Source organism: Pleuronectes platessa, chromosome 16 (assembly GCF_947347685.1).
Source record: "Pleuronectes platessa chromosome 16, fPlePla1.1, whole genome shotgun sequence".
NCBI classification, from domain to species: Eukaryota; Metazoa; Chordata; class Actinopteri; order Pleuronectiformes; family Pleuronectidae; genus Pleuronectes; species Pleuronectes platessa.
The window spans coordinates 8042533-8109905 of NC_070641.1; the positions used below are offsets into that span (position 1 = coordinate 8042533).

At 42.8% G+C, this 67373-nt stretch overlaps 1 protein-coding gene across 1 annotated transcript; it reads left to right on the top strand.

Annotated features, from left to right (window-relative positions):
• The first annotated feature begins 7401 nt into the window (after nucleotides 1-7401).
• mybpc2a (myosin binding protein Ca) lies at nucleotides 7402-43372 on the top strand. The gene is made up of 29 exons (XM_053443228.1): nucleotides 7402-7423; nucleotides 7623-7631; nucleotides 7771-7791; nucleotides 14332-14415; nucleotides 14549-14697; nucleotides 16518-16635; nucleotides 16868-16916; nucleotides 20237-20293; nucleotides 20372-20547; nucleotides 20791-20923; nucleotides 23115-23239; nucleotides 26512-26617; nucleotides 28287-28456; nucleotides 30053-30218; nucleotides 30712-30818; nucleotides 30912-30941; nucleotides 31719-31858; nucleotides 32110-32269; nucleotides 33168-33272; nucleotides 33447-33635; nucleotides 33773-33907; nucleotides 35050-35217; nucleotides 35595-35683; nucleotides 37103-37298; nucleotides 38388-38527; nucleotides 40053-40212; nucleotides 42082-42218; nucleotides 42860-43046; nucleotides 43335-43372. The coding sequence occupies exons 1-29, from the start codon at nucleotides 7402-7404 to the stop codon at nucleotides 43370-43372; spliced, it is 3366 nt and encodes a 1121-aa protein (XP_053299203.1).
• Nucleotides 43373-67373: the final 24001 nt, after the last annotated feature.

Sequence of the window (67373 nt, forward strand, 5' to 3'; positions counted from 1 at the left end):
CAGAAACAGGTGCCACCATCTTGCGCTGGTCACATGGAGCCACAGTCTGCTCTGTAGCGTTCGGTGTAATGTGGTATTGAGCTGTGGAAGTCTAATGATGTTTCAGTCTGATTTTATAGCATCAAATAAAATAACTACAAAATAAAACATGAACATCAGTGTGATAAGAACTATCATCTCTAAAATAAGAGAAAAACATATTTGACTTTTTAGTTTGGTCCATATCCCGGCTGCAAACATGGAGGCAGAGTTTAAGAGCTACACTGGAGCCAGCAACGAGGGAGTGATAAAAAAGGTTTGGCTTCCCTTTTGGGGAGCTATCATGTTGTCCATCGTCGTATACAAGTCTATGGCATCAGCATGAATGTTAATATGATAGGGTCCTGGTTACAGTTTCTGCTTCCCTCATTCTGGAAAAATCAGTTATTTCAGATTTGGGAAATACAATCTTCTAATCGTGCTGCTATGTACATACACAGAAAATGACATGACATTAAGAGGATGCTTATAGCCTTGAAAATTCAAGCATGCAAACATCTTTTCGTGTCTGGACGGAATCAAATCCCCAACCAGGCTCAGTCGGTGTTCTGCTCATTAACTGAGCTCCAACAGCCAACACATTCCTGTTTTACACTCAGATCCCCTCCATGTCTCATCACAGGTATTATTTACTCAATCTGAAAGACTTTACGGTCAGAACCATTTCAAGCTCCCAAGACTTTAAAAATGATAGTAGTGATAAGCTTTTGGTAATAAAAGTGGTCTATAATTACGATGCACAGACCATAAAGTATGTGTGTATTTAAAGGATGTAGTGACAGTGACAGAGTCAGCGAAAACGGAGTAAATACAGTCTTCTTTCAACAAGCATCTCACATGATATTTGTTAAATATAAACAGTGTATCTCATCTCGTCTCACCCAACTGAAGAACCCAATCCTCAGGCTCTTAACATGAAGCTTCACGCTATCCTTGAACCCACTGACCTGGCTCATTCTTCTCTCTCACAGATTTAGTCTTCACCTCTTCACACTCCATCTCACATAAGCATTTTTTTTTCTTCTTTTTACCTCAGAAGAACGTGGAATCAGATTAAAGTAGGACAAAGAAGTGGTGGGACAGAAAAGTGCTGAGAGTAGGGATTTGCATTAAGTGAAAAGTAAGAGGGAATGGAGAGCACGGGCGACATTATCCATTTAACAGATACCTGGAAGACGGGGAGAGAGACGGCTGTGGAGTGAATTTATCTAGGCCAGACAGGACGAGGAGACTGTAAAGACTGTAAAGAGGCCGACGATGGATCCGCCCCGACAGAGTGTTCATCAGCTGTGCAATACCTTTAGCATTATCGCGGTTGGATCAAGGGTCACACTTGTCCTGGTTGTGACTTAGCGGCTTGCTTACAGCTTTCACCGCAGAGCAGGAGGAACAGGCGGGCTGACAGGAAACATAGAGAGGACCTTTTAAAATGGGCTGAAGGAGAAATAGGTCATTTATGGGGATAATTAGAAAGAAAAAGTGTTTTTAAAAGCTGTACTAGGCAAGATTTTTTCTGGGGTGAAATTACGCTCATCTTATCAGGCTGAATCACAAAGTCGTGCTACACTAGAGACCAAAGTCCCACCTTCACTAATTGAGATGCTGTAGATTTGCCCCGTCGGCCCAAATTAAATCTCAGTGTTGGTATGGAGCTGAGGAAACTTAAAGGTTAAATTCAACATTTCAATAATAGATCATAGCTTCCCTTCCTTTCCTGATATATTGGTCCTGTTTGCCCTTGCAAGCTTTGGATGACAAAGAAATTGAATTAAATGAAATTTGGAACAGATATTCATGATCCCCAAAGGATGGATCTGACTTGGGGATCATGAATCCCCAAGTCAGATCCTTTGATTGTACCTCTTGCTTCACCAACAGATTTACATTTGTGATTTGGTTTAAACAATCTTTTTTAATTGTTGGCGGGATCTTCCTGAAATTTGACTCATTTTCATGATCCTCAGGGGATGGATTTTTCAGATTTATTTAACTTTTCACTTGTCCATTAAAATATCTCAGCGTCTGCTTGATGGATTATATCAACCAGACATGCTTAGTTCCCAGAGGTTAAATCATTAGATGGACATTGATGGGTTCGGGTGAAACAACAAGGGGTGAAGGAACACATTTCTGAACTTTTATCTAATTTAAAGTAGCTATACCAAAATCTCTAATCAACTAGACGGCAGCAATAGGAGAGCTGAAGGTACGCCACAAAAATCGTATTCTATATTACATGAACAGATAAACCGTGTGGCCCTAGACATTATGATGAAAGGGTTACAAAACAATTAAACAAATATCTGCAACACGGATATTTGCTTATACCTAAGCACACATGCAAAATGGCGCCTCCACCACTCAGTCCCCTTAACAGCAAAAAAAACCACAAGAAAACATACAAAAAAAAAGCCACCTATTTAACCAGGGTTTAAAATATAAATTTCATCTTCTACAGAGTACCTCTTAAAGTGGTGTTTTTAAACATATTTATTTAAGAAAAAAAACAAGCAAAAGCTTGCATCATGCTCTCTCCCTGGTGTGCCTCAATGCAGGAAGCAAAGCCCAGGTGAACTGCCAACCCCCTTTTTATAGACTCCGCCCCTTCTCCTGACTTCCTGTTACCTTTCCTTCTTCATAAATTAGTGACCCGGGATCATTAATGTTGCAGCTGGTACTTTGACTAGTTCACTACTTAGTAGCTAAATTTATAATTAGTTGATTTTACGCTTTATATTAATAATTATGATATGCAAAGTAGAAAACAAAATAAGAATTATAAAGTAGGATAAAAAAAATACACTTTAATACTGTAATCTGTGAATGACGGTCAAGTTACTATCGCCAAACGAGGTAAAAATGCTGTATAAAGCTGCAGCTTATGCAAAACAAACATTTTCTATTGTTGAAACATTGAAAGCATTTAACAGGAGACCTGACTTTTATCACGGCGTCCTCAAAGGAAATGTAACATTATCTTCAGTGAGGTTTTCTCCTATTGCAATCATTCCAAACTGTCATTTCTGACAGCGGATCAGTCTGGCATTTTTCAGGGAGTGATGGAAGAGTAAGGAGCAGCCACAGTTGTGAGCTGTTAGATGAAGAGCTGGAGGCGACAGGCTGCACACCTCCAACTTCTCAGCCAGGTACCCAGCTCACTGTGCGCCACTGTTCACAGACTCATGCTGAGAGCAGGATAAAATTAGATCACGATTTCTCACATAATGATGGAGAAGGCGAATTAATGCCTGACTTCTCTATTAAAACCAAAAGACTTTTGCTTCCCTCAGAATTCTGTGAGCTATTAAAGCACATTTTCTGTAATCCCATAGAATATATACAAAGATGGACCACACCTCTCCGTTTCCCATCCAGAAATTAGGTCAAAATATCCTGGATAGGAACAACGCCATCTTCGCACTGTTTCAAGGTCCTGCAGATATCCTCTTGACCAATCACGAGTCAGTCTCTGCAGTCAACAAATGACCACATGGACACATGAACACATGAACATATTTAGTGTGATAAGATAAGAACATAGAAGACCAACAAACACAGACCATCTTAGAGAAAACTGTATTTTACAGGTTCTTATTTTTGTTTCTTGTAAGGAAACATGGAGGAGAGAGCTATACGGCAGTCAACCACTAGGGGGGATCAAGACGCTTTGGCTTCACTTTGGTGTTCACCTTTGGGGAGCTATAAAAATAACAACAAAAAATATCACCCATCTTTAAATAACATTTATGGGCATCATCAGAAACTACAGGTGTCGCTCAAACAACCAGGAAAGAAAGTTTTCCACCTTAATTAAGTGCATAACTCAATTAAATGTCCATATTTAGTTCTCATAAATGGAAATGTCTTAACTACTTACAAACAACTATTTCATTAATGTTTTATTCAGGCATCACTTAACTTTTCACAGGCTCAAAATGTCCCTGCAAAACAACTGACATCATCAGACCACAGCTGTACTTTATGTGTTGTGCAAGTTGCCAAATGTTAGCACGCTGAACAGGATAAACTGAGATGGCGGACGTGGTTAACATTAAACCTGCTTAACAATAGCATGCTAGCAATGCCACTTGAGAGTATGTTAGCACGCTGGTGATAGTATTTCGGTCTGAGAGTCCACTGTGTCGAAACACAAGAGTCAGGGCGGCTGGCAGGGCTTGAAACTCATCACAGGCCGGTGGACTTTCCAAAGGTCAAACACCAGTTGCACTCATTTTAATGTCATTTACAACATATTAACCCACGAGCACACATGCAAACTCTCTCTGAAGCAGCAAAGAAACAACTGCTCTGTTCATAGCAAGATGGCATTTCCCCCCCTCTTATCTTCCTACCATTCCATCCTTTCTGGATGTTCAGATCCGTGTTGTTGTTTTTCAAACGCTTACCACTCGTTGCCACATGGAGCTGCCAACATTTAAATGTGCCTTGAACAGCTTTAAATATTTTTTTCTGTGCGGTATATTTTGATGTTGCATAATCAAATGCATTTCTCCCCCCCCTCCAGTCATCTGCATAAAGTATTTCAGCGGGGACATACAGAAAAATTCTAAAGCGCTCGCCAGACACCCAACCTCACATTGTTAACATCCTAAATGGGAAAAAATAGGCAATACTGAGCAGTGAAAAGCTTATAAATTAGATATGAAAGGATGATCCTGATAACATGTATAAAATCCCTATGTAATCATCCCTTGAGGGGGTAGCAGTGACCTTGACGGGCTAAAAATTGTTTTGTTAAAACTCAATTTTCTGCACACACAATGTTGCTGGGAATAATAGAGGAAAATGCAACAGTGTTTGCAGAGAATCTCGCTATCTTGCCTCTTTGCAGTCAGACAGCTCCTTGCCACAGGGTAAAAAGGTATTATATGTAATGTTTGTTACATCCAGACTGTGTTTTTTCATCACGATAGTTTCACGTTATGATGTAAAGAGGGAGTTTGCCTGTTGGAATAAGAATAAGGCAATTTTTTTGTTTTTTACCATCTCTTGATATTAGCAAGTCTAATCTCCTCTACTTCTTCAAGGTGTTTTTTCCAATTCATCCCATGACTTAAATATTTGTTTTATTCATATAATGTTTTGGAGAGTTTAGTTTTGAGACTGCAGGATTTTTGCATAATCCACAATGTAGCCTTCAATCTGAACCGTTGTTTAAAATGTCAAAGCACATTCTATACCACTCCTATAACGTTTAAGATGCATCAATGTCTTTCTCTCAAATATTGAGCCAGTCTTCTTATTTGAGATTCTTATATTGATGTGCAGCCACTCCACCGGTAATAACTGAGACTCTGACTGAGCATTCTTACAGTGGCAAATTAAACTTTTACATCTGAGAAAGATTTGTATATTTTTAGCCTGAAAACGCTCTGTCACCATCAAACAATGTCATGTCATACTCACCTCTTGCCTCGTAGTCAGACAGGTTTCTATTAGCATGATGTTACGGTTGCGGGCTGATGAAAGGATGTGCTCGGTAAAACAGAGCAAACTCTCCTCACACATTGATGTGAAATATAAAATTCTAAAATATCTCAAAATGAAGAAAAAAAAACACAGCTCGTCAGACGCATTTTTTGAGAAACAAGACGGATCTTTGACTAGACACATTTTATTCCACTTTGATGTAACGCTGAGGGGTTCAATAACATTTATTATCAGTCTTTCATGTGAAAATTTCGACTAGGAACCTGTAATATTCCTTTTGGATTAGCGAGACACCGATGGGACTGCTCCTCTGGCACACACTTCACGAGTTTCAGGTTGTTTCTGGAAAAAAAAAGGGTTGTAATATTAATCACACATATCTGAAACAGCAGGGATCTGTTTCCATGGTGATTTTATGACATTTATTTCAAACCCCAGTCGTCTCTCAGGGTGATGATTGTTCCTCAGATACAAACCCTCCTCCTCTTTCTCTGATGTCACGATGAGTCAGAGATCAAATCCTGCTTGCCAACACCTTGACATCAAGGTAAAGCAGCCGAGAGAGAAAACGTGAGGACTAGAGGAACACATACAGTATGTAAACTGAAATTCACTGGTTGATTTACAGAGGAGGGGTGCAGGAAATATAGTTGCTTCAGCAGGAATCTAAAGAAAGTTTTTTACTGCCTGGTGCGTCACGGATCCCCTCCTGGACTGAGGTGCTGAAAGAGGCATTAACAGATTGCTGCCTGAAAAAAACCTTATCCAAAATAGAAGTGTTGCCCCCCCCACCACCAGTATTCCAGACATAGAGTGCCAGCCTTGAGTACAAGCGGAGTGCCAAGGCCGAGCCTTGATATCTTAGACCCACTGTTAAGTGGACTCATGGGACACTTGCTCTGCAGGGTCAGTTGTGGCTTGTTGTTGGTGGTTTGGAGAGATGGTGGCTGTCAAGATGTCGTCATCATTCATCTCTTGGGCTCAGCGTTTTAATTTCCATTACTGTCTCAGCTGTAGCTCTGGCAAAGTGAAGCCTATTTTTAAAAGCATTGGAACAGGGGTCGTGATGAGGGAACAGACCTGTGAAATTAATGAAATTGATGGTTAAGATATGAATGCTGCCAAAGTTGAATTATTACTGTGCAGCCAGGCGCTTTAGTTTGTCTTGCAGTCAGAAACATGCCTAATCTGCCATCTCATTAGACACCCTTGAGCTTTTAAAGTAACCTAGATCTGGGATCCTGCAACTTTGATGTACTTATCCTATCAGAAGCGTTTTTGTCTTAAGGCCGCCACTTTCAGAATTTTTAAGCCCAATTATTCCTCATGATCTGTGAAACAACTTATTATATTTATCTCAGCCTCACTGGTTCTGTAAACCATCTGAATAATGCACTATTCCCCTGCTGAAATCCAACATTCTCTCTTTTACCTGAGGCCAACCCTACAGAAATCAAGAAGATGTGCACAAAGCAAGGTTGCATGAATGTAGCTTCCACGTGCGGGTGCTTGTGAGTGTGTGTTTATGTAATTCAAATTAAACTGTTTGTTTTAAAGGGCATATTTTCAGCTGTTTTGTGAAGGTGTCGGATTGAGAAGCGCTGACTGGTTGTGTGTTCACAGTATAGAGGAGAATGCACACAATGTAAAAAAAGCTTGATACCGTTAAAAAGCATTGTAGAAGAATTCAGTGACGAACAAGTGCCCCCAGATATGTGTCGAAATTACCATGATCTTTCTTCTCCTGAGGATTCAGATCACAAGCTGCCGCTCTTTAAACAGTTTAGAGTCCCCACTCTTGAAACTGTGACTTTCTTAACACTATGCTGCTGGTGTTGCATGATATGAAATAATGAGAATGTACAAATTAATTTACATAATTGTTGTTTAATTGCAGCAGCCAAGGGCGATATGGCTCCAGCAGCCCCTGCTGGTAAGTGCCTTGATGACATCTAATCTGAGGCCACAAGCTGTGCTCCGAAAATCCAATTTATTTTTGAGTTAGACGTCCACTAATCAGCAATTATACAGTTAAACTATAATCACCACAGAAATACAAATGTTTGAATAAAAGCTTCCCATAAAGGGTGTTTAATTTTCTGATCCATTTTTCTTGCTTCTGTCATTTTCAGAAACGAAGGGTAAGAAAAACACACTTCAATCAGTCTTTGTGTTTGTGTGTGTGTCTGTCCCATTGATGTAACTGTCTGTACGTCACCATCATCTTCATCATCATCCTCATCATCTTGTGCAAAATAATGTGTCTTTCCCCTCATCCAGAGATGCCAGCAGAGGAGGAGGGTAAGATGTAGAGAGTGAAACAAACACAGAAGCAGTGAACTTCTGTGGTGATGGAGCTGAGTGTGGAGATGCATGATCCCACCTGTGTCACTGCAGCACGCACACACACACACACACACACACACACAGAGACACACACGAACACACACAAACACACACACACACAAACTCACAAACAGGTTTTTTTTTTGTTCTTTTACTGGCATCAAGAACATGTTATAGGTTTATTTTAAGCACCAGAGATGATAATTAAATTAAGCGCTAGGAGCCACATAGAAGGTGTTTAATTTATGGGTAAGCATCGGGGTGTAGGAACACATATCATACGTGAGTATTTGACTTCGCATTAAGAGCAGATCGAGTGCTCTCAAATCTGTGAATGCATGCTGTCCGACAAATTCATATTTTTGTACTTCAGCTACTTAAAAATGACGAGAGCTGAGGGTTTTGCCTGGTGAATCCCTCTCTTTGTAAAACAAGAGTTGTTTTATGCTTTGAGATAAGGAAATCGTTTTACAGAGTATGTTTCACTCTCTCTTTTCATTTGATCATAAAGCTCACACCAGATTGCACACACTCAGTTCCCTAAACCCTCCAGATTTTTTTCATCAATCATTTTTTGAGAAATCAACAAAAAAATTCCTCGCCATGTTAAAGAAAGTGAAAAAACAAATCTGCCCCAAAATTGTAAGAGGTCACTCTGGACTATTACCATATCAGTGATAACGTGTACATCTGTGTATTTGATTAAATCTTGAATTTATAAACAAATCAACAAACGGAATGTAATTTGAGAAAAAGTAAAAGTAGAAACTGTCAGTGTATCATTGACTTATTACTGATGCATGTGTTTGCAGAACGAAGCAGCAGCAGCAGTATTCCTGCCAGCTATAGACGAGACAGTTACTTTCTAATCAGTTTGTCGATGAGGTTCAGTTTGTGACTCACCCTGGTGTAGGTTGGGGGATGATGCAGTTTTGTAAGTGTGAGGGCGAAGTCTGAGACAGAGTGAGGACGGCACATTTTTCCTCTCATTTCACTTTCCACTGTGCCTGAAAAATATTGACCTTTCAAGTCCCGATCCATAGTCGAGGGTAATGCATTCAGCTAAATGTTTGAAAAGATGCTGCATGGGTTTAGCATCCCACAGCCGAGTATAGCTCCGTGATATGTGAGCCATGTACATACATCGCACATGTATGGATGAGGCGGAATCCTGTACCGCACTGCAATGTTGCATGTTTTCAATTTGTCAGGCACTAGAATACAACATATTAACATTTATGTCGATTTCTTCTGCCAGAAGCTTTTTAAAGTTATAAGCAACGAGTCCCCTGTGAATTCATTTTGTTGTACATTAATGTGCAAAGTCTATTTGTTGGAATAAATCAGTTCATAGTTTGGAGCAACTGCGTGAGCAAGAAAGTTGTACATGTGTTTCTGTTTGTGTGTGTGTGTGTGTGTGTGTGTGTGTGTCGCTGTCAGTAATTTTTGTGGAATTATTGCATATTTACGTGGCTCACTGATTAAATGTGTGTGTGTATCTGCAGGTGCAATTAGGAGGTAGAGCAGTGAGTTATACCAAAGATGAAACTCACGTTGTCTTTGAAGGGGAAAAGTGGCAAAAGCACAGAAACGCCCCCCCACCTAAAGAAAATTTATGATGGACCAAGTATCAAGGACAAAAAAAAAAGAGCCAACACCTGACCTGAAAAAACATGGCCGACGAGAGCTTGGTTCGTCACAGCTCGTCTCATGTTTCAATGACAACCTGATCAGGCACTTTGCCAACATTTGTAAATCCTCATATTATGGTGCCCGTTGTGTTTCAATAACTCCACCTTCTTCAGAGAGAGTCAAGAGCAGGTCTTTGTGAAAGACACCTAACATGGTGGGGGAGCATATTGAGAAAATTGAGGACAACTCATTCTGTCAAAAAAAAATTATTAGTTTAAAATTACACTATGTATTTTATTCTTGTTATATTACTAAAACTTTCTTGAAATGTAGGTGGCCTGATTACTGCTTTGTAACATTGCGTTGTTACTTCCAAGAAAGTATCTGTTTTGAGAGAAGATTGAACCCGAAAATCAGTGCACCAGTCTCAAAGTAACACTGCTTATTCAATTTTCTTACCACATACAACATTGAGACTGATTATATTGTATTAATTTATTTTATATATTTTTTAATTGGTGCTGTTTCCCTTTCACATTACATCACTATGTCACTTTTAATTGGGGAGATGCGGTTGTAGAGAGTGAGCGCTGCCCTGTGGCTTAAACATTTTTTCAGCGTGTGTGTGTGTGTGTGTGTGTGTGTGGGTGTCTGCGTGCGTGTTTATGCTCATTGTAGCTTGACTCATCTGTTAAACTAACCTGCATCGATTTATCTCTAAAAGGATCAATATAGCTCACAGAGCAAGTGCTGGTTCATGAAGCTGAGTGTTATTCTGTCATACATGAGTGTGTGTTTATGTGCAGCGTGCACACATGAAAGCTTGTGTATCAAATGCATGCAGAACATTAAACTCATGTTGTCCAGTCTATCTGCTTAACCTGTGCTTAGTCTTCATTAACCTGCTGTAGGTGAGGGCTTTGCTTTGTCATTAAAGTGTTTGTACTGTGTGTGTGTGGGTGTGTTTGAGTGGGTGTGTGTGTGTGTGTGTGTCTGTGTGTGTGTGTGTGTGTGTGTGTGTGTGTGTGTGTGTGTGTTTGTGAGAGAGAAAGCGAGTGTATGAAAATATTGCAGTTGTACATATAATTGGGCTTAAATACTGTCTTTAATCAAATCTTTGTTTAACAGCTTTTTCATTCATAATACAACACACACACACACAAACACAGACACACACAAACACACACACACACACACACACACACACACACACACACACACACACACACACACACAGTCTAAGGAAACCACAGAAGTTCTATGGGAAGAGTTTTAACCCTCCATTGACTGATTTCCATGTGCCGACTTTCTTTTCATTCAGAGATCAATGAGCCTAGGGATGGTAAGAAAAAGACATAACTCATTATTTCCCGGCCTGCTTGTGCTTTCCCTTTTTCTGCCTGCAACTCGTGTGTTTGGGCATCTGATGGTCTGAAACTCGTCCTCCCTGAAGCCTGGGACTGCTCTGGTGACGGCCAGTACTTAGATCATCTTCCACTGCGCTGATTTAGTAATTTTGAGGATAATCACTTTTGCAGGGACATCGATTTCTGGACATCGAGAGCATAAATAACCACAAAATTAACTTTATTTTGGTAACAAACAAATGTGAGTGCATTGCAGCAAATAGATGAAGGGAAGTAGAAGAAAAGAATGAAAGCAACGCAAACACACAAGTTAAAAGCAACTCAAGTCACAGTCAGATGAACTGTCACATGAAACAAGTTGACAGTAACATAAATACATAAAATACAAATATAACACACAACAGAGTAGTCTGTGACAGCGACTTGCAATAAAAAAAAGCGTTCAAAGCGAATTCAAAGTAAAGTGATTAAATTGGTTTCACCAAAGCATCCAAGGGAACGTTTGAGGAAATGAACTGATGACATCTGGTTTATAAAAAAAAAGAGATATATCCTGAGTGTACTTCTGCTGGGTATATATCATGCCTGTGTCGTGTGGATAGAGCCTGAGTGACTGTCAATCAGCCAATACGAGCCTTTTCACATACATATTGGTGTCTGCATTGGATTTTTCTGATATAAAAATATATATTTCAAAGAATTAACAATGCAGAAATAAGGTGCATTCAGGCGTAAAATGTATTAATGTTGTAATTTATAAATATATCGGCTGATATATTGGTGTCTGAATTTGACTGGGAATATATATTGGCTGTGCTCAACATGTGGATTTACTACATCGTCCTCCTGCTGGAGAATATAGCAGCTCAGTGTAAGACTGCAGATTCTTTCGTTCATCATTTATAACCTAACTTGATTGAGGGATTTGAGACCCAGTGTTTCCTGTCTGCTGGTGCTCTGATGATAAATTAATGATATACTGAATAAGTAATAAATGTGAAATTATATTACTATACATTCTATGTATAGGACTATCATTTATGGATGGAATGGGTAGATGTTACTATTTTAACACAGCAATACCCAGCATGGGGGTTAATTTAAAAGATTTTCTGAGTCTATGAATTTCTGATCTTTTTCTAATAATTTCCTAAAAGCAGCTGTGTAATTTGAATTTAATTATAAGTCAAATACAGCGTTTAAACAGTAACCAGACAAATAATAAATTTCAATAACATGCTGAGTTAGTTCAACCAGGATTGTTTGTATTGTTTGACAGTAAACATGCAATTCATGCATCTACATTTCATATGTAGCTCTACGTGAAGTAGACCTTCATCATTGTATAATCGTTATTATTTAACCTGACTTTTCCACATGCTGTAGGAGGGTTCGTCTCTTGAACATAGACGGTATGTTGTTTTTGGGCATTTGCGGTTGTTGCACTGGGGAAGTCAAATTCCAATTAACTCCGAACTTGGTCTCTGTTTTCACCAAAAATAGAATTACTTCTGAAAGTTTCTTGAATGGATCACTATATTTTGGGAAATTAATGATCCCATAAAATAAAGCTTTCCCACTTAATTTTTTATTGTGGGTTGTTACAAATCACCCGAAATATGAATAGGGTTCCAGTCAATTAGTCTGGGTGGGCTTGTCCAAAAAAAGCCAAACGTTCCCAGAGCCAAGGACAGCGGAGTTAAATTCACTTAGCAGCCCTCATCCAGAACCCAGCCAGTGTCCAATGTGACATAAATAAATAAGAGTGCAAACATTCAAAAGTGCCCCCTGGATACCATTCCAGGATCAGCTTCACCCACTTAGCATTCTAACTGAAACCTTTTAAATCATCCTGAACATCTGAACTTGGATCTGTCCTCAGGGGCACTTTTGATTAAAAGATCAAATTAACTGAGCCCATAAAAGCAGAGAGAGAGAGAGAGAGAGAGGAAGAGGCGCAGACAGTGTGGCTCTCTGAATTTATGGAGGTGCATGACCTTATTTGACACGTGACCCTGGATCCATTCTCTCAGAAACTGTGCGTGTCCAATGGATGACCACCGGGGCGCTCCTCACTCTACTTGATTGGTGGTTCAATGTGGCTTTTTTTTAACCTATTATTTGTGTATAAACACTTTGTTATGAAACTTGACTCTATGTCTGATTTAAACTGTGAAAGAAACAAGAGAAAACAGGAAGACTGCATACCTCCGCCACGGCCCAACAGTCCCCTTATGAAACCACATGTAAATTCACTGGATCTGGATTTGAATTTTTAAGTTTATAAACATACTCATATATATCAGGCCCTTAAATATGCCAGACTTTTTTTCATCCAGATATATTAATTATCTTCTGAGAAATCAACGGAAAAAAAATTATGAATCTGCACTCTGATCCAGATCCGCACAAACATTTAAAGAGTATACACAAACCACATCCTTCTACTACGTTTGGTCGTAGGCCGCTCTGTAGTTTTATCATAATCCTGCAAACTCATAATCTCCTTGGCGGAGGTAAACATTCATGTAAATTACAAACTCGTGAATTCAGCGTAGACAAAGCGATATCTGAACACAACGTTTGAAGATAATACCAATTAACAGTTGTGTGGTTTCTTTTTGGTAAAAGGAAGTGTGAGAGCACGTTGAGGGAACGTGTGAGTGTTCCTCACCTCAAGTCAAGATCATCATTGGGCCAATTACTGTTTAACAGCGCAGCACAGTTACTGCACAGACTGACGTGTTCCCCCGCTCTCTCTCTCTCTCTGTCTTTCTTTTTTTTTTTCCCCTGCGATGCAGAGTTGCCTCCTGATGGTAAGAGAAATTGATACGTAAGCGTTTTTTTCTGTAAAGCATCTCAACTGACAAGCAAACACCTAACATCAATTTACTTGCAACAGAAACAAGTGAACGGATAAAAGAGCTGCTCTTTTTTGTCATCGTCGAGATAAGAGCGTACAGCTCCAGCGTATTCTGTCAGGGTGGCAGCAGATTGCGGAGTCATCTCTAATGTGATGTTCTTCAGAGGTGATCTGAGGAGTTTCTTTATTCCCCGGGGCCCAGTCTGTTCCAGCAGCTTCCTTAGTCGCCCATCACACGTCAGATGGTCCCAAATGGTTTATACAATGAAACAGCAAAGGCCTTACGTCGACACGCTGTATGGGTGTGCCTCATGGAAAGACTGTTGCTCAGCTTCACTGTTAAATAACTATGCAAAAATGAAGAGATCCCTTTGCTCAGAGGGTAGAATTTAGTGATTTAAGACTTCTCTTTTTCAAATAACACTTTTCCCCAATGATCAGCAAGTGTCTATTTAAAATGTAAAAGCACCAGGGTTACGAAAACTGCTGATTTGGTGGTTTGCTTGATCGCCTCGTCTTCTGGAGTCGTTTACAATCTGTTTGTCGCTTCTTTATCTGAGTGTTGAACCAGATTGTGGTTTTCTTGCTTTAATTTGTCCCCTGTAATCCCTCCATATAACACACATGCTACAGAGCTTGTACCGGGGGAGGATCCTCAGACGGGCGAGAAGACCGGCTTGTTTGTGTTGAAGCCGGAGACCATCACAGCAACAAAAGGTGATCTGCCGTAAAAAATCCTGAATTATTTCCAAAGTGAAGGGAGTGGCTTACTTCAGGCCAAATTGTAGCTGGAATTCAGACAGTTAATCAATTTTAATTAATCGCTGCATTTCATTACTGTTCTTGGCAGGCAAGGACGTCACGTTTGTTGCTAAAGTGGACTCCACGAAATTAACAAGGAAGCCGACGATGAAATGGCTGAAGGGGAAGTGGCTCGACCTTGGCAGCAAAGCTGGAAAGCACCTGAAGTTTAAAGAGTCTTATGACAGGAACACCAAGGTGGGCATGTTCGCACTGAGAGATTGTCCGTGCATTCCTTGCTACACTAAATGTAAGGCTGTGCAAGCTGTGTGGCTTTGTGGATGATAATGTGTGTGCAGATCAGTTGGTCCACCACTGGGTCCAGACAATAGACTGCATTAAAAGATGGACAACATGAAAGCTCCCATACACGAGTGAGGCAGAAAATATCTTGCGGGCTAGCTGCAGTGTTCGCCTCCTCCATGTTAGCAGATGAGATGTGATATGACCTAAAAAAAAGTTGTATCACACTGATGTATGTTCAACTGTTTGGTTTTTAAGATGAACAACAGCTAAAGACGGCAGCGCCTGTATCTGTACAGTAGGAGGAAGTGGAGACACGTTGGCCATCTTTGTACATTGATACACTTTGTTGGTACAGAAAGAAAAAATACATTAATGAATTTTCATAAACCTTTGTAACGACATTGTCCTTAAAGGATGTTACCTAGAGCAAGGTGAGGACCCAGATGCAAACTTCACCTGTGGAGAGATCCTAAAAACAGTCTAAATAGAGAGTCAGTCCAGACAAGCAGACGTATCCAAAACAAAAGGGGTAAAAAGGCGAGATCAAAAAACAACACTGGGTCATAACCTTACTCAGGATAACAAAGAGAAAGAGAAGAGAAACACAGAGTAAACTAGATACAGGTGAAGTTAATGGAGGATTCACTGAAATGAAACACGGAAATTAACAAAATAAAACAGGAACAAACTGTAAATGTACAAAAACAGAAGAAAAAAAAACACATTTTAACTCAGACTCGACAGGATGAATCTTATTGTTTTTTTTTCTTACGTCACCTAAAGGTCAAGGATTTGCACATCATCAGTGAAAAATGTTTCAAAGTTTGAGAAATAATCATGAAATTTGATGGTTTCCCAGTTAGCATGCTGACGTTAGAATTATGAGCAAATGTGTGCTGATGCCTCATGGAGCAGTAATTATGGCTGTAGACTATTCATCTTTTTGTTCGGGAATACTTTAACTGAAGCTGAAATTCTTCGGCTCAACAATGTATTAATCTCAACGCAAGTGCCCCGAATTATTGTTTAAAAGACAAAAAGGTTTTTGAGCCACATTGACACCAATGCAGAGTTCCTCGTCAAAGTCAAAAGGATATTCTTATATTGCATTCATGTATGCTTGTGCGGAAATTTAATAAAAATGAGAAGAGAAAATGGGAATCAATAAACAAAAGGACTTTCCCAGACAGCTAATATAGTGTAACTGTACAGCTAATGAATCTCACAAACAAAATAATTGATTTTACTATGGCACTAAAAACCATCTAGATTTTGTAATGATTTTAGTCAATATTTGTAAATAGAACCTCAAACTAAATATAAGAATACAAAAGCAGTAGGATTTTATTAACCATTTTCCTGTCCACCACAAGAGCTGCTTAACATACAATAACATACACTTTATCAAACTAAACCAAAAAGATTCTCCCCCTCCAACCATCTTGTATTCATAGACACACGTTTAAAGATTTGCTGAATTGTAAAAAAGTGCATTCATAAAGATGCAGAAGCCTATTTTCTTGTTTTTGCATTGAATTTCAAGAAGACTGGATGAAAATAAAATGGAGGGAATGATGAATGCGTATTAAAACAAGCTGCATCGACCGTCTTGCTGACTGAGCCATCTACGAAGAATGGCCAAAGTTGCTCCTGTGCCTTAATCAGCAAAACGTTATCAGTCAAACTGTGTTGCCTTTATAAAATCCATGTGCTGTATGAGAGTGTGTGTGTGCGGGTGTTGATGGAATAACATCCCATTCTCTTTCCGTCAGATCTACACTTACGAAATGAGCATCATCAAAATCGTGGATGGAGACGCAGGTGGCTACCGCTGCGAGGTCGGCGCCAAAGACAAGTGCGACAGTTGCTTCTTCGACATCGCCGTGCAGGGTAGGTCCTGACACAGACACTTAATCACCTTGTTGTCATCTTCCATTCGGCATGTCCACCATTACTAGCGTTGTCAGCCAAGAAGTCAGTGAGTGTGATACACATTAGGTCCTATCATTTAGTGGCCTAGCGAGGTCGTCAGTCCATTATTCCTTTTGCTGCTCGAGCCTGCTGTATAATGAATTAACCCAGCCGCATTCTCATCCACCTTTGTCCCTCTGTGTGGTTTCAGCTGCAGAAGAGGAGCAGCAGGACAACATCTTGGAGTCGTTTAAGCGATCGTGAGTGTCAGTGCTGGCGAGGGCCAACTCAACATGTCACCCGTCACACTGTCTCCCTTATGTTCCTCTGTAGATCGCTGCCTCTGGGCATCTGTCAGTCTCAACGAGTCTCTGCGCATGTGTTTGTCTTCTCCTCAGTTGTAGCTGACTTTGTGCGAGTCAGACTGTCTGCCATCTTTCTCTTTCTGTCACGTCTGGGTGCGTCTCCCGCCTTGCTGGTTTGCTTCACCTGGAGTCACTCTGGTGTATTTCATCACATCTTGGCGACAGTCTCTGAAGGGACTTTTTTTTTAATATGTATCTGTTTCACTCAGTCTATTTCTGTCTCTGCTTCTCCCTGTGCAAAAGTGTATCTATATGTTTCCTGGGACCGTGTAGCTTTTTAATTAGTTTTGTTATTTTAGCTGTTATGTAAGTGTACGTGTGCCGTGTGATCGTAAATCAGCTGACAGCTTCGCACTGACAGCTCGAGTCTCCATATTTGTAAATTGTGTTTAAAAATATAATTTCCTTTCCTCATTAGAGCTTGATCATATGGGCAGAGGTAAGATGAGAAAAAAAAAACATGCAACAAGACAGCATCATATTGTGCTTTGGACAGGATGTCAGTGGGCTTATGTGCAGAGTGCTGGTATGAGGGAGAGAGGGATGAGGTCGGTATGATATATGAAAAGTGAAAAGTTGGTTAAAACTCCAATATTTTGCTAGAGAGAGAACTGATGAGAGTGTTAAACACCTCTTATGTGGAGTTCATGCAGCTCAGTCTATAGATGATAAGTATGAAGGTTCTTATTTCCAATTTGGGCTCATCTTTTTGTTTATTCTAACATGTATTACAGCAGCACAACCAAACACATGTGGTCTGACACCATTCTATATGACAGTGATTCCCAGCAGCGGCTACTTGTACCCCACACCGTACATCTGTAGTTGCCAGGGGGTGTGTGGATAGATCTTGAATAATTTGATGAAATAGAAATAATCTATCTAAAAGAAATACTCGTATTGAATGAGGTGAAACACAACCTGTTGCAATTCAGAGAAATGTAGCAAGTAATCAAGCCAAATCTAAATGTTAAGCCCGTAATAAAAAAAAGTTGAAATATATCACTAAAGTAACAGATGAATTGTTCAAAGTAAAGGAGGATAAAAGTTTTCCATGGCTAAAAGTAATGGATACATATTTAAAAGAGACTTAAAGGGTTAATGCTTAATACATAAAGCTAAAATTGTATAGAAATAAAAAGATAATGGATATATTGGATGTTTTGTTTGAACGTGTGTAATGTAACAGATAGCTAAAGGTTATAGGGTCGAGCTTGATAGCTAAAAGTCACAGCAGAATAGGTTAGCAAAAAACAGAGAGTAAATGATTGAAACAAAACATCATGTATAAATTATTGAAGGCTAACGTAAAGGATAAATTATTGAAATGTTGAAGTACAGGATAATCTGTCAAGAAATCTAAATTTAACACATACATGGTTGAAAGACATAACACATAGTTAAGGTAATATGTTAAGAGTAATTAGCTAAAAGTAATAGCAGAATAAGTTGGGTAAAAGGGGCAACATAGGAGTAGCAGATAGATTAAATAGTTAAAAGTGATGATTAAAGACAAAAAATGATGTAGATGTAAGGTTAAATCGATGGTGAATAAATGAATGAAAAAAACAAAAACAAAGTATGGATCTGTGATTGTGATGGTTCACTTGAAGGGCTGGATCAGATAGGTTGGGAACCACTGCTTTATACATAAAGCTTACTCACTCATTATTTATCTGAGGTCTTTCTTATGCAGCCTTTAATGTATACGTCTAATGTCTGAAATAGCCCAAGCTCTCCGTCTCATGATTGGGGCATATTGGGCTATTTTCTCCTCTTCATGTTCTTGTTTCTCTGACTGGTTGTGGTGGAAAAGGCTTCAAAGGGAAATAGAAAATATTCTGTGGACTGCATAGCATTCTTTGGCACTCGCCTGTTCATTTCTCACACAGTGTTTAGAGCTGTGTTTTTGAAAAAGTATGCATGTTTGAGTTGTGAGTATGCTCGCAGGCTTGTCAGAGAACATGCAGGATTTAAACATTAACAGTCTTACGCACGGATAAATGCCAAAATAAAGGAAACACAAAGTGGTAATCATGTGGGAGCCATTGTGTAGAGTAGACAACTACTGGAGTCAGCAAAAGCTGCAGTCAATACACTCAACCATTTGATGAAGTGAACCATTTGAGCGAGAACATTATCACTCTGGGAATATCTACTTCCATCTGCATGGCAAGGATAACATGGATGGATGTTATCCTTGGGTGAACCGTTCTACCATAGAGCAAACATGATCACTCCGAATGGTTTTGAATTTATTGGCATTCATCCTACTCTCCGAGGGGTTCAATGAGCCTCAACCAGACAGGGGAAATACATTCTATACTGTAAAGGAGCTGCCAAGCCTGTTCACAGTGGAAAACAACAATCACTCGAGCCTGTAGACCTTTATTGGTGTGTGCCACATATAGTAGTTGTCACCTTGTTGAGTACGAGAGGATGACTGATTACGTGAATAAACGGCTTATGCAGTGAGACTCGACTTTATCCCCCCACCCCGTGAAGTTCTTCTCTTGTTATTCAGCATGTAACTGTAATCTTTTCCCTTTAATCAATGGGGGGTCCTTCCCATTCACTGATGCACATATAACATCACCTTGGGCGTTATCTGTGCTAGCAACACTTCAGCCATCTTTAAAAGGGTCAGATTGCATTCCACTCATAAAGAGTCACTGCAGCCAAATAACAGGGGGGCCACAGTACGTCTGAGGATTTTTATACACAATGCTAATCATGACGAAACGTTACTTTCCTATTCACAAGCTTTCATGAGGAAGTACCTTTTTAAATGTATTTTTTCTCTCATATTTAAGTTTCTTATGGCTCATTTCTGTTATGTATGTTGCTTACGTGTCGCTTGTCTGTTGTGATATCTGTCACTTGAATTTAGGGCATGATGGTAACTTATAGTCCTCATCAAATGCTGTGCTCTGTGTTCTCACACATGCTTTTGTTTGCCTCTATCTGAACACAGGATGAAAAAGGGATAAGCATTAACAATAGGCACTGATTCTTGAGAAGACAACTGTGTGCTGTTGTATCGGCTCATGTTGCTAGTGCTGGTGTTATAATTGTGTATTGTAATTTCTGTGCCTATTGATAGGCATGTATAATCAAATGGAATTCGTCACTGGAAGTACATTATCAATGCTGCTTTATTACTCCCTATCAAAATACCATAATAATATCCCAAATCATTCTTATTTGAACTCCAGTGGAAATGCAGATGAGGATGCTGGTGATCTTGACTTCAGTGCGTTGCTCAAGAAAAGGTAAAGTCATTAACTTTTATTCAGAGAGGCATCTTTTATCCTGAACCGTCTTATTAAATGGGATTTCATTCACATTAGAAAGGAGAAGAAAGAACAGGATCCCAAAGATGAAGTTGATGTTTGGGAAATCCTAAAGGACGCCAAGCCCTGTGACTACGAGAAGATTGCCTTTCAGTACGGCATCACAGACCTGAGGGGCATGCTGAGCAGGCTGAAGAAAATGAAGAAGGCGGTGGAGCCCAAGAAGAGTGACGGTGAGGATTGAGGGAAAAGACAAGAGAGGGGTTATGAGGCAAAAGCAGACTGTGTACTAGGAGTGAGGCGGCAGACATGAAAGGGAAACTCTCAGTGTTTAAAGGCCTCGGGGGACAAGTTATATAGCTGGGACGACAGGTGGAATGTGTGCTTGCATATGCTCGCTGCTGGGTCGGCACTTAAGGATTATTTGGCTATAAAAGCAGTGGTTGAACTATACTAACTTGATTCTTTACTGTCAGCTTTCATCCGGAAGCTGGAACCAGCCTACTCGGTGAACAAGGGCAAGAGGATCCAGATTAGTGTGGAGGTGGCTGACCCCAACGCTTCAGTCAAGTGGCTGAAAAATGGACAGGAAATCAAGCCATCAGCCAAGTGAGCCAATTACTACTGTTTGGGAGGTGTATATGTATTTGTGTGTATGTGGAATGTGTTTGTGTAGTGGACCATGATGGTACGGAAGTATGTGGGCATGTCCATTTAACAAGCAGCCTCAGTGATTGGGTACATGGTTGCAGATTGACAGCCAACTGTCCAAATCCAGCGAACTCCTGAACTTAACTCTCTGATAGCCTTAATATAAATATAAACCACCATTAATTAAATTTTGGCCACTTAATGCGCAGTATTAAAATCAAGACAATGAGATAAAAGACATTAAAATGTTCCTGTTCATGAATAATTATGACTTTGTGAACAAGGAAATAAATGACTGATGAAAATGACTAGTTCATCCATCTAAACAACTAAGCGCTCTCCTCAAAAGGGCCTTCCCTCCAACTTTCTAGTCATGATCTTTGACATCTTAAAACTACAATCCTTCAGTCTGGTCCGTTCCTCAGACATGGCTGAAGTAGCTGTGTCCATTAACTCACTCATTGGCTTGTTTTTTTCTGTCGAGCTGGGATCCGCAAAAGTCTAGGGCTCAAAAACAAACACAACAAAAACAACTGTCCTTATCTAAACTTAACTGTTTAACTGTGTATCAGTTATACATTATTTCTAAATGTAATTGCTAAATGATAACACTAACACACAGGCTAATGGCTAACAATGTTTGACATAGATAATTTAGCTAGCTAGCTTAATTGATTTGATTAAGTAGCTAATGCTATTCCAAAAAATACAGGTTGTATTAGAGAATAAAGTCTGTCAATATGCCATGAAACTTTACCTTGACTGAACAGTGCTGTGTAAATGGTTTATTAAAGCTCTGACTTTGGTGTATGACTAACAGGAGATGTAAATGTTAGAGCGTCTTTAGCTTGCTGAGCTCTCACCAGAGTCTGTGTCATCCGCCTCTTTGCTCTTTACCCCTCCTCCTTCAAAGGCAGCCATTGGTGTTTTATTGAAGAGAGTACAGCTGTCGCAATTGGCATTTTTTTCAATGACTCCGCCATCTGCCATTTTGAGGAGCTGCATGCTGCTCAATGAAGTGAGGCAGGCCTCTTCCTGTTTTGATTAAGACAGTTACTATGGGAGAGGGGTCTTTTCTTGCCCTGAATGAAGCCTCACAGGAGGAGCTTCCAGGCTTTGCACTGCGACCATCCAGCTCTAACAAATCAAATGTTCTAGGTTACAGACAGATACACTGGTATAACAATTTCAATACCCTAAAATGAGCATAGAGACAGAATTATACAATCCTGGTCTTTTTTGTTCAATTTCAAACAAACACTGAAGCTCACCTTAGACAGATGTAATTTTTTCAGTTCCGGTGCAATTTCTCCCATTTTACTTATATTATATATTATATTAAAAAAACTATTCCATGGACCTGTCATTTCAACTCAGTAATGGATTTAAGTTGCCTTGTGGATAAAGTAGGTGCCAAAATTGTTACATTTGTAAATGTCTGTTTAGTAAAGAGAAGATGCACATGCATGCACAAACGCGGATGCTCCGACTCACGTCAGTCTTTTACAGGGACTAAGCTAGAGTGGCACTTAAATGTCTACCTCTACTAAGGCCGAACAATCTCAATCCGCACCAAATTGCTCAAACGCTTAAATCAGTTTAGTCAATTTGCATAATCCTGCCGACAAATAAACCAACAAACATACATGGGGGAAAATATATCTTCCTTTTACAAAACGACTCATCTGTAGCTCAGCCTTAAAGCAGTTAACATTAAGTTTCATACAATCGAGTTCTCTGATATGAAAGCTTGTAAAGAGCGTAACCATGGAAATTGTTCCCATCACTACCTGTGTGATGAGAGTGAGGCACTACTGTAGTCTTTTGATATTTGTCACTATGTGTGTTCAAAAGCCAAAGCACCACATACGGTGCTCGTGAGTTCTGAAGCTCTGTGTCAATGTGTGAATGTGTGGATTCTTTGTCTTCGTCTAAAACTATGAGTCACTCTGTTGTCTACAGGCCCTTTGTGTCGGATTGTGACTCGGATTTACTGGAAGCAGTTCTCTCTCTCTCTCTCTCTCTCTCTCTCTCTCTCTCTCTCTCTCTCTCTCTCTCTCTCTCTCTCTCTCTCTCTCTCTCTCACTCGCCCCTCATTTGGTCTTCATCATTCTCATGTAATCTTCCTCCATCCTCCCTGTGCGTCCAGGTATGTGTTTGAGAGCGTGGGCAACAAGCGGACACTCACCATCAACAAGTGCAACCTTTCGGATGACGCAATGTACGAGTGCGTGGTTGGGGAGGAGAAGTGCTTCACGGAGGTTTTTGTCAAAGGTATATGAGTCACTGTCTTTGGAGGAATCCTCCTTTCAGGGGCAAATGTTTTTTTCTGCTCGGTTTAGCAAATGCTGTCATTTGAGCACTGAGAGGTTGACAGCTCTGTTCCCTTATTGTGTCTGTGTTTGTCACCGATCTTTTTCAATGCTTTCATGCCACACAGTAGCATGCGGCGCTCTGTTGTCTGCTCACAACTTTGTAATGGACATGTGGCGTGTGAAATTGTTACGTTTTGATTGTTATCATGTATCACTGTCATTGTGCTGTATCTATTAATATGCTGTCTCATTCATTAGAGTTTGTCTGAATTGCATGTTTTCAAAGGCCAATTTTAATATTGCTCAATTTAAATATTAATATTTTGTTGTCATATTTGATTTATTTTAGCTTATAATGTTATATTATATATTAGATCTTCCTATTCTGTTGAGTTATGTTTAGTTTTATTGGAAAATATACAACCGCTCCAAAAGATTAAGGGAACACTTAATCGTCACAGTATAACACCAAGTCAGTAAAACTTCAGGGATATTAATCTGTGCATTTAGGAAGAACAAGGGATTGAGAATAAATTTCACCTGCTTTGTGCAAAGGAAAATGATAACAGGCGCAATGGACAGACACCCGCAAAAAAGGGAATGGTTTTACATTTGGCCGCCACAGACAGCTGCTCTCTCCTTATACTTCGTGACAGATTCTTCTCTAGTTTTGTGTTCTGCTTGTGTCATCGTCACTACTGGTAGCATGAGGCGGTACCTGCAGCCTGATCAGGCGAGCTCACGGCCCAGGACCCAGCAGCTTGATTGGCATTGGCCAGAGATCACCAGAATCAGCAGGACTGCCACCGGCGCCTGTTCTCTTCACAGATGAGAGCAGGATCACACTAAGCACATGTGACAAGCTTGAGCCTGGCAATAAAATGGTGAACATATTGCCTGTAACATCATCCAGCGTGACCGGCTTGGCGGTGGGTCAGTAAGTGTCTTGGGAGGCATATCGTTGGAGGGTCACACAGACCTCCATGTCATAACCAGTGGCACCATCACTGCTGTAAGATACCGGGATGAAAACCTCATAGTGATTTTCAGACATTATGCTGGTGCAGTGTGTCATGGGTTCGTACTGGTGCAGGACAATCCCCAGTCCCACGTGGCCAGAGTGTGTCGATCGTTCCTCTTCATAAAGATCTAATGTATGAATTAAGTGTTCCCAACATTTTTTTGGAGCAGTCTATATAAAAACACTTACTTTTGGTGAAATTATTTGAATACGCAAATTACATTATATTATATAGGACATATTAGAGTGAACAGGGTCTACAGCATGTTAACAAACTAACTGCGTATCTGTATTGTTAATGATGTCTCTATCTCTGGTTGGTCTCTTTTTTGTGAGTGGGTTTTAATAGATGTAATTGGGTCTACTGCTGCTATATTAATCCCATGCTTTACTCTGTGTGCTCACTGCTGCCAATCCTGCTTTTACACGATCAGAGGGTAAGCTCTTCACCACAGGCACTACTCCCATGCAGCTATGGCCTCTATCTGTGTTTGTGTCTGTGAAGATATCATTCACGTTGCTGTTTGCAAACATCCACATCAGTACCTTTTATTGCTGATTCATCTTGACATTACCGAGGGCATTGGAGGGATCACCTTATGACAGCTTGACAAAACTAGCAGTCATTGCCCTTAGACATGAATACTTGGACATGAAGCCGGGGCTTTTACTCTGATGTGTTGTGAAGTGATTCGTGGCTGACTAGTCTTTCGCCACATGTCACTGAATGCTCACAAAGCTTTGTGGAATGAGTCGTAAATGTCAGATACAGATTCTTGTAATGTTCCTGCCTTAACTTGTCTTTATCTCAATATATTGCAGGACTGTTTCCAAAAGTTAGCCTTTATTGGGGATTGTTGGCACCCCTGCCACATTTGGATTAACCAGACTAGCTGTTATCTCATTTTCCGTCTTTGTGCAAAGCAATGACATCATCATGTGCAAAACATGATGATGTCATTCATATTAGAAAACATTTCAGGTATTTAGGTCACATCAGAGCTGAAAGTAAACTTTCATTCCATGTACCCACTGTTTTCTTTCCACTGCTTTCTTTTCCAGTTGTGTCTCCTTCACGTATTCCTGAGGGAAATGAATTCCTCATACTTTTTTTCGAATGCAGAAAAGCCCCGAATTACACAGTAGAACTCATTTCACAAAACTTTTGTGAGGCCCACTGTCAATTTGTGCATGTGTCTGCGGTGCTGTGACTATGGCTCCGAGAGCTTCGGGGCGCACCAGCTGAGGTTGGAGAGAATTGAAACATCCGGAGGGGGACTGGATGGTGACGATGACAAATAGCTGAGGCTAGCGGAGCATCAGGCATCACGGCATGTGGTTACACAATGTGACTCGCACCACCCCAGGAGACTCGAAATACCTTCCACCTCTACGAGACAGGTGCGGTAGGTGGCATTGATAAGGACTTCAGGGGCGTATCGTGCCATTATTCAACCTCAGAAGACTGTGCGCACATGTTGTGTGTGTTTTCTGCTCATTGAGAACGCTAATATACATGCCACCCACCACCCATCTACAGCCGGGGAGAGAGAATACCTGGAGTTTGTGCTTGAACAAAGCAAGCAGGGCTCGTATGAGAAAACTATCAAATTCAATTAAAGCTGTAGCTACTCTTCCTCGATGGAATGCTTGAAATCAATACCACAGAATTAAAACGAGTATTTTATAACAGATTGATGCTCTGACTAATTCTAGTTGATTATGATCAATGTAGATGTTAAAGTAACCGTTTCATTGCTAGAAAACAACTTTAGATACCAAACAAAAATACAACTGTACTACTTTCATAGCGTTCAATAGTGTTTCTTCAAGTTGTTAACTGGACAGAAACTATGTATCCACTACCACTAGCAACTCATCGTAGTAAGTTTACTGTGTTTGACTATAGAGAGTCGATAGTTAAGTCCCAACTTAGCCCCAGGATCAAACATTTACAGGACTGGTTGTTTTGTCAGGCCGTGTATAAATGCATTACTCACTCTGCACAAGTGCTGATGCCTTCCAGCTCTGTTTTTCCCATGTGCACCAGACTTGTATTTTTTCCTCCACTCATGTTCTTAGTCATCATAGCTCTGCTGATTTAGGCACAATGTACAGTGGGAGATGTTGACAATACAGTGTAGTACAACTGACTCAACACCTTGCTGCTGTTCTGGGGGGGTGACTTAAGGCTTTCTGTTTCTCCGCAGAGCCTCCAATTACCATCACCAAGCATCTGGATGATGTCCATGCTGTTGTGGATGAGAAGGTGGAGTTTGAGGTGGAGGTGTCCGAGGAAGGAGCCAACGTCAAATGGTGAGCTACTGTGCCCCTTGGTTTAATTACACGTCATCAAAATGCATTAGTCACTGTGGCAAGGGACGATGCCATGGGGGTCTCCCAACAACAGCCAGAGACCAACCACATACTTTTCTAAATATTGTACTGACATAAATGGTACAACAAACATAAATGGTCAGGCACATGAATTTTCTGGTAGCAGCTCAGTTCAGTACTCTGGCTTAGTTTCAGCCTCTTATGTGTTTCTCCCTCATATGGCAGCTCTCTACTGCCTTTATAACCAGGAAAGTAATCAGCCACCTCCACACCCACAGTCATTTAATAATCTTTTGCTGAAGGTTCAGAACTATTCCTCAATAAAAGGAATAAACTAAAGTCATTTTCAGACACTGCACAATGCGGAGGGAGGTTGTACGGATTCTATGGACTTAATGCAGACTTTATAGTAGGGGAAACTCTGCAGATAATCTGGAGGCATAATGAAGACAAAGGTTTGCCAGCTCAGAGAATAAATGTGAATATTGACACATCTTAAAGATTATTGTAAAGTGTGATGTCAGTGTTGAAAGTTGCTTTTATTTAATAAACAAAGAAGTATTTTCTGGTAATAACTGACATTCATATAGTAAATTCCAAATATACAATAGTCTAAGACCATATTTTCAATTATTTTCTAGCAGCCACTACTTTTTGTTTTACAGCACTGTTGTGATAGAGGATTCTTGTCAACATTGAGCAAATCAGAGTGATGCTAGAATCTACTTTTAAGTTATGTAAACATAACATAGGCTAATCTTGCTTATAAGCAAACCAACAAATGGACAGGGGTGAAACAACCTCCTTGACAGAGGTAATAAAATAGATCTAGACAAGAACTAGGGATGTAGCGGCTCATAAGCCATCATGGTATCTTTGATTACAAGAGTTTTGCATTGGGAGCAGCTGTTTCTCTTCGACAAAAACTATATTGCATCTTCTGAATTATTGTGAGTTTTAGAATATATATACAAGTTTGGAAAATGTTTGATGGACTAGAAAAGTGTCTTCATTTAAAAAGGTCTTTGAGCACGACATGCTTCCATTCACATATTTTTACATGGTCATAAATGAATATCAAAAACATACTTTTTCTTCAAAAAGTGAATTTTTACGGAATTATTTCATACAGTAGCACTCACTGTATATTTAAAGGACTGATCATTTAAACACCTGATGTCCAGAAGACAGACAAGGACTGAGGCATAAGTGAAAAAGCAGACACGGGGCACAAGGACAAATATCAATGTTTAAAGAAACTGAAGTATAAAGAAACTGAAACACAAGGAAAGGCCAAAGATGTGAACAGACAAAGTGACAGAGGAGAGGCAGGGATAACTGAACTCAGGTGTGACACGATAGCCTGCATCAATATGCAGAAAATCACAGGAGCAGGGAACTCAGACAGACAAGGAAAGAAGTTTCCAAGTTAAACAGAAAATAATTAACCCAAGACGCAAACAAAGATAAAAACAAAAGGTCCAAATACAAAAAGTCACCTTTTGCACCATTTTTGAAAATGTTCCAAAACCTTGTGATCCTGGAGGCTATATAGCCAAGTAGCACAGAGCAGACCATTCAATCAGCTCTTTCTCACCTCGGTTTTCTCTGGGTCACCACAACATATTTGTCTGTGTTTTCTCCTCAGGATGAAAGATGGAGTTGAGCTGAACAAAGAAACTGCAGGTTCAAGGTACAGGTTTAAGAAAGATGGGAAGAGGCACATTTTGATCATAAATGAAGCTACGAAGGAGGATATTGGGACGTACTACGCCTTCACCAACGGTGACGAGTCGAAGGCAGAAATGGATGTTGAAGGTAATTTCTCTTTGTATAGTGTCCCTGCCAGTGATCAACATTACTGATCACATTTAGTTCTGTGTTTTGATGCCCTGCTTCCTATTAGAAATCATATCACTGAAAATCCACCTGAGATTCAAGAAGGTAATAACATCAGACCAGGTTGAAGAATCAAAATTCATCAACCTAAAGGTCTTGATTGACCTGACTTCTTCGAAAAACTATTGAATAATTCTCTATATTTAAATCCTTAAACATGACGTATGTGTCGGTGAAGTTCAAAACATATCACAAAACACAATAAAAAACAAAACAACAACAATACAAAAGGGCATAAACGTCTATTGGAAAAGGAAGGTAAATGCTATTGACAAAGCTTGTTGCTGATTGAAGGGAGGATTTGCACTTCCGAGCCAGCGTGGAGCAGTAAGCATAGAAAACCAATACACTTATAAATCCAAAGTTAGATCGAACAGTAACAGAAGCGGAAAGTTCCAGACATCAGCTGGTCTATCACGTTTTTCAGACATGGTTCCTTAATTAGAACCTTAAAGAAAATTCACACATCAGCGCATCTTGATGTTTTCCATTTTGACAAGCATGAAAAGCAATAAATTAGTCATTACTCATGTCAAAATTAATATTACTTCATTAATCCCTTGTATCAGTTGTTCATCACCCTATTCGTCATGCTAATTTGCTTTAGCACCTCGAAAACTGATGGCGGAGTCTCATCTCTCGCCTGTTCAGCTGTCTCAGTTGCTGCAAACCTGCGAGCCAGACGAATCTCCGAAATTGATTAGAATGTGAGAAATAGTCTGTCTGGACTCCCCAGTCATGGTTGGAGTGCACCAGGTGGCGGATTCAACCAGAGTGTTCCAACCTAAATGGCTAAATAGAATGCCTGCATAGGATGAACCACAGGTTTATGGAGGTAGACCTCATTATTGTAGCGTACCACAGTGTGTCATGTTGTGGCTGAGATCTACCGGAGTCGAGAAAACCTACTGGAGGAATAGAAATATTTTCAAAGCTTAAAGTATGTTTTAAAGAATAGTTTGAGATTTGAATACGTGCTCGGTTAATTTCTTAATAGAAGTTACATGATTGACACCAGTTTTGTAAGATGCTACAGCCATCAGCTTCCTTAGCTTAGCTTAGCACAATAAAGTCTGGCTCTGTGAAAAATACATGTATTTCCATCAAGATTCACACATCTCTGAGAAATCAATGAAAATTTAAAAAAAAATCTTCCTCTTTGGCGAGGTTAGAAAGTGAAAAAAATAATAATCCTGGATCCGCACCAAACAAACAAAACAGTAGCTGAACTCAACCTCCTTGGTGTAGGTGGTAGCATTTGAATTAGTGTCGATTCTGGACAGAACAAAACAACCGTGTTTCCAGTCTTTGTACTCAGCCAAATGAAGTGTGTGCCAACTGATTACAAGTGCAAAAATTGGGTTAATATATTCTCAATAAATATGTACAACTCAGTACCGTAAATTAATAACATGTAGTGAAGACCTGTAGCCACGCATTCATGACACTGGTCAAATGTTACATTTCATTGTGTGAATGCTGCACTATCTATCTATGTTGTTGTTTTTGCTACAGATAAGGAGCTGCAGATTCTGCAGAGCATAAGTGACCTGACAGTGAAGGCCGCTGAACAGGCTGTGTTCAAGTGTGAAGTGTCTGATGAGAAAGTGACGGGGAAATGGTTCAAGGACGGGGTTGAAGTCCAGTCCAGTGATCGCATCAAAATATCGCACATTGGAAGGTAATTTAACTTCACTTGTGGGGGTCCAAGTATGAACGTCAGAAAGCATTTGCCTTGAGCTCTCTTTCCCGGGATGTCAAGCACAGACATGGACACACAAACACATACAGACATGCACGCACACAGACTCACAAAATCATATCACAGTAAGCAGTATCTGTCACATGGCTTGGCAAACTATTAGGAAACGGTTTTCTTAGTCGTTTGACCCAATTTTGGGATTCTATAAAGCTCTAAGGTCCAAACACACACACACACGCATACAGACACAACAGACACACTCCCAGAGGGCCTGGTGTTTCTCTCAGTAATCCCTCTGTCAGAGCTGCCGATGGTAGGAGGCAGCAGCGGTCACACAAGGTGAAAGCCATTTTGCATGTTTCTCCCTCTGCAATATTGCCTCATGAGGTATGTTGCCTGGGCAACGACTTTTGCATAATTGTGGATCACAGTAAGTGTTGTCTCCTTGTTACATCTGCCAACGTGTGCCCAGGATCCACAAGCTAACGATTGATGACGTGATTCCTTCGGACGCTGGAGATTATACTTTTGTCCCTGATGGCTACGCTATTTCTCTCTCAGCAAAACTCAACTTCCTGGGTGAGAGCCACCCGACAATCAAAATGAGAAGCATTTGATGCTTTTTCTGGATATCAGCTAACAATGTTTACGTTTCTATATTTTTCTCCCCAGAAATCAAGATTGAATATGTTCCCCTAGAAGGTTGGTGTTGTTGTCTTATTGTATAGACGTGTTATTAACAGTAGACAGGGCTGAAGAGCAGGACACCTATTGCCAATATCACAGATGTTATCTTTAACCTTTTACTCTGTAGCTTTAACTCTGTAAAACCTGTGAGGTAATTTCCCAAACCTACAAAGCAGACAAACCCCACTCAATGTTTTACTTGCAGCTATAAGTCCACCTTGTAGAGTGATGTCACACACTTACATGCCCTGTACACTATAAAGGGCTGATGACATACATAAGTAATGTATTGAAATCTGTTGCACTTCACCCTAGTGGACAATGGAGTGTAGATAACTGACAAAAGCCGGCTTTGGACAATTTTTTTAAAGTTTAAGTTCAAGGTAATCTGATTCAGGTCAGGTCGGTCACATTGTCTGGGGATATTTTTGACACGTGTGTAATCGGGGGAAACAAGCAATAACAATAGGCTGCACTGGCCTTTGGTCAGGTTTTGACACAAAAGCAAAAATATCTTTCAGGTTTGGGTGATGTAGGGTTTGTTTCCTTTTGGGCTCAGACGGGTTCGGACAGAAAAATGCAGCCCGGGATGCAATCTAGTGGACACACATACTAACGTGCTTGTTTAGCATTACCCACTTCAACATGATGCTAATCCCCAAAAAACCTTCAGATCTAACACGTTGAGTGTCATCACAAATTGTCATCCATGTGACGCAACAAATGCAAAATCATGTCGGTGTCTTATCTCAAACTTGTTATCTTTCTAACCTGAATGCCTTCTCATGAAAGAGCCTCCCAAGATCCACCTGGACACCAGCGGCATCGGCAACCAGAACCTCATCACCGTGGTGGCTGGAAACAAACTTCGGCTTGACGTCGAGATCACGGGAGAGCCGGCCCCCACAGTGTGCTGGATGAAGGGAGACCAGGTGAGGAAACGTCTATAGAGCAGATTCTCACCATTCACCTCATAAACACTGGAACACACGTCAGATACTTTCTACCTTTGTGCATCAACCAGCCGTTAGTCACTGAGCAGCACAAAGGAAGAGTGAAACATGAACTAGAGTGGGATGGTTGAATCACCTGTCATTGTAGCAGCTGTGGCGTCATCGCTCCCTTCAACAGTTTCCTTTTTCCTGTCCGACTCTCTCTTGCTCTGTCCTGATCTGTCTGGTAGGTGGTGGCTGCGAACGAGGGACGAGTCCGTGTCGAGACGGAGAAAACCACCAGCAGCTTTGTAATGGAGGGGGCGGTAATGGGCGACGAGGGCCCCTACTCCATCACAGTGACTAACCCTTTTGGAGAGGACAAGGTTGAACTCTTCATCAAGGTCGTGGGTCAGTGGCTGGTTCTCACTTTTTCCTTTTCACTTGATTTCTATTTCTTTTGTGGCTCCCATACTATTTCCCATGGCTCAATTAGAGCTGCAGGATGTTGATTTGAGACTGTGAAATGGTTATGTCAAAAAATATGGACATAAGTAAGCGGAAATTATAGAAAACTACAATAGGACTCAAAGCAGTGTATACCTCTGCCAAGTCCAAAGTTCCTTTGAATTCAATCAAGGTTCTCCAAATTTCACACAATCATAGAAATCAGTCTCTTAAATATCATCTTTCATCTTGATCCATTAATTACTCTCTTGGAAATTGGTGAGAACATCCCAAAACTCTCATAGCGAAAAAAGGGACTATTCCTGAATCTACACATAGAAATAGAAATGATATGTCTTAGTCTGCTTTTATTGCTTTGAAAGCTGGGCAGTAAGAGTTACCCTGAAATCATGGCAAGTCTCTTTCATTTAATTAAAATTACTTAAATTAATTAGGTTTTCGTAAAAAAAGGAACTCATTTTTAAATGATTCCTCATCATACTTGTGAATATATATAAGATTGTTATAATTATAACACAATTTGGCACTATTATAGGCAGACAGCAAATCCACTTGACATGAGCATTAACTAATGGACTGAATGAAAAACCAAATATCTATAGTACTAAAGAATGCCTTTAACACTATAAGCACCAGGGTTGAAAATGGTGCTTTAGTATATATATATGATTTAATGTACGAATATAAGTTTTCCAAGTCGTGAATCTGCTGCTTTTTAAATTTCTGTATGGCTTAAAAAGATCTGCCTTCTTATCTTCTCTCATACCCACGACTTCTCCCATTTCTCGCTCTTTTTCATCTTTCCTCCCCTTCCATTTCCAACTGTAACCTGCCTCTCCAGATCTGCCCAATCCTCCTGAGAATGTCAGATGCTTATCAGTTGGCGAGGACTGTGGCACGATCACATGGGACCCTCCTGCATTTGATGGCGGAGTTCCCATTAAAGGTACCCCTGGAACACAAAGTGTCTAATGTTCACATCTGATGTCTTCCTCCCAGGAGATAACAGCAGTTTAGAAGGCTCTCTGTTTGTCGCTGTGCAATGTTTTAGAACTCCCTTCTGAAGAACGCCGAGCCGCTTTTGAATGACTTCCCCGTATATTGATACTGCTTTCTCCAGGGTACCTGTTGGAGAGGAAGAAGGTTGGCTCGCCCAGATGGACCAAGCTCAACTTTGATCCTTACGAGTCCACCACATACGAAGCTAAGAAGATGATTGAAGGTGTTCAATATGAGATGAGAGTGTTTACAGTCAACAGCATCGGCGTCTCGCAGCCCAGTGAAAACTCACAGCCCTTCATGCCCATCGGTGCGTTGCCATTTGTCAGTAGCAGAATGGTTAATTAACAGAGGTTTCTCACACAATGCTCATGGAGGCAGCTTAACCTGCCTCCCATCCAATTTACACTGGGTATTAATGTATTAATTAGCTCCTGTCTCTCCCAGCCCCCACCAGCGAGCCCACTCGTCTCATGGTGGATGATGTGACAGACACTACCTGTGCACTCAAGTGGCTTCCTCCAGACAGAATCGGAGCGGGCGGCATCGACGGTTACATCATTGAGTACTGCAAGGAAGGAAGTAAATACATGCAAAAATGTGTACACCTTAATACTGAGTTGTTATTGAGGGGTTATGGTCGGATTCAATCCATTGTATGGTTGGTTGTTCATTTACAGCATACCTTTATGGGGCTTTTCGGTGTAAGTACCCTTTATGTCATTTAAAAAGATGTTGTGATACTGCAAAGGTTGTTTGTGCAAACTGTCGATCAGTAGTAGCTTAGTAATATTACATTTTGTTTAATGATATATTGGAGTTTAAAAAGTTAATATATTTTTTTCTTTCTAGCATTCTTAAAACCAAACACACAATGACAAAAGTGTAAGGAAAGGATGTAGATTTTCTTTAAAAGTTGCAAATATGATCTTATCCGTCCAACTTTCCATCTAGCAATAGTGACCAAGTTTTAACACCACTAGCTAGTGTCCTACAACAGTGTCCCCAACAGTCTCCTTTAATTCAATCAACCGAACCAAAACACAAACTCATCAGTCCCCTGAATATACCTGATTGATTTCATCACGATTCATAAATTATGCTGCAGAAATTATGAAAATGACAAAAAATGTCTTATAATTTAAATCTTTAAGTCCGAACATGCACAACGTTTAAGTAAGTTCTTTCTTGGCCCATGTCCAAATGCTACCAACGAGTTTTGTAGAAATCGGTTCAATGGTTTTTGTGAGATCCTGCCAACTACAACAGCTAAACAAGGGTGAAAACAGGACCTCTTTGGCAGGTAGAATTAGTATTACCTCAAGGAGGTAATAACCATACAACAGTCTACAAAATTAAAGGGAAAGACTTTGAAGATTTACGACCAGCACATTCATTTAGCATTATTTATATTATTACTGGTGGCCCAACAATGATTTTGTATTATTATTGTCATCTTAATTAGCTATGTATACTCTGGAATCCAACTTTTATCAACTTCTGTCAAAAAGACTAGAATCTAGAGTGGTAAATTTGCCACCATTGTCATGGAAAGAAGGTAAATGTGGTGTGGCTTGGAAAACAGTCAAATAGTGAACATTGTTATTATGTAATGTTGTTACAGAATTATACACCCCATGAGTTTCTCAACTTTATCCTGACATCTTTGGATTGGTTGTGTTTTTCTGATCTGTTCCTTGCTCGCCTTTTCACTCATCCCTCAGGTGACCAGTGGGTGCAAGCTAATAAGACACCAGTGGAAAAGAACCAGTACAGGGTGAAGGATCTCCCAATGGGGGAGAAGATGCTGTTCAGAGTAGTGGCGGTCAACATTGCAGGCCGCAGCCCCCCTGCCCGTCTCGCCCAGGCTGTCACCATCAAAGAGATCTTGGGTCAGATATGCGTTAGAAGTATTTTTCATCACAGAAATGTGGACCACAGTGCTCTTGGTGCAAAATCTTTCTGAACTCTAAGAAACTCTGAGACTCATATGCCATTGCTATTTCCCACCATTGCTAAATTGTAGTGCTGCTTGCAGAAAGAATCACTGTAAATATTCTCAAGGATTATTTTGCTGCATCTGAGAAGGGATGATTCCGCTCTGTATTTTCCTGCCTCAATAATTTTTACTTCTGGCACACACATACTTGCTCATTAACATGACATTCTAACTGTACATTTTAAATGTCCACACTCTTCCACACCAACCACACATCCACAACTTCTACTCATCTCTTCCTTTGATGTTTCTCCTTTGTCAACCACACAGAGTCTCCAAAGATCCGCCTGCCACGCCAACTGAGAACCAAACTCATAAGGGTTGTGGGTGATAAGGTCAACTTGGTCATCCCCTTCCAGGTTAGTTTAGGATGGCCAAACTCTGGCTTTTTTTCTCAGTTAAAATGCGGTTAAGATTAATAATACAGGCTAGGTTTGTAATAGCAGGATAAAGTGTTGTAGGTATGGAGCCGTTTGGAAACGATAATGTAAACACTCACAATTGCTTGCTGATTTGGTGTTTTTGGTCACAACGTATCCAAACCAGTCAGTAACAGTTCCACCTTGTCATTGGTCCAGGTCCAAGCAAAGCAATCCTTGCTCTTACTTGCTTGTCGCTATGGACGACACAGAGCTGAACCGTTAGTGTGGATGTTGTAGCTTTCAAAATTAAATCAACTTCTTAGTTTGTTTTACTTGAAAAATTGACAAAAAAATAAGCATTGGGCTTGAAGCATACAAATGACCTCCTTGCTGCTGATGAAACAGTTAATCCCAGAGGGGAATCATATGATCTCCTAAGTGACTTACGCAAGTATAAATTCAACTGGCCTAAGAAGACAGGCAAGAAATATGTTTAAAACACGCTATTTTGAGTTTTGGTGGCCCATTCTTGGACATCCGCTTGCACTTTGTCTGCGTTTTTTAGTGATGGAAATAAGACATCTCTGTTTTATGCTGCTGGTATAAAGGCATTTCAGGAATCTGCCTGTCAGATCTCAGCACAATGCTGAGGGGATTTCTTCAAATTTGGCACAAACAATGAATTACCTAGACGTTGGTGACAAAAGATCAAGTTCTCCCAAAAGAGCTTTTTTTAACCATAATTTAAGAAGTCAAACGATAGTAATCATTAAAATAAACGGAATACCTTTTATTAAATGCTTTCAAAGTCTCCCCTATATGGATGTGAATTTCAACTTGACTGGCGGGCCGAGGCTTCCAACTGCGAGGTGGAAATTCTAGTTTCTTCTGAAATGTAAATCCGATATGTAAACTTTGCTAGCAGCAGAGAGAGCGAGCACTCAAAGGGCACAAGAATCATCACAGCATTTGACAGTAGCTTGCAAATGATTGTAATGGTGAAAAGAAGCTAACCTCAAAGTAGCAAAGGGGAAGCAACTGTTATAAATAAAAACAGAAAACAAAAAGTGAGACTCAGCCCCGTCTGCTTTTGAAGAAACAGATGAAAAGCATGTTCTGAGACAGAGGACGTGACTACATGTTGTTCCCCTGGGAGGGAAAGAGCACCCACAGTAGAATTCTGGGGACAGACTTGATTCCAATGGTTGTTTCATCACTGATGGGATATATTTTCTAACGGCAGCTTCGACAAATTAAAAAAGGATGGTGTGCCTAGTTGAGAGGAATTTCCTAACACAAACAACTGAAAAAAGGCTACGGTCCAAAATCACAGAACATCATCACATTTCTTTGAGGGCTTTCTTCTTCGAAAAATGTATTCCTTTATTTGGATTTTTTTCGTCCCTCTAACCACAGGGTAAGCCTCGCCCTATTGTGACCTGGTTCAAAGAAGGTGTTCTCCTGGAGGACAAGACGGTGGGAACTCGTACCAGTGAGGTGGACACCATCCTCTTCATCCGCACAGCAGAAAGAACCCACTCTGGAAAGTACACACTGTCTGTCCAGATCGAGGACATGGTGGACAGCGCTGACATATTCATTCAGATTGTAGGTCAGTCCCTGCGCAGCACCTACAACATTCTCAGCTTCAACTAGAAACACTCCTGTTGCATGTTCTCTCTTTAGGATTAGAACCCCGTGCGTGTTTCATACTTAACAAGGTAAACGCTTAATAACCTGTGTGAACGGGATGAGGGCTTGAGCCTAAATCTCTGACATGTCACAAGTTTTTTCAAATTTGATGATAATTCCTAATTTCATACTGCTAAGGATCTGTGACTTTAAGAAGCAAATCATCAAAGCGCTGATTCCACTCTCTCTAGCATAATCCTGACTCCAGCACTGCCACCGTGGCCGCCGGCTAATTCCTCAGCTTATGGCCTGTCTCCCTGGGTCAGGTTACTGGTTGGATTATTTGACAGGGGGGGCTCTGCTGGGATTATTTGCGTTTAGACTGGGATTAGGTTCGGATTTTGAGGGCTACTCTGTCACTTCTTCTTCTGCTGAGAAGGTTGAGCTAATGAGAGGCTGCGACTCCTCGGATCAGGCCCCCCTCAGCTGATCTGTCACCCTACTGTTTCAGCAGGAGATACTACATGAAGGATTAACGGGCAGAGACCGTTGCGCTGCACACACTTTGTACTGTACTCCACAGAGAGCACTCAGAGCAAGATTAATGACAAATACATGACTATGTTGTACAGTATTTCTGTACTGCACAGAAGTATCAGGCCACACAGAGGGCCTGATGATAAACACACTGCATTTTTCTGCTCTATGTACTTTGTCACTTCTATGCCAACACAGTTTTTCTGTGAATATATACAGCTATCACCTACTTTCCTTGAATCTTTGTCTTTTGCTCTGCTAATCTGTCAATCTCCCCTGCGACTGTTGATTCCTTTCCCTCTATGGGACTTCCCTGCTCCAGATCTGTTCATCACCACCCCTCTTTCTCTACTTCTAATAGCGTATCTACATTTCTACCCAGGGCAGAGAAACAGAGTTAGTTAACTCAACTAACTCTTCAGCCTCTTCTTTTCTGCTCATAATTGTCTAATAAACTCATCTTGTTCCTAGCTTCATGAAAAATCCTCTCCATTTCTATCCCCAACGTTGTCTCTTCTCACAATCCCACCAGACAAGCCCGGGCCTCCCACTGATGTGCATGTCTCAGACGTCTGGGGTTTCAACGCTGCGCTGGAGTGGAAGCCGCCCAAAGACGACGGCAACTCTGAGATTATCGGCTACACCATTCAGAAGGCTGACAAGAAGACTATGGTATGCATGAAGAGATGTGTATGGGAATATAGATGTGGGGCTCAGGTGAGGCAACTCAATGGCTGCCATATTGGAGGTCTGCGATGATGAGTGTGACCCGAAAATAAATAAATAACTACAGTTCTAAGGTTTATGTTTGTGCAGACTCCCCTTCATCATTTAGTTAGAAAGTCATTAAGTCCATTTCATGTCACCATGCTAGTCTGCTCTCTGCTTATTAGTCATAACTAATATAGTCAGATGTTAGTTATCACAATAATTTCACATGTTGTAATCATACGTGGAATATGTGGAGCACATGTGGTTTGGGGACATTTTCATGGTTTAATGTGTGAGACTCATCAGTGTTCAAATGTATCTCCTTCGTAACTGGACATGTGTGTTTCCGTCATGTGATCACCATTTACTATAGAGACGACGCGTTTTCACTTCCTCTCTCTCAATACAGAGATGGAGCCAGAATGTCCTGCATACAAACGCTACCATCTTGCACATTGAGAGCCAGAGTCTGCGCAGTAATGTTAAACGGATGGAGCTTTGGTGACACACAGGCTCGAGTTGCGATTCAGTCTCAGTTATCATACGGTTTTATGGCATCAAATAACTACTTAAAATCCAACTTATCAGAGACATGAAAAGTTAAACACCGGTGAGATAGAAATGACCTAAAATGACAGAAACCATCTTTCAATTTATTTGTAAAATACATTTTAACCTTTATTTGTGTGTAAGATAGATAGAGATAGAGTTACAACTGCAGCTGAAACTATGAGCTCTGACTTTCTGCGAGGAGGGTAAAAACGTAATGGACCATAGCAGTAGCACGTGGTAGAACATGGAAGCACACACGAAAGCAAGATGGCGCAAGTGATCACGCAGCGCTGTAAATAGCCTTGCACTCACCATGCACAAGACAATTAGAGATGTCTCATGTTAGCGTAAAGCATGTTTTGGTTCATAATTAAAGTGTGGCGGGACCAATTAGAATGGCGGGCCGCCACGGTCTAGATAATTATTGGGAAACATTGTGATTACATGCTCAGAACATCCTGCCAAATCTCTCCATGTTGTTTTTGAAAAGATAATATTGATAGCCGCATACTGACAGGACGACAGGTTAAGAGGGACAGTGGATTTAAGAAAAGATTATGAGTCTGAAGAAATCTGAAAATGTTTAAGTTGTCTTTTTTAATTTTAAATAAAAAAGGAACAACCTGGGTGTTGTATTGAGCAGAAACTTGCATCATTGCTGTTTTCCAACATTTTTAAGTGTCCAGTGGACTTTCAGGATGGTTATATTTGTGCTCCTGCTTATAGTTTTGTCACGTAGCAGCAAAAGCCTCAGTATACTGTCACGGTCATTATGTTTCATGCTTCGACAGGAAGGTGGACTAGAGGAACATGGATGGCAGGGATAGGAGACTCTTCAGCTTATACACATCTCAACCTCAGCTATAAGCCTCTTTGAACCTCTGCCTCTCCTCTCTCTCTCTTTTTGTCTATCTATCTGTCTCTCTCACATCAGGAGTGGTTCATGGTCTATGAGCACAACCGTAGGCCCAGCTGCACTGTGTCTGACCTGGTCATGGGGAACGAGTATTTCTTTCGAGTGTACAGCGAAAACATCTGCGGCCTCAGTGACACTCCTGGCGTGAGCAAGAACACCGCCATCATTACCAAATCAGGTAATGAAATCCCTGCAGAGCACTGTGCGGCGTAACACGATGGCGTCGCTATTCATGCCAAGAAGCATCATATGCACACTGAGCTGTAGGCCACAGTGTATTCAGATAAAACATAAACTGAGCATTATGAAAAGAGGAAGTTATCAGTGATGGTGATTAACATTTCACAAATTCAAAAATGACTAAAAATACAAACTGTAATAAGATTTTTAAGTATAGAACACAGTAATAACATCCGAGCAAGTTGAGATTAATTGCCGGCCGTGATTAATAGCTTGAATCTTATTTCAAAGAAAATTAATTCACACTGATTATGCTAAACAGAAATATTCTTTGACAGAGTGTTAAATAAAATGTAATACTGGCCGCGGATTATGAGAGCAACAATGCTGGGAAATTAACACCTGCCACCAGCCAAATGCTGCCTCTGTTGCCGTGTTGTTGCATTTGCTCACTCTCCCAGAAAACTTGGCAGTCAACCAGCCAATCTCGTTTGTGGGACTTGTTGATCATGGTGGCCACCTGACCTCAGGATGAAACAAAAGTCAGCTCCCTGTCTCCATAATTGAAATGGTAATCGGCAAATTAAAACAATTTGCTAGTGTAACAGAATGTGGTATGGCTATTAAAGGCAAGACAATACACTGGGTTATTAATTAAGCCTTTCAGTAGAATGTTTCACACAGTCCTCGATTAGAGGCGGCTTCAGAGGTGTGACACAAACCAGCCAAGTACTTCGGTGAAGGTTAATTTAAGTCATGTCCATCAAAATTAAGACAAATATTGTCCTCAGTGCCCCAAGAATCTTTGGCCGTCTTTTGCTGGCGTCATAAATCTCCGGCTGGTTTCCAGTCTGGAGAGTTTCAAGGGACCTTTGGGGCCCCATGCCAAAGAGACCATGGGGGCACGGGGGGGAATGAACCAAATCTTTTTGTAAGGATTTTCTGAAAATTCAATGGATGGGAAATTTACTTCTAGAAACAGAGCCATTCTAAAAGTGGCCAGTGACATGCTCCTCAGAAGGTTCAATTTCGTGAGTTGAAAAAACGGTTGATCTAATGAAATTGACGGACACACAAAGACATTGACACCTCTTTCCAATATTGACATAATAACAAAGAGCAAGGACAGAGAGATGGAAGGTTTAAAAGTTACTGTTTAACGTAAAGTCATGTTGATTAGTTTATTGTTGATTACTTCAGGAGCTCTACAACTTCAGTGCAAGAATTTTCTAGCTTGAGTTGGCATTATGTTAAGACTACAAGTGGCATTTCAAATTATACCTGTGTGCTCTCTTTCCTAATATAATTAACATGCTTATATATCTAACATCATGAGCTATAATCACTTACTTACCGGGATATCAAGGTTCCCAGTTGTTGTTCCTCAATAATGAACTTCAACCCACAACCCAGACTTTAGCTCTGATTTCAGCTTGAACATTTTTCTGAACCGTGGAGGAACAGAGCAAAAAAATTTACTCTGAGCCAAAGCATATCAAAGATTGTTTGATGAGAGGGATGGTCACTCAGAGCGCTTTCTTTTCACGCTGAGGTCAGGTTAACCTGTAACTATCGACCTCCTTTAAAAGGACCAGCAACATTAAATCAATCTGGGTTTACACCTTACACACATGTTTCGATGGGAAACAAAACTTTTCAGAATATTCTTTTGACTCATCAATTGATAAAAATAGGTTTAATATTCATTCAGACAAGGAAGCTCATGTTATATTCTCCCTAAACTCACATACCCTGTGTAAGGAAAGTAGGAATGTACCTGAAAACATTTGGTGCATTACGAATCGTGTGTGCATTTTGTCGGAAGAAATAAGAAATAACTTGAGATATCACATCTCCATCTGTACAGGTTTGAACTATGAACCTCCACCCTTCAAAGAGAAGGATACAACTGCATCCCCAAAATTCACAGCGCCCCTGGTGGACAGATGTGTGGTTGCAGGTTACGCCACCGCCATCAGCTGTGCCGTCCGCGGCTACCCCAAGGTATTTACATCGACCGCTAAACAGTGTGTGTGTGTCGGGGATGCTGTTTGCTTCAAAAGGTGATTTCGTTTTCACTTTACTATATTAAAGTCATTTAGTTAAGGAAATATAAAGATTAGATTTTTAAAGAAGTTTCTCATTTAGCTTAGAAATCTTTGGAATATACAGTAGGTAATGCCCCAGCTTTACCTTACAAATGAACTATAAACTACAGAGCAAGAACCTCTCAGCTTTTGTACACTTTACTGATGTAGCTCTGCAGCAAGGGTGTGCCAGATATTTTATGCTTTGTGTTTTTTCAGAGTGAGCGTACAAGTTTGGAGTGTCAAACAGTGAATGTAGAACAGTCAGAGAGGATTTTGATGCCTTTGCAGCAGGGGTATATTTTTATGTCTGAAGATAGAACTAGAGGTGGAGCAAAAAGGTCTTTGAACACCTTTTTTTTCCCTCTCCCGACAAATCAGCAAAGATTTGTCAAGTCGAAATGTTGACCTAATTTCAACTCTCCCTCTCCCCTCCTCCCTCTCTGCTCTCCCACCCTCCCCGACATCCCTCGCTCTGCTCTGCCTCTCCCTCCTCCTCCTCTTTCCTCTCATCCATCCCGCCAATTTTGCATCTTCCTCCAACACACTGTTCCTCAGCCAAAGATCATTTGGATGAAGAACAACATGATCATCGGTGAAGACCCCAAGTTCCTGATGCAGAACAACCAGGGCGTACTGACTCTAAAGATCCGCAGGCCAAGCCTGTTTGATGGGGGCAGATACACCTGCAGGGCCATCAACGACCTTGGTGAAGACGAGGTGGACTGCAAGCTGGAGGTTCGAGGTACGCTGTCTGAACTCCCTCTCCCATAATGCCATAGATCCAAAGCAGTAAGTCTCTCTGACAGCCTTCAATGAAGCTCGGCGTGACAAATCTCCATCTCCTCAACCCTTTGACTGATCTCTTGTTGTGAAACATCAGTTGAAATTCTTGCTGCTTTGCTCTAAAAATAAATCACCTTATTGTATTTGCCAGTTAAAGTTTGGGAGCCACAGATGACTCTGAGTTTCTTTAAATGGGATGATCTCCCGGCCTCTCATGCTGATTCCAATTTCTCTTTTTTTCCCACAGCATTCGTACAAGAGAAAGGAGAGGAGGCGAAGAAATGAGCGACAGCACGAAACAGCAGAGGATACAGTTGAACAGGAATAGTACTGGATTATGTATAATGGGATAGTCATGAATAAATATGATTAGAATAGATCACTGGTGAGGCTTTAAAGCCAATCCCCCCCCGCCCCCCCCCCCCATACGCTTGCCTTTCACCACTGCTATGATGAATGCCACGTCTGTAATATGCCATAAATTCTAGATTCTTACAGCAAGCTGCCACCTTGTCACTCCCTGACTGAGAGATGCCACGGAATAGAGTAGTAGCGCTCCCCCGCTGTGACCACACACAGATGGATCCTTCTTATCTGTGAAGTGGACCTGTCACTGAGCACACTTATAAAACAGCCTTTCATCCATTACGGCTCCCCGTGTTGTCTGTTTTGTGTCCGGGACATTTTTATAGGCCGGGATGAATTTATGATTGTGATGCAGCTGTTGCGCCGAAACCAGCGCGGTGTGACCGGTCTTCTGCAACACCTCCGCCTCCTCGCCGTGGCGTCCGGTGTGGTGATGTGTGAGCAGGGCCCCGTCGGCCCTGTGATGGTTGAATGGAGGGATCAGCCTTCAGCCAGGCATGGCCGACATCATGGAGCCACTGGGATTAAAGGGGTTCTTATACACAGATATAGAGCTGCTGTGTCCTTCACGCACACACACACAGAGCACACGCGCCGACTCCCAGACCGACTCTCTCTGTCTTCACCGCTCTCACGTGCTCTCGCGCTACATTCCTAATGGCATGACCTATAGTGGTAGGCCTTTACAGATACATGGCTTACACTCATGCACATGCAAACACAAACACACACTCCAAATCAGGGTCTCATTAGCATCACTCACTAGAGACTAATTAATGCACCCATCAACACTGCCCTAATTAGCTCTCCCACGTCATTACTGAGCAAACGAATTACCGCTAATTTACACACCCGCAAAACAAACACAGCACCGTCTCTGCTGGGAGAGTCCGCCGCGGCTCGCCTCGCACACTAAATTAAAGCCTCACCGATGTGCCGCAACCCAGGCTGACGTCCCAGGTGACCTCCCTGACACGCACCCCTAACGCCACCATCTGACTGAAGAGGGTTTGGAGAACAGATCGAGTCAGAGACCGAGAAAGCAGAAGTTCCGACAAAACTCATCAAACGGTTTTCCAGCTGCAGAACAAATAACATCAGCCTCCTCTCGGGATGTGTTGGCACTTGGCTCTCCAGGCCTGTTCCACCACTGACTAGGTCTTGATCTCATGTCTCTCCAGCAGAGGGGGTAAGAGCGCAGTGACAAGGACCTTGACTGACCATCATTAGGGTCTGTGGTGTAATCGTGAGTGGCAGATTATTAAGAACTATTACATTAGCACTACTTCACTGACTCGAGCTCTGAACCGGGAGGCTTCAAAACCACGCCGGCCCAGTCTCGACTCCTGCCACCTGCCCTGAAACATTTAGCACGTCAGAGTACAGAGTAGAAACTTTACTCCTTTACATTGCAGCATGTTGTGAGAGATGAGTTGAAATGGGCTGAGGGATGAAAATGTCCAGATAAAGCAGGGGAAATCCTCCCGATTCCCTGAAAGTAGGCCACGATTGGCTGCACGGTAGACCTGCAGTGCAGCACAAAGCTAAAATGTTGAACTCTGTCGAGCAGGAAATGACTGAGTGTGCGGCAGTGTGTGGATTATGTGTGTTGTTGATATAATCTTGTTGTGAGTTAACCCGAGACGCAGCGTGGTGTGTTGCTCTTCTGATTGACACATGAAAGCTGCGCTGAAGGTACGCTGCACGCCACTGTGCATGAAAGTTTTGGGAAAAACAGATGAAAAAAAAGAGTTACACAAAAAGTGTGTAACCTGGATACGTCACCTGAGCTTTGCCCTCTGTTCCTGCTCTCGCAATTGGCGCTCAGTTGCTAAGCAATCAAACTAATTGTGTCTACTGGCATCATCCGCAAGTCGTGAGAAACTTTCAAAACATGACATAGAGCAGGTTTACAGTGCTGCTGTCAGTGTGTGTGCGTATTTGTGTGTGTTTGTGTGTGTCCTCCCTCCCTGTTTCAGGAAGCTTTAAGTATAGGGAGCCAGAAACCCAAAAAGCACAAAATAACAATAGAGCATTTTGTTTTCCCCCTCATTCCCGGTGACACACCTTAAGGCTCTTTAAGTTTGTGATGCCAGTATGAATAATTAATGAGGACGCATGGCAGCCCAGGAGTAAACCATCAGCCTCCTCATGCACACTGTATCTGCTCGGCTGTCTTTCCAATATTAGAACAGGCCCGCCTCAGACAGAGACGAGACAAAAGCGAGTGACGAGACAAGTCTTACCACCAGGCGAACGGGAGGCAGAGTCGGGGGGGGGGGGGCACTCTCATGTCTGTGTGCAGGGCATTGTGTGTGTGCTCAAGAAAAGAAAGACAAGCGATACCAGAGAGACAGAAACAGACCTCCCGAAACAGTAGGATGGAGGGAACTATAATTATGCAAGTAATTATACATGAAATCACAGACTTTGGAGTGAGAGAGGAAGAGACAGAGGGAGAGAGGGAGCGCACTGGAGGGAAGAGAGCCTCGCAGTGAGTCTCATCCGTGTAATTACAGTATGAGAACTAAACGAAACTGAGGGAGAACACACACACACATGTCATATAAGAACATTTACCTGTTTTCTTCTGTCTGTCCATCCACTTTTGAGCAACATCCGCCCTCACCACACACACATACAGTAATCATTTTGTGATCATGGTTTAATCTATTGAATACTTGAACCCATAGACTGTATATAAAGATGGACGACATGACAGTTCCTCAAAAGTGAAGCCAAATTGACTTGACTGCCTCCTAGTGGCTGAGTGAAGTAAAGGTCATAAACCCTGCTTCGTCCAAGCTAGAGGAGATGGACCAAACTACACAACTACACATCTGAACATCTTGATTGACAGCTGAGAATGACACATTTTTGTCAAGCATGTGTAACTGTGGGATTTTGCCACCATAGCTCCACTCCACGATCCTTATTGTCTCCAAACGATGTCTTAGCTGCAAGATAGATGGAATAATTTATTTATTTGTCCAATTGGAACAAGTGTTGTGAAACGTGGAAAAAAAACAAGCTAACCAACCAACCAACCAACAAATGGACAGGGGTGAAAACATAACCTCTTTAGTGAAGGTTCTTCTGTGCACAGTTTATGAGGGACATCTTTACAAAATGCTGCTCTGGCTCAGCAGGATTGGAGTTATGGAATTACTTTGGGGGAGGGATTGTAAAATTCAAACCCCTACTCAAGTCAACAGCTGTGATTTATTTTCAGTATTTTGCTTTTATAGACAGAAAGAGAGTAGGTGTGACACGATAGTGTTTTTCCGAGCTGGAGCTGAACCACGGACACTGTGATTAAATGATGAGCGTCTCAGACCCAGAAGCCAACATGTCAAACTTTAGTTTATTAGTTTTTGTAGAGTCCCGAGATAGACATGACATGAACAAGAAACAGAGGCTGTGGTGCAGTTAAATACAGAATGAGATGAAAATGAAAATGTTTTCCATAATTGTTCTCAGCATATCATCCATTTTCTGGCACTTTTCATAGTCCAGGTCAAGTGGGGATTAAAGGCTAAAGCAAGTTACCCCGGACGTCCTGCTGCACAGCCTTCTCCCCGTTTCCGCTTCTCCTGCTATATCCTGAGGCGTTCTCAGGTGAATAATCCCTCCTGTGTGTTCTGGGTCTTTGCTGGAGTCTCCTTCTTGTTTAAAATGAGTGGAAAACCACAGTAAGACATTCAGGGGAGACTTCCAAACCATTTGAAGTGAGCAGAACTCCTTTAAAAGTCACTACGACGCAGCTCAGACCTAAAAAGTGAATTCGCTTCAGCTGCTTGTATCCATGACATGTGTATGAAAAGGATTATACGGTGCTGTTATCATTCCTTCTATGCACATTGGCCAAACAGAGATAATTTCTTTAACAGCACAGAGTAAACTGCTTAAACTGTCCCATTAAGAGTCCAATAGACCATTAAGTACTGCAGCATTGAGGTGTGGTTACCATGTGATTGAAAGGTAGTACCGTCCAATGAGTGCAGGTGGCAGGTGTGGGTGGGCGTGCAGTGTCCTCAAGCTCTCAGTCAAGCTCCGCCTCCGACTCCTCCAAATATGGTAACTTCTGGTTCCAGAAAACCAAGATGGCGCTGGATTAAATGCCAAACCAGAGACTTCACAAACCAAAGGGTTTACTGTTATGAGTATGTCTGCTGAATAAAAAAACATGTTGATATGATTTAAAAAAAGAACGACTTGCTACGTTGAGCTGCGAGTATGAGTTTGGGGACAACACAGTCACCAGGAGGTTCTCGTAAGTGACGCGTGTGAGTGCACAAGTGTGTGCGTCTGAGTGTGGGAGTTTAATGTTTGGGCACACACGAGTGAGTCACATAGTGCGCATGTAAATCCATCTGCATAGTGTGAAAGGAATAGCAGTGTGAAAATCACCAAAGACCGATGAACACTGATAAACTGCTCTGATAAAGACGAGGAGTGGTTGAGACAGACACTTAATAGGATGGCGGCTGCACAGTACAAACAGCCCGCCTGAAATATTACCACATAATAAACTCCTCCACCATGGCTTAGTCGCAGAGAAAAAATATATATGATGAGCTTAACAAATATTCAGATGAGGAGAGAAGGACGGTTAACAAACGCAAACTGTAGTCACAGAAACAAAGCTTTGGTCTGATCTGCTGGAGAAAGACAGAGAACCCCTTCAGTATGCGTGGTCGGCTCTGACATGACACTGGATGTGGAGCAGTAACTATGGTCAGTTCTCTACTGGAATTACCTCTGATGATTGATCTGCATGATCATGTAACAGACAAGGACTACGGGGCCGTTTGAAATGGCAGAAGCAGCCTCGGGTGCAAACACTGCTCCATCATGATGTCTCCACTCGTGATGCAACTACCCACACACACACTTAGGAAAAATGAAAATACTGCTTACTGACAGCCGACCTGTGTTTATATACCGTCTGTCACTCCAGTGCAGACAGATTTCAGTCCTGATCACTGAAGGCTGCTGTATACGTCCGTGCAGGTTTGTCGCAGAGGGTACAACTAGTGGGCTACGCCATCGTGAGAATTTAGCCCATGGACGGTAAATAAAGATGGACGACGCATCTCCACCAGTAATAAACTGGTGGAGACTATTTTGGTATTTGTGGTTAAACCGCTGGGCACATGCCGCAGCTGGGGATGCATTCGCCCCGTCTCCCTCCTCTCCACGCCGCCGGAGGCTCGGTGTGCGGCACGCCTCGACGTTTTTTGGGGGAGGGGAGGTCCTCGTCCGGTGGCGCCTCACGGCGTCGCCTTTCTCTTTTCTCTTGGGCCGCGGGGCGGTGTTCGTCGGCGGTGCGGAAGGCGGGGATAGGTTGGAGGGGACCGGTTGGTGGGGGGCCGGGTACGGGGGTTGGCGGCAGCGACTCTGGACGCGTGTGGTCGGTCCCTTCTCGCGGATCACCTCAGCGACAGCCTCCGCTTGGGGAACCCTCCGTTCGCGCGGGGGGCCCCCTGCGGCGGTTTCTAATAAAGTGAGTGTTTGCAAAATCGGTTGTCATTTTTATGTTGAGGCGGCGGGGGTCGACAGTAAAGTAAAGTAACTAAGTTACTTTTTCAAAGTAACTGTGGCAACACTGATCTCCACTTCCTCCCGATTTACAGAAATGAAGCCAAAATATCCTGCAAACGAACACTGCCTACTTTGGTACTTGCAGAACATCCGGTCGATACATGAACTTGACCAATCAATCTCCGCTGTCAATCGTGACGTTTCACTTCCTTTTAATATAGTACAAATTTAAACCAAAAGTTAACACTTGAACACACATCAACGTGACATGTAAAATGAAAGAAACCATCTTTGAAAAAAAATTGGGGGGACGTTTACTATTAGATTAACATAGAGAAGGTGGGATTTATGACCAAGACTGCAACCAACCACCAGGTGGTTATCCAGACACTTTAGCTTCACTTTAGGCCATCTTTATATACAGTCTGTGAATGATACTTGTGACCTGATGTGTCTGTGTCGCTTAACATCACGTCCTAAACACTAGTTGGCAGTGGTTCTTCGAGGCCACTGTGTTTTTTTTGTCCTTCAATCAAAGGAACTGAGCAAGTCATGGTGGAGCAAGAACTACTTCTCTGAATACTGCAATGCAGAGACGATAGGAGAAGCTGGAGGAGATGGTGAGCACGACCCTGATATCACGCCCGGTCCAAAGCTTTGTTCCAACAAACTTTAGATGAAACCATGCACACTTCCATACGATGGAAGCCTCAACAAAACAACAAACTCTCGACCCTGACCCCGTACTGTCAAGACTGGAAACAGGTGAAGAGCCAAACACAGAGTCCTCACCAGGACAGTTAAAAAAAACTGTCTTTAATCTGAAGGCAAGGTAAAAAAAAACTCACACACAGGGAATAAACACCAGGAGAAATCCTGGTTCACTTACAACAGCACTGACTAAATACACCAGTGGAACTAAGGAAAGGAAAGGTAAGCCCAGTAATGACAAAGGGAGGGAAGGCAGACAAATGAAGTGGAGTGCTCAGAGATGAGAAACACTTGTAAGTACAAAATAAAACAGGAAGTAATAAACTCAAATTGCAAATAATCAAAAAACCAAACACACAGAATCCAACTAGAATGACGGCCGTCGCAGCACAACAATCCCCTTATGAAACCAAGTTTTCACGAGATCCAGATTTTTATTTATATCTGCACCAAATCACACACGCTCATTAATACCAGTCAGATTTTTGTCATCAAGATCAATAATTGTTCTCTGAGAAATTGTGAAAAATAAAAACAAATCCCGGATCCCGAGACAGAGCCGCACCAAAATGTAACGGGTTCTTTTCCTGACATACCACATCCCTCCAACGAGTTTTGTGTTCATCCTACTGACAGACACAGAGGAAAACATAACCTCCTCTGCAGAAGTAATAATTAATAATGATTCACCTTTAATCATCAGTGCTTAATACGATTTAGTATAAAATCAGGTGATTAAAGTGTGACTGGACTGTAGGAGAATATCAGACAGAAAAGGGTTGGGAGCGACTTCATAAAAAAAGGGCAAGAAATCATTCATGGCACTATGACGAATTCAAGGGTTTGATTCCCAGTGAGACACATGGCAGTGCTCACTCCATGACAGTGGTAAAATAAGTTTAATCTGTTCTAGACAATAACAACATTTCTGGGTGAATCCGAGACGTCTGGACATCCCTGTCCCGGGAAACAAGAGGGTTTGAAGAAGAATTCATGAGCGGCGGCAGCAGCAGCTTAGCCCTCAGCGTCATCTGAGATCTATCACTCTTTTTTTTTACATTCTCACGCCCCCCCCCCCCTTGTCCCTCATAGGACTAGAGGTTTCCTGACTTGAAAGACGCTCCACATCCCCTCCACTCGAGTCGTCTTTAAAGCGTCGCAGGGAGGGAGAGGGGCTGCAAAGGGCCGGCCATCCTGCTTATGAGCTGCTTGATTTTCACATATTGTTCGGATGTTTCTTCACCCCCCCCCCCTTCCTCCGTTTGTGTTCTGCATGTGTTTGATCATAACGTCCTCACCTCTGCCGGCTCCTCCTTATTAACTCCTAAGAATCCTGCAACTGTTGAAGTCATCTCTGCAGTCTGTCCCAGTACGAACTCCACCCTCCCAAATAAACACACACACACACACACACACACACATACACCCCCCCAGAGAAGATGAAACTGGAACGACTAACAACTAATCTCTGCACTTGGGGAGTTTTCTTCCTCTGCAGTGGAGAAACCCTCAGTGTTGAATTAGATTTGCTTACTCGTGCTCACCCGTCTTCAAAGGGCTCAGATAACTGAATATACCTTTTTATTCATTTCATGGCACAGCAATTGTTTTTTTCCCCCCGCTGAGCAAATCCCGAGCAGGTCTTTGGGGAATAGACTTGTGTATATGGCTGCGCTTTCATCTGCATTATGTTTAGTAATTGTATTATTATTTGAGGGGATTGTTTTAGCTCTGAAAAAAAAAATGAAACTATTTGTTATATTTTCTACTTTCGCCGCCATTTGCGTCCTCTCTGCTTTTGGGGAGAGTCTTCAGTTGAAAGAAACTCATCTGGGATCACAGTGCGGAGAAGAAACAATGCCCTGAGGTCTTCCCCCCATTAAAACAATTAAGCTAATTTCACTTTACTTGCCAAGAAAAAATAAATGGAAGTGCTTTATTTTAAAGAATCTAAGGTTGGACAAAAGTACAGTACATCCAAATAAGAAGCTGTGCGAGAGAGGACGAGCTGAGTGGAAGATTGTCATGGTTCGAGATAATAGTGATTATCGCATGGTGTGTGTTCACGGGCTGCTTTATAAAGACAATAAGGGCAGCGCGACTTTAAACAGATGCAGAGATCTCTCTCCACTTCCTCCCTTATCATTAAGGCTGCAGATTATTCTATCGGCCCAGTTTCGTGTCAAGAGTGATGTTATTAGTTTCCCTGTGCTTGTATGACCACGGCCTCACAATTAGATCTCGCCGATAAAATCAAAGCCTGTTGACGCATCAGAGCTGTGGAGAGATATTAATTATTACCGACGGATCTAAAATAGGGCAGATTCAATTTCACAGTTTTGGCACTTCTTTTTTTTTACTCCCCCCTTTTCCTCTTTGACACAAAAGAAAAGTCACACAAAGCATTATTAGTTGAGATTCTGTATAAACGCTTTCTTCACATCTCTTGTCTCAGTCAGCGCACTGTCACATCCAAAGCCTCAGTGTTAAAGAAGCTACTCCGATAGGGGCCTCAAAAAATTGAAATAAACAACTTTTAATAGCTCTCTGATGAGAAGTCAGATCCAGCTCACTGTCGTTGAGGAGTCCAGTCAAGTTGTGAGTCCCTCTGGTAGGTACATGAAAACTTTTACTTTGAAAAAATGTATTATTACACAGCAGAAGCAGGAGGCACGCTGTAGAAAGTCTCATGCTGCAGATATTCTCGACCATCATACTTCACTCCTGTCTCATCTGAGGAAGGGGGATCTATCAGGGTTGGTAAATGAGGCAGTAAATATGTTTGACTAGACAGTCAGCTGTGAACGCTGTTTCAACTAAAACGTCTACGCTTTATGTCCTCCTCCGTTGTAAAGGGAGCTTTGCCCTTCCACTGGAACGACACAGTCAGTTTCTCATGCAAAGTAGTGCAACTTCAGCCTTTTGTGTGTTCACAGATCCGGAAAAAAAATACAAAATCAGAGTCGCTGTAGAAAAACTAGAAACCATAAAACAGTAAGTGAGCATATAGCACCATCTACATATTCAACATCAAACTCATTAGAGGCACAGTGCCATGCGCAAACCCATACAGATGATATTTGATTGAACACCACAAAAGTTGGTGTGAGGATGAGGTACGGAAGATAATATTTCAAGTTGGGCTGATATTTATAAATTAATAAAGTTTCTAAGATCTAATAAAAAATCTGCATTTAGTTCATTTAAATGTGTTGGGACTGTTGGGCCTTGATGGAGGTATACACTACTAAGTTGTTTCCTTCACTTCTCTTTTGTTGTGCAGAATTGACTTATATCACATATATTATCTTTTTAAAGATTGATATTATCTGTCATATATAGTGTTGTGCTCTACTTCTTAATGTAAAAACACATTACAAAATGTTTGACAAAGTTAATTGGGATGACAAATGAAGAGTAGATGCTATGTAAGGGCTACAGTCATTAGACATTCACCACACCCACTGCAGCTTTACGATGAGAACTGAATCTAACTTTCCCTGGTGGCTGGAGGCCGGCAGCCTGCAGCAGGGCCGGGCCCGGCCAGAGGCCGGCTGCTGTGACTGTCGTTCACTTCAGTCTTACTCCAGTTCACATCGTCCCGGGGGAGGAGACAGAGTTTGACAGACAGGCGTGCAGCTGAAACACTTGAGAGAGGACAAGCTGAAGGTAAGTAGTGCAGGAGGAGAAAGGAGGCTTAGGCATAAGGCACTCGGCCCGTAATCATGTTTGGTTCTTGCAGAGGGTGCACAAGGAGAGGACGCAGAACATGCAAGGACCCACACACGCGTGTTAAAAACAATCGGCTCACAAAGCCACACAGCCAAAAACCTATCAAAGCTCAAATCCGTCAAATCCATGCAAGAACTGTACACCGGTGCAGACACGGCATGTTGAGCGGCATAAAAAGTTCACTACATCTCGAACACATGCACACACATGACGTTTACGTGATGTATAAATATATTTATGCATGTTTAGTTTAACTGCAACAACAGTCTTGTCCATAGAAGGGAGAGAGTGAAGATGGTGTGAGGCGGAGGGAGAAAAGAGGTAGAGCGAGGGGACGAGTGCAGCCGTCCTGAAAGCGTTTGGCTCCGTTCGCGGGGTTGCCATGGTTTCGAGATGTTTCCATGGAAATGCTAGCTGCCAATAAATATGAATTTGAGGAGGATCTTTGCGGCAGGTTGGCAGGAAGGTGAGAGCGAGGCGGGAGAAGGGACCGACAGGAGGGGCAGAGTGGGGAGGGAGGAATGGGGGAGAGAGAGAGAGAGAGAGAGAGAGAGAGTGTGGGAGGCCACTTCACTCGTTCCCCTAATGCAGCAGTCACTTGCATGGGCGGATGACAAGGAGAAGAATTTAAGGAAAACAAGGTGAGGGGGGGAACATGCCGCGCAGTGGAAAGCAAAAGGCACAGAGCCTATTTCAGTCTGGATGGGTTGCCATAGTAACCATGGCCTCACAACACAGGGAGCAGGTAAATACATAGGAGCCTGGCTGGTCACTGATTAACATGCGTGCAATCACAACCATGTGTGTGTGTGTTTGTGTGTCTGTGTGTTAGAGAGAATGAAGGTGAAGAAGAGTCTCAGCAAGCTTGTGCATTGAGAGTGTGTTTGTGCGTTTGTGTGTCTGCACGCACAAACTCACTCAAAACACTTTGCACTAACTCTCTTTCATGGAAGCGGAGCCGGTGAAGGGAGATGAATGCATTAGAGGTGGGGTGGGGGGGGGGGGGGGGGGCGACTCTGACGCACAATTGTTTATGTGTGTACACAAGTGTGTAAGATCACAATGTTTCATACTTTAGCTGCTCCTTCAAGGGCTAAACAAGGCTTTTAATGTGCGCTCAGCCAGTGAGTGATGTCTGCACCCCTTCCCCTGTACCCCCTGCATCTTCTGGCCCCCCTCGTCCTCCCTCCCTCCCTTCCTTCCTTCCTTCCTTCCCTTATGTCTGCTCCCCTTCCCTCTGCATCTATTGTCCACCTATACTTCCTTCCTCCCTGCCTTCCTTCCTTCCATCCTTCCTTCCTTCCTTCCTTCCTTCCTTTCATATGTGCGCTCCCCTTCCCCTGCATCTTTTGCCCACCACCTTACTTCCCTCCTTCATCTCATACCACCTATTCCTATTCCGTCTCTCTCTTTTACTCTCCCTCTCTCTCTGAAGGACAGAGGTATTCCCACATTTCTCGGTCACCATGGCAACGCTGCAGCAAGAAAGAAAGAGGCCGCAAGAGGAAGGGGGGGGGGAACGAGGGGTGGTGGGGTGTAGGGGTGGAGGCGAGGCTGGGGATGTGTGAACAATGCTAATGCTACTTTACTTATCATTGGTTGTGTGTGTGTGTGTGTGTGTGTGTCACCCCTCGCCATCCTACCCTCAACCCCTCACACCCACTAACCCAAATCAATCCCCCGGCACATCACCCCCCCCCCCCGCCCCCCGGTCCCTCCACCCGCCAACAGTTATATCCCTCTTTTCAATTGTATCGCTCTCCTTCCATCCTCATTACTCGCACGCTCCAGACTGCGTCCTTCTCCCTGTGGTTTTAAAACTCATTCTCCACATAGTGCTGTCATTGTTATCATTATTATTACTGTATCATTTAGCTGGCAACGTTGGTATCCACGGCAACCTAGGGTAGTGTCCCTGGCTCCTTGGTGAATACCAATAGAGACAAGCATCCATCAATATCCCAATGACTCATTATCAGTCTAATGGCGAAGCCGCTGCCTTCACACCGGACTATAAATAATGTTTCTCATTAGGCACCACAGCCACTGCTGCTGGTCCATGCATGAATAGGTCTGATGTGTGTGTCGTGTGGGCGCAGAGGTGAGGCGCCCCCTGCGTGGTCAAAGATGTTTGCACGTGCACAAGAGTGCGCCTTTGTGGCGGTGCTCACTCGCCAGGGGCATGAATGCGGCTGAGGTCCGGTGACTTGGTGGAGTCGAGCTGAGGGGCCAGGCAGCTGCATTGGAGCCTGACTGCAGGGGTTGACTCAATAAACCAGGTACTGGAGTAAATAAGGCTCTCGCACTCCCTCGCAAAGGTGTGCACGACGACAGGCTCTGCCCCCGTGTCTGCTGTCTCTATCCCCATTTCTGGTTCACACCTGCAGGATAACACACACACAGACACACACACACACCGGCAATCCTGCAAGACCGCAGTGGCTGTTGCCTGTCAGTGCTCCCCTGTAGCTAATCGATGGATTGAAGAAGCTGATGAGACTGAGAGAGAAAGAGAGAGAGAGAGAGAGAGAGAGAGAGAGAGAGAGAGAGAGAGAGAGAGAGAGAGAGAGAGAGAGAGAGATTCACCTCAACCATCGCCTCTCTGCCTCAAGTCATTACCGCGACTACTTGAATCGTTTAGCACTGCAGCATAGGGATGGAAGTAAGTGGTGGCAGCAGTGGCCATGTGCACAAGTGAAGGTGGCGCGCCATACAGTACATGGCTTTTAAAATGTACTACAAGTGCACAATCACGTCCCGGGTACACACCATCAAGCCCGTCAAATCACATTGGAAAAGCGAGCACAGCACCTTTATGTAACCAGCAGACACAGAGAGAAGATTAAGAGCCAGTCGGGGGTGAGGACGGGAGGGTTGAAGTGAGGCTGACTCTACACAAGCTGCCGCTGTTTGCATGTCAATCATCTCCAATGTGTAAGAAACCTGAGAGGACTCCTAATGCCGCAGGGTTGCACGACAAGGCATCGCGTGTTGATTGCCTGTCTGCTGGATGGTAATGCATTCGTAATCACATCGTGCTTGTTTGTACAGATTGTCTCCTGGTTGTGCCGCTCTAGTACGGAATGCTGAATATCACAGATAATTATCCGGGATAGAGGGCTGCAATCCGACCGCCCGAAACCCTCTCAACTCATTCGTCAGTCTCCTGGAGTCCAAACTGGAGCCAATGATAGCGTCATATCACAAGTCAACACGCTGAAGAAAAACACTACGCATCACAGAGGAGGCTCTGGCACCTCCTTAAAGAGCTGTTTATACCGCGCACACACTCACACATGTTGGCTGGTGGACTGGTGATACATTGAAGCCTCCACCGGTGTCTCACAGAACATATGCTCGCTCTCAGGAAAAAAAAAAAGACATCTCTTCATGGATAGCTGTGCATGAAATAGTGTCCCTGGGTAGATCCTTGTTATAAATTACATCTTGTGTTGTTTGCTGGATTTTTTTTTTTACCTTCTCCTGGGATGACATTCTCTGCTTGGTCTCACTGCAAACTGCTGGTGTCATACCTGCCCTTGTAGTGAGCCACATGTGGCCCAAAGTGTGTAGGTTTTTCCATTATGCTACATTGTGTTTAACAGTGCGGTAAAAATGTGTCACTGCCAGGTGGAAAATTGTGTCTCCCATGTGCTGCCTTTCTGGGACTAACATAAACGGCATTGTTTTCAGCTTGACCAACATGCAGAGCCTCGAAAAAGCCAATCCGAAACTCTGGTCTCACTTTCTGCAACAACACTTTTGTCCGAAAAAGGTCCTCTGGGAGTCGATTGAGTTTAGCCCGAAAACAAATTAGCAAATTATGTTAAGTGTGTTAAGTGTTTTATACGATAACGACCACCAGCAGCAGTGGATTCCAAGTTTGAGGGCCAACTCAACGCAGATCAGCTTCCAAACACATCAACATCAACATACCAATTCCAGGAATCTCTGTCTATAGAACACATATCCAGAGAACTGTACATCTTTCCCCTTCGCACTTGGCATGTTTATATTTTTAAGGGCCCAGGGAATTGCAGCATTGAATTTGGTGCCCTTTGGACGAGCGATAACATTCAGTATTTATAAACTTGAAATTAAGAGATGACCACGGAAAGACTAATTGTCCAGGTCGAGGTTCTGCGTACTGAGTCGAGCTTCAGTGAACTTTGAATAAACAGGTGAACAGCTCTTTGTGGACTGAGGGCTGCAGCTGAGCTTTACTTGCTGCAGTTCAATTACTGCAGGTCACTTTTACAGTTTCAGAAAGAAAGCCGCAACCAGCACTAACACAGGCCAAGGAAACAATCCATTCCAAGCCGGCAGGTTTATAGAACGGCCATTGCAGTATACTACTTCAAGCTACAGCTGCGATAAACAGCTGGTTTTTCTCCAATCTTTTCAGGAATTATATTGAAGGTTGGTTGAGGTGAGATTTGCCAACATTGTAAAGCCAGCTGTGATGATTTCAGTTTCCTAAATTTATTTTAAAAAAAGTATGTTGATCCCAACTTTCTTTTTAGATTCATTTTGGAAGGGTTAATCACCTGCTGATAATGCCACGGAAAAAAGCCATAATTAAATATAATTAAATCAGTATAAGTGAAGCAAAATCAGTTTTTACGAGCCTGTAGCGGAGGGTCGATTTTTCTGCAGCATGCATCCACGAGTCTCTTGAACATTTGGATCCACCAAATCTGAATTGCAAAGATTTCACACCGCAGTGACGCTTGGTGTCACCTTTAAGTGTGTGCATGTAACAACATGTACACACCACATTGCAAGTATTTTAAACTGGCACGCCGCCTTGATACATTTTGCAGGATGTGTCATTAGTGGTACGTGTTATCCAGGTCCTCGCTCTCTCCCTCTCTCTCTCTCCTGCGTTGCATTACCTCTCCCCTGCAACCTGCTTTCTAATCAATAACTCATCTCTCGATGTCGATTCCCCTCTACCCCCACAGGAAAACAAACGTCCTTCCACAGGACAAACAAAGAGAGGGGAGGGGGAGGAAGGAGGGGAGGTAAAGAGGTAGGCAGATAATTGAGAAAATACTGTAAAGCCCAATGAAATGCCGAAGTCGCCTGTTGCGGAGAAGAGGAAGGGAGACGTTGGGGGGGACGAGCTGGAGGGAGAAGGATTGAAAGGGTAGCTGGGATGGATGATTAGCCCCTGTCTCCAAGGGTACACTTTACGACTGTATCGCCGCAGAGTGGGAGAGTGGCGATGTGGAGGAAGAGCGAGCAGGTGGGGGCTGAGGGGGGGCGGCTCGGACCGTTCATCACACGAGACGGAATCACAGAAGACAGAGGCACCTTTTTCCGGCTCTGACCTTCACATCCAGGACTAATGCCAGCCCTGACCTCCAGACGATGCATGCACACTCCCCCCCAATGCCTGCCCGGAGTAACTACACTGAGGACGACGCTGCCAACGCCAACACAGCATGAGCACCGGAGCAGAAAACCAGAGACAAATGGCAGTGGGGAGGAGAGTGACATGCCACAGGCCCCAGAAGGGGAGAGGAAGGGGGACAAATCACTTAGATTCCAGCCAACTGCAAGAATTGGCCTTTTCATGAGAAGGAGAGGCAGAGAACGGAAACTTGTTTGCAGCTCATCATTAGGACTACCCTCCCCTTCTCTTTTCCCCCTCTTCCTCCTCCTGCTTCTCAACCCTCCGTCCCTGTCCTTCTATCAACTTCTGTTTTTCCTTCACAGTTCCCCCAGCCGACCTCGCTCCCCCTCTGCCCCCTTCAATCACAACTACTTCAATGTTACTAAGAGCTAAAGGAGAAATTGAGCCTCGTGATTGAGTTGCCTTGCTTCTCTGTCACCTATAAATCGCTATGGATTTCATGCAGTCTGTTCTAATCCTAAATGCGTATTTGCTAGTTTACCCTTAGGTCATGTAGATACTAGTGCAGCTGTGGTGAAAATTTGAATTTTTGGGGCTGTTTCGCATAATCGACTCAGTGGCACCATGGACTGCATCCTGGATGGCATGTTGTGCAAACACAGGGCGCTGTCGCATCAGCATTTTGAACTTCCGACGCACGACCAGTAACCTTCTACTGTTCATGCACCAATGTAAACAGCATGTCACGCTCTTTTTTAAATGTTATTACCGATCACATGACGGTCATGCGATTCAAACCTGTGTGCTCTAACGCAGATTGTGCTGAGACGTCACGCAAAAGAGGACAGAGCTTGTTTGCATTTTTTTTTTTTTTGCTGCTGCTTCTGCTCCTCATGCACACACCCACACAAAGGCTGGAGGAGTAATACATGTGTAACTGGATTACAATAATCTGATTACAGAATTTTCTGAATCTTCGGAGAAGAGAAAAATAGAAAAGCTAAGTTGCTAGATTACCAGCTTTAAGAAGACGAATAAATGCTCTCTAGTTTACATGTTAAAGCTGTTTGAGGGGAGAGACAGTGTATCGGGACAATATGCAGGATTTTATAAAAGTTGCAGGTAACACATTTCAGTACATTTATAATTAAATTAAATGTGATAAAACGTTATGCCTTGGATAACTGAATAGATTATGCATATTTATGGCGTGAGACGTTTCAGAGCAATGTGATAACCAACACGCAAAGTAACCGAGATGAAATGTGAGAGTTGAGCTGTTTTGAATTCTTTTAAGACAAAATTAAGAGTCAGCGTATGTATCAAGTCTTTAAGGGGAAGTCTAAGATAGATGTCCAGTTGTCAAACTATATTGATTATAAAGACTCTCAGGTCTGAAGGTAAAAAAATGACAATGTTTTCCTCACAAAGACGATTAAAAAACTGATATTGCTATAAGGAAAACAATATCAATTTACCAATTTTGTCCAATCTAAAATACCTCAACAATTATGTTTTTTTTATTCCCCACCTCTTCCATGTTAACAGACCGGAGAACTCAAAAGTCAAAGTAAGTCTATTTGTTAAATATATTTTTCGTAATGATGGTTTGTCATCTTAGGTGGTTCTTATCACACTGATGTATGTTCAAGTTTTCATGTTCCTAAAAAAATTGGTTTTAATTAGTAATTTGATGGTATCAAAATTGTTGCAAACATTTTGACTGACGGCTGAGACTGACTCGCGATTGGTCAAGATTGTGTATCGTCAGGACATTGAGTCCGCGGCTCAGTCGCCCAATTGCTTTACAGACTGTGGCTCCAAATGACGTTCATATGCTGGATTTTTTTTGCCTTCATTTCTGGATAGTTGGAGGAAGTGCAGATGCAACCTCCATCTTTATTTACAGTCTCTGATGTGTGCATGTTTGCCTGAGCAGAGCGGTGTAGAGAAACTAGCACGGCCGTCAAAAAGTCAACACATTAAAATCAAGAGTCAAAGCATTCAAGACCAGATTAAGCACTCAGCTCTGTGTCAATAGTGAGGTTTTTTTCCAGATTATATTATCCAATGAAAACCGGTTGAACATTAATAAAATTGGAGACCTGCGTTGTCCCAATGAAGCCACAGAGTGCTGCATGTCAGGCCACACATACACACAGACACACACCCACAGTATATCTGTTATCCATCACTGGTTGTGCTCAGCTGTCGGCAGCAAACTTTAGTGATAGGTTTTTGAAAGGCACTTCACTGAAATCGCGTCTAACACTTTCTGAACTCTGCGCCTTCGTTGTCGATCGACAGCCAGTTAACCGCCAGAGCTCTGTTATTAAAATAGGTGAATGAAAACAATTTCTACCTCAAACGAAACAGGAGAAACTCTGTTAAAATGTGGCAAATCAATGTTAACCCACCCAAACACCCCCATCCCTGCACCCCCACACACACAGGTAAACACACGCACACAAACCTACACTGTAAGCCAATAATTGTAACCCTCACTCGGTAGCATTCAGAAGCTGACCTCTTGGCAAACCCCCAGCCAGCACAAGCTAAGTGTTCACTGCAGGCTAAACATCCCACGAACAACGTTTTCACACAAACAGACACACACTCACACCCCTGCAACCACATGAATACAAACGCACACATACAGGCAGACGCGAGTCGCAGGCGTAGGTCAGCAGCTTGGGTCACAATGCACACCCTGCAGCCCGCCGGTCCACAGCCTCAGTCTCAAATCGGCTTTAACACACTGACACGAGGCCTTCCAGACACACACACACACACACACACACACACACACACACACACACACACACACACACACACACACACACACACACACACACACACACACACACACACACACACACACACACTGCATCAGTGCTGCGGCACAAATTCTGTCGACAGAAGGAAGAGGAGCTTTGGATAAATAACAGACGTGGAACATCATGCACATTAATAAGTATTAGGAAAAACATGATTAATATGAAATTCAGTCACATGCACACATGCAGGTGAAATAACCTGCAGACAAACACTGTTTTCTTGCTGCTGTGCTCTAGCGAGGGGGCACACATGGCAGTCCGCTTGATTTCTGCCTCTATGATTTCAGTTGACAGACCTACAGTGGAAAATAAGCACCACAATTGCACTTTGAATTTTGTGAAAAAACGTTATTTTTATTTCATAAATTTCTCGGTATGGCACATGAACAGAGATTGAATGTTCTGAAAAAGATTTGGCACAGAACCTTGAAGCAGAACAAACCCACCCTCCTGCTCGCACACTCACATTCGCTACCGAACACACACACACACACACACACTAACACACACACACACACACACACACGTGACATGTTTCTCCAGTGTTAATATTCACATCTGTGGTTATAACAGGTTAAAACACAGTCTTTAAGAAACAATCACAAGAACAACCATAGTCAATATTGCAGAAGAAAAGTTGAAGCGAAACAAAGAAGCAGATGGAGGCCATGTTTAATTGAACAGAGGGAAGGAAATATCAGAAGCCTTGGTTTGCTGTTGGGTTTGTTTTCCATTTTCCTGAGAGAGAATTGGAGTGGTGCAGGGGGTGAACAGGTGCTTGAGAGTGTGTGTGTGTGTGTGTGTGTGTGTGTGTGTGTGTGTGTGTGTGTGTGTGTGTGTGTGTGTGGGTTGGATCGAGGGGTTAATGCAGAATCTCAAATTGACATCTAACTGCAGGAGAGGGGGGAGACATGAAAAATGGCCGAAGGAGAGGATGGGGGGTGGAATAGGAAGTATGAGGTAGATTGAGAAGAGCGGAGGGGAACAGGGGGGTTAAGGGGGTGAGAGACACGAGAGGAGGAAGGGGGGATAATGCGACGTACTTCTTCTGAGAGAGAGCGAGCATAGGTGTGTGTGGGGGGGACTCGGGGAGAGAGAGGCCGTGACTGAGGCTTTAGCTACATTTCTGAAGGAGAGGGTGAGAAAAAGGCAGAGTAGCAGGGGAAGTCAGCCGTGCTCCTCCTCTGCCTCCCCTGGGTGGGGGACAGAGAGGAGTCATTTCCCCTCCGGCGCTGGGTGACATATAAGCACCACGGTGGCCCTTCCTCCTTCATGTCTTCATCTGTGCTGCACACAGATACACAAACACGGACACCGCGCGCACCCAAGTGCACACATGTACACACGCAACCAACTCGGACGTATGCATAAACATGCATACTTATGCAACTCATGCGGATATTACACACACACACACACACACACACACACTTGGGGTTTGTCAATGGATATGACCTATTCATCCATACACACACGCGAACGCACTCCCACGTACAGACTAAACCCTACATAGATGTGGAATGACAAGATGTCCCTCAGTGTCATCTTTAATTCCTCCTGTCATCCTCGTCTCCTCTCGATCCATCTCTCCTTTCTCTTTCTCTATTTCTGTCTAGCCCCGCTCTCCCCTGTCACTCCAGTTCCTTTGGGCTCAGAGGGTGGGGAGGCCTGAGGCGACAGAAGCTGTTGCGAGGTAAGCGGGCTCCACTGCCGGCTGCGCCTGGGAAATGTGGCACAGCCGCGACGGGCCACACAGGACCGCCGCAGCTTGAGCACAATGCGGGGCCGCCGTCACGCCTGCTGATTGTCGCTCGTAGCTGCTCATGGACATCAGGGGTACAAATATAACTTGTGAGGTTGGTGTCACATAGGCCGTGAGCAGAAATGAGAGCAGACATGAAATGAGGGTACCGAGGGCCAGACTGGATAAATAAACCAGCACCAATGAGAAAAGCAGCACGCCTCGCTGGCTGACATGTGGGGGTGGAGACAAAAAAAGGGTAAAGAAAAATCCATATCTCCAGTAAAAGTTTGTTTCATATTGATGACTGTTTACAACTGTTTCCTGCTTCTTTCCTTTTTTGACTTCTTTCCCTGGGAGGATGTTTCAGGTCTGATGCAAAGCTCAGCTGGGGAGGCTTATCTGGGTCAGAGCTGATTTCTGCGCTGCAGGCTTCACCTCTCTAAGTCCAACAAGCTCCTCAGCCTCACTGTCGACGACTGGTCTGACCTCGCGTCCTCCTGGGCCTCTGCCACCACAGCAGACAGAGAGGCAGTTGACAGCTCTATTATCAAATCAGCAGCTTATATCCATATGGCTGCTGTTGTCTCCTCATGTTGCTCCACACCAGACCTGAATTTACACTTCAAAGCATCGAAATGTACTCTATGGCCCCCGCCCAGCTTCAAACAAATATCAGACACAGCAGAGTGTGATTATGATGCTGAGCCAAGGTGCCCATAAACAGTAAATCTGGGAGTCAGGCTGCTGTGGATGGAAGAGAATGTGCTTTTGGAAACTTAACCGTGGGCCTGTCCTCGGAGAGGAGCACAGCTGCTGGGTCAGCACATCCTTTAATAGTTACATGTGGTTCAGGACAGTCCAATACAAGTCCCCGATTCTGCACACTTCACAAAACTGGTTTTCCACAGCGCTCCGGGGCATGAAGTGGCTCCAGAATAATGTTTCCAAATCCCAACACGAGCTACAACATCCCAGATTGTTTGACGCTGTGGTGAAAACCCATCGACCCAAATGTCAGCTTTTCAGGATCTAACAACAACAGACTTCTTTTGAACTTGCTTGCCACACAGCTTTTTTACTGAAAGGCTTTGTCAGCACATATAGAAAAAATGGAACCAATCCACTGATGTTCGAAATTGGAGTTACAAGGTTTTCACATGATCTTCTCCTTTATAAAGCACGAGAAGCTCTGTGCGAAGCAGTGCTCCGGCTTTACTATTTTATTAATCGGTGCTTTACACTTACATGGGCTGTGAGCATGTCCCATTTCAGTATTTCAGTGACTGTGTGGATTTTTGTCACTTTTCTTCTGAGCTGCAGCTCAGAGATTCGCTGACCCACAGCTGAGTGACACAGAGGAGATAGTCATCTGGGATGAGACACCACTCATCACTCTCACATCACAGCCCACACAAACTGACAAGCCCCACTCCGACTCCACACAGCTCAAAGCTCGCAAGACGACGGAAACGGACATCTTGTGACCACCACGTGGTTACCAAGGCAACAGGGAAATAAGCCATGTGCTAATGAACCGGCCATTCTCAAATTAAGGACACCTTCACAGGGTGTAGAGCACACACACACACCTGGCAGCGGTTGAGAGGTCGGTGTCAACCTTCACTGCACTCAGCTGCAAATAGTTTGAGGAAGCTCCACCTCAATCGATAAATCACTCAGTCAGTGACAGTGTGTGTGTGTGTGTGTGTATGTGTGAGAGTGTTTTGGGGTGTTTTGTGTATGTGTGCATGTCAGTGTGTTTTGTCAGATTTGATAAGTGGCTGCAGGGTACGGTTTTCACAGTGATGACACAGAAAAATGTCTGTGCACATCTCATCCCCAGCTCCAGCATGAGCAACGTTGCAGCGACAAAAATCAACAACAAAAAAAGCCAACAACTGTCTTCCTAACGTGACTGAGCAGATTGACCCGGGCATCTGAGAACTGGTGCCATGGAATCGACCTCACACCAGCGTGATGGTGATGAAACCGGCCCCTCACTGACAAACATCCCACAGCAGGGACACGGCGGAGCGAGGCGAGGCAGGGCTGCTGGTGGGAGAGGGCCTCGGTGACACAGTGGCACACGAACACTGCTGCACTTTACGGAATCACAGCCGCCATCATGCGAGTAGACAAGCTGCAGCGCTTGCCTCCTCTCTCACAGAGCGTCTGGATGGCTGGGTGAAACATAATTGCAATAACGATGCATATAACTTACAGCGGCATGATGCTTTTGGCCTCTACAACGGGAGGAAAATTTGCACCGGTGCCTAAGCACATGCACCAATGACACCATGCGTATCAATAATGCATTGAGCTCTGCTGTCGCTTCACTGCAATTTTTAAAGGGAGGGGTGACAGAAAAGAAAATTCAGCCGTGTGGAGCTCACGCAGGGCTTGTAGTGCCGAGGTTAACACGTGTGCAACACCGCCCTTGGGGACTGGCGCAAGTGAGGCCGTGGTATCTAACACCGCCGGCCACAGAGAACAACCAAATGAGCCTGGAACACCCTCATATCTGTGATTACACAGACCTCCCCCTCTGCAAGAGAGCAGCCTCGAACCAGCTAATGTGCATCATTACGATTATGACGAAAAGTCAAATTCATAATCCAAGAGATTAACCACAAACACAGCCACTGAAATGACACATTCAAAATCACTTAGGCTGCATCAACAGGTGTTGCTCTCGTGTGCAGCCAAGCCAAACAAACCGCACAACCCGAAAAGGGAACACTAACCTCGATTAGTTGGCTAAAGATATGAGGTAAAGCAGAGCTGCCACTGGCCTTGACCTTTAACCCTCCGCGGCTAGAAGTGTCAGATTGACAATGAGCTAAAAGTGGCTGGGGATGTTCTGTCGAAGGGAGAGGTCGGCCTGATTGAACAGACCTTTCATCAGTTGGGCTTATCCCAACATGGAGAGAGGGAGCGAGAGAAGAGGAGGTGGGGGGGGGGGGGGGGTGTGTGGGGGGGGACTGCTTAAAGCAAAAAAAAAATCGTGTTTTGACTCAAAGTGTCAGTGAGAGGATCATAAAAATGGCCTGAAGCAGAGGGAGACACACAGAGCTCGTTTTAACTGGGGATTTAAAATGGAGGTCTGACCGCCCATCCTCCCTCCTCCCCTCCTTACACAACCTAGCCAGCGTAAGCCCACCTGAACATGCACACGCACACGCCGAGCAGTATTGCATCAACAATGGTGTAACATCCTTTTGCCATAAACAGCGTAGCGCTTCAAAAGTCCTGATTTCTTTGCTTTATACAACACCACAACAGGCATTTTATAATCCAGAGGTGCACAAACACACACACATACACGCACACACACACACACACACACTCACACGCACAAACACACTGGTGTTTTTTACCTATTCCCTGAATGAGTGAACGAGCGGGTCCCTTCCTGCACAGTAAACACAGCATTTCCATTAGAGAGTTGGGAGTGTGTTCAGTGCTCTGTGACTCAGACACTGCAGCGCCGTGACTGTGTGTCTCCGGCTCAACCGATGCTCTCTCTTACACCGAGCATCAATAACATGGCCTCTGGTTTGTGCCACTTCACAGGAGCTATAGGGGCTACACAATGCTGTCCAAAGTGATGAGCTACTACAGGCAATAGGCAGGGCACGCAGTATCCAAGGAATTAGGGGTAAATAGCTTTTGTAACAGTCCTTGCTTTCAGCCACTGATGTACACAAAACTGACACACAAGCACACTCGTACCCATAAGCATGCCCACATGATAATTTCCCTGTCATTTGCACACAGAGAGGCAGATGAATATGTAAATAACTCGAGAGGGGAATATGGATCCCCTGCGCTGGGAAAGGAATATGTTAATGACCGATGCAGGGTATGAGTGTTAATCACAAGTGTAGGGTGCATAGATGCGTTTAGCAATGGTGTGGGGCATATGCAAATTAAATGCATGGGGGACAGAGGCATGTAAATCGCATTACTCAGTGACAGGAAGTCAGCGGTGCA

Excerpts from the sequence above, each read along its gene's own strand:
- mybpc2a (XM_053443228.1), top strand. The coding sequence starts at position 7,402 with ATGGCTCCAGCAGCCCCTGCTG. Across the intron at positions 7,792-14,331 it reads GATGCCAGCAGAGGAGGAGG|AGCTTGTACCGGGGGAGGAT; the intron begins GTAAGATGTAGA and ends CACATGCTACAG. Across the intron at positions 30,219-30,711 it reads AAAATATCGCACATTGGAAG|GATCCACAAGCTAACGATTG; the intron begins GTAATTTAACTT and ends ACGTGTGCCCAG.